At 38.0% G+C, this 72089-nt stretch overlaps 8 protein-coding genes and 2 pseudogenes across 8 annotated transcripts; 7 read left to right on the top strand and 3 right to left on the bottom strand.

Moving 5' to 3' along the window:
* LOC103957854 overlaps positions 1-6171 on the top strand; it is an 8944-nt pseudogene extending 2773 nt beyond the window's left edge.
* Positions 1-6801, bottom strand: part of LOC103957852 — a 10487-nt pseudogene extending 3686 nt beyond the window's left edge.
* A 20789-nt stretch (positions 6802-27590) lies between these two features.
* On the top strand, positions 27591-28238 carry LOC103939005 (auxin-responsive protein SAUR21-like). Its single transcript, XM_048581057.1, has one exon. It carries the CDS (start codon positions 27722-27724, stop codon positions 28025-28027), a length of 306 nt encoding a protein of 101 aa, XP_048437014.1. The 5' UTR covers positions 27591-27721; the 3' UTR covers positions 28028-28238.
* A 1442-nt stretch (positions 28239-29680) lies between these two features.
* On the bottom strand, positions 29681-30401 carry LOC103957856 (auxin-induced protein 15A). Its single transcript, XM_009370079.3, has one exon. It carries the CDS (start codon positions 30282-30284, stop codon positions 30009-30011), a length of 276 nt encoding a protein of 91 aa, XP_009368354.1. The 5' UTR covers positions 30285-30401; the 3' UTR covers positions 29681-30008.
* Positions 30402-31586: 1185 nt separating this feature from the next.
* LOC103939008 (auxin-responsive protein SAUR21-like) lies at positions 31587-32251 on the top strand. The gene has a single exon (XM_009349061.3). It carries the CDS (start codon positions 31732-31734, stop codon positions 32035-32037), a length of 306 nt encoding a protein of 101 aa, XP_009347336.1. The 5' UTR covers positions 31587-31731; the 3' UTR covers positions 32038-32251.
* Positions 32252-34102: 1851 nt separating this feature from the next.
* Positions 34103-34661, bottom strand: LOC103957851 (auxin-induced protein 15A-like). Its single transcript, XM_048581058.1, has one exon. The coding sequence runs from the start codon at positions 34528-34530 to the stop codon at positions 34225-34227; it is 306 nt and encodes a 101-aa protein (XP_048437015.1). The 5' UTR covers positions 34531-34661; the 3' UTR covers positions 34103-34224.
* A 582-nt stretch (positions 34662-35243) lies between these two features.
* Positions 35244-36162, top strand: LOC108867986 (auxin-responsive protein SAUR21-like). Its single transcript, XM_048581056.1, has one exon. The coding sequence runs from the start codon at positions 35648-35650 to the stop codon at positions 35951-35953; it is 306 nt and encodes a 101-aa protein (XP_048437013.1). The 5' UTR covers positions 35244-35647; the 3' UTR covers positions 35954-36162.
* Positions 36163-47889: 11727 nt separating this feature from the next.
* On the top strand, positions 47890-48544 carry LOC103957879 (auxin-induced protein 15A-like). Its single transcript, XM_009370100.2, has one exon. It carries the CDS (start codon positions 48065-48067, stop codon positions 48368-48370), a length of 306 nt encoding a protein of 101 aa, XP_009368375.1. The 5' UTR covers positions 47890-48064; the 3' UTR covers positions 48371-48544.
* A 6000-nt stretch (positions 48545-54544) lies between these two features.
* LOC103957878 (auxin-induced protein 15A-like) lies at positions 54545-55172 on the top strand. Its single transcript, XM_009370099.3, has one exon. It carries the CDS (start codon positions 54672-54674, stop codon positions 54975-54977), a length of 306 nt encoding a protein of 101 aa, XP_009368374.1. The 5' UTR covers positions 54545-54671; the 3' UTR covers positions 54978-55172.
* A 14545-nt stretch (positions 55173-69717) lies between these two features.
* On the top strand, positions 69718-70801 carry LOC103957848 (auxin-induced protein 15A-like). Its single transcript, XM_009370075.3, has one exon. The coding sequence runs from the start codon at positions 70055-70057 to the stop codon at positions 70352-70354; it is 300 nt and encodes a 99-aa protein (XP_009368350.1). The 5' UTR covers positions 69718-70054; the 3' UTR covers positions 70355-70801.
* Positions 70802-72089: the final 1288 nt, after the last annotated feature.

Here is a 72089-nt window from a genome sequence, read left to right as displayed (position 1 = left end):
GGTTCCCTCACTTTATAAGGCTTTGTCCCTTATAGAAAGGGATTGGAGTGATGGACCATGGAGAATAAAATTGGGCTCACCCTTGGTAATTAATTATAATTAATATATAATTAATTATCAAAAGATGGGCCTTGGGCCTTGGGGCTCGGGCTCTAATAATTAAATTATTTAATTATTTATTTTCAGATTTAATTAATTATTTTTAATTAATTTCGAATTTAATTAATTAATTATTTTTTACCAACAGACTCATCCTTTCAGATGAAGTCTGAAGTATGGTGAAAGAACGCAGAAAGTAAACACCCCTCTGAGAAGATGTCACCCAACAGATGCATCCCTTCTCCATACCTGTTGCGAACATGCATTATCATTCTATATATACATCAATTTGCATGGCATTTAGAACACAAAAAATAATTCTCCTTCTACAATCCAAAGCATTCTTATTGAGAGAACCACAAAGAAATTCGCCAGAAGTTAAGTTTTTCCGGTGCTAGAATTCTAACTGGATCGTTGAATCCTAGTGAAGCAGAAGTCCGTAGAACTACAAGCACTGAGTGGGGACGGAATTTCTGTTTAAAGGACATTGCAGTACGTAAGCCTTGATCTTCTGTTTATCTGCTTAATTATTATTGCATTCTGTTTATACTCTGTAAAATATTTATTCGCATTTATTATTAGCATATATAAGTTTGTCACAGATCGTTGACATATTTCCAACGATCTTGAAACAAAAAATGGATCAACAATCTATGACTGTGAATGGCACTCTGACTAAATACTTTAAGAAGCCTAAGAAATTCAAAGGGCTAGATTTCAAGTGAAGGATATGTCTTTACATAGTCCTATTATGCAGAAAAAATATTACGAAGGTTTGGTCAATTTGATTGCAAACCTGCTACAACTCCTGTTGATGCTGGATGCAAGTTGGAGAAAAATAAAGGCAATGCCATATCTCAACTTGAATATTCTCAAGTAATTGGAATTCTAATGTACTTGATGAATTCGACTAGGCCTGACTTAGCTTATGCGGTAAGTAGGCTTAGTAGATATACATGAAATCCAGCACAAGAGCATTAGGATGCTTTAGTACGAGTGTTAAGGTATTTGAAAAATAAACTTGACTACGGATTACACTACACAAAGTATTGACCTGTTGTAGAAGGCTTCAGTGATGCTAATTGGATTTCTGACACTACAGAGTCCAAATCGACAAGTGGATATGTTTTTACCTTGGGAGGTGCAACAATATCGAAATCCTCTAAACAAAAATGTATCGCTCGTTCCACCATGGATTCGGTGTTTATAGCCTTAGATTTGGCTGGCGACGAAGTCGAGTGGCTCAAACATGTTCTAGAGGATATTCCAGTGTGGCCAAAGCTTGTAACTGTTATATGTATACATTGTGACAATATGGCCGCGCAATCAAGGGCCAAAAGTCATGTATACAATGGAAAGTCGCGACACATCAGGCGTTGGCATAATACTTTTAAGAAGTTGCTCTCCAATGGAATAATATCCATTGATTATGTAAAGTCAAAGGAAAATATAGCTGATCCTTTGACAAAAGGCCTACCAAGAGAGCAAATATTATTCACATAAAGGGGAATGGGTCTCAAGCCAATTGAATGAATCGGACTGGGCGGAAACCTAACCTAGTTGATTGGAGATCCCATGGTCTAGGTTCAATAGGCAAACTGGTTGAGTTTGATTCAAAAGTTGAACACACAGATTACCCATTCCTATGATAAAATGTGTGTTGTATGTGGAAGTTTGAGGGTTATGTTTTATACATTTAATGACATTAATATCTTGTTATCAAGAGTATGAATTAACGTGTGGCACACATGATATGTGTGTAGCATATTGTCTCGGTTTACTACTGCAGTGAACAGTTCAAGATCTTCCACATCCACTGCGTCACCAAGTAAACTCGATATATTTTCACTAGGGTAAGTTCAGGTCCAAAATACACTTCACCCGATGCATATCATGTCTATTCTCTCTCAGTTTTAGGCAACCTAGTCATACATTTGCATTCAAATGTGGAGTGTTATAAGTAAATTGGTGGTGTTTGAATGACATTTCAACTCAAATGTGGGGTATTGTTGGAAATTTTGAGTAGAATTTCATTGTCCCACATTGCTCACCACCAAAAGGTCCCCTCACTTTATAAGGCTTTGTCCTTTATAGAAAGTTATTGGAGTGATGGATCATGGAGAATAAAATTGGGCTGACCTTTGGGGTTGGCCTTTGGGGTATACTAATTAATTGATAATTAATATATAATTAATTATAAAAAGATGGGCCTTAGGCCTTGGGGCTTGGGCTCTAATAATTCAATTATTTAATTAATTATTTTTAGATTTAATTAATTTATTTATTTTTTACCAACAGACTTATCTTTTCAGATGAAGTCTAAAGTGTGGTGAAAGAATGCAGAAAGCAAACACCCCTCTGAGAAGATGTCTTTTAGTATGCTTTGTGCTACTTTTACTGAACCTGCTATCTCCCTTCATTCCAAATTTTATCAAAAACAGTAGTTTGTTTACAATACGAGCATCTCTTATCTACTACTATCTAGGTTAACCGTGGTTCATGAAGAATTACATGATTTGGTAACACTGGCTATAGGAAGTAATTGTGAAAACTTTTGTGAGGAGTAAAAACTGTAGCTTTGAATGATGTACATAAAGTTGCAGTAATTTTTCAATAAATGATCACAACATTTTTATGAGTGAAATACTATTTTGCTATGAAAATAACAACTCAGTTTTACAATATTTGGAATTGTGTTGTACCATCTTTTTGTTGAAAATCTCACATTGGGATTTACAACTTATAATTACATGGCTCCATTCCTAATTACACCGAAGCGTTTAAGAGCTCACTACTTTAGCTAGCCAACTTAGCTAAGCCTTACTATATGGAGGTTACTACTTAACAAAGTTTGTATGGATACAAACTATTGAATCAATGGAGGAGGACACAACGTCATAGACTAACAACTTTCTCCTTAATTATATGTTTGATTTATCACAAAATTGAGGTATCATGCCCCGATCCTGAGATACACCAAAAATTGACGGGTGGCAGAAAGCAAGGAACAAATACATAAGAGTTCACTAGTGAAGAGATTACTACATGTTCAACAAATCAAGCAAACAAATCTACCATTAGGACGTGATTTGCTGTACTGCACGATTCACTCATTCTCTATGTTTACTGTTGCTGTTGTATTATATTATAATACTTGCCTTCTATGGCTTTACAAAGCCAACTGATGTAATATGTATACATATACAATCTACGATAATGCAAATGATCAAGAAAATTAATCACAAATTATTCTCACCTATTCTCTGATCTTTTTCATTCATACTTTCCCTTTCCAATCTCAAATTTTATATGAAATGAGCCTTCTCGACAAGCTAACACTTCATTCGATCCTTTATGACTTCTGCTAACCCAATCTCCCCTACCTCTTCTGATTCATCTTCCTTTACCATGACTACCCCTACCATCTCCCTTCCCACCACCTTCAACATCTCTCACACGATTAACACTCCCATGGACCACAACAATTATCTTAGTTGGCGACCTCAATTTCAGGATGTTTTTGAAATTCATGGAATGGAAGATGTCGTGACCATTAATTCTAAACCATGGAAGAAGCTCGATGATGGCTTTGTCAATCCCCATTATTCTAGGAACAAACTCGCTCTTAGTTGGATCAAGGCTACCTGCATATCCTTTATCTGAACTATTTTAACCCCTTGCAGCTATGCTTATGATGCTTGGACTCTCTTGGAAAAACGTTTATCACCTTTTTCCAAGACTCACATCCGCACTTTTTGTGACGAACTTCGCACTCTTAAGAAAGATTCGAAGAAGCCCATGTTCGACTATTCTAATGCATGCCAAAAGCCTTGCAGATTCTCGTAATACTGCTGGTTCCAGTATCAGTGAAGATGACCTCATTGAATGCCTTTTAGACGGCCTTGGTCCTGAGTACAAGGAGTTTACCACCGTTGTTCATCTTCGCCCTTCTCTTTCATATGATGACTGTTATAACTTGGTCATTCAGGAAGAAAATCTCATCAAAAAAATGTCATATCTTTCCTTGTCCAATGGTGCTACCTTCACTGCTCATCGTCTCTCTAATGGCCCATCCAAATCTATCTCCAGCCAAAACCAATTCTCATCCTCCAATCATTCTTTTAGCCACGGACAAGGTCGTAATCGCAATTGTCCTGGGTCGCGTCCTTCTAATTCCCACCGCCAGACCAATTGGAATGCTCTTCGATTCAACCGTGGTCTGTCTAATGACCATCGACCACCTCTTATTCCTTTGCCATCGCTACCACCTAAGCCACCCACTTTTGAGACTGACGAGCCCTGCCAACTATGCGAGGAATATGGTCACAAATGTGAAACCCCACCCCTATTATTAAATTGTAATTTCATTTTGTCCCTGAAAGTTTATAAAATGTGCAATTTGGTCACTTATCCTAATCCAATCTAGACCCTCAATCTACATTTCTTTTCTCCCCTACGCTGCCACATGGTAGCACCCTAACTTCATATCTCTCTCCTTCCCGAGTCTCTCTCTCTCTCTCTCGGATCTCTCACTCTTAGCTCTCAACTCTCATTCTCTCTCTCTACTCTCTAACTCTCTCGAACTCCCTCCTCGATCTACACCCAACCCCCATAACCACACCACGACACCATTACCACCTTTACGAGGACTCTTCCACCTCTTATTCCAACAAACACGAAGTACACCCATCGGAGCTAAGCACACTCATTCCCTCCGTGGGTCTGACGTCTTCAAGACGAGTTTTTGGCCATCTCCGGCCATTCTACGGTAAACTAAAGGTACCAAAACTCTCCCTTTGTCTCTACCTTCAATTTCAAACCTAGATCGTACCCTAAGGTGGCCAAATCGATGGCGACCGGAGATCGAGAGGCTCGGGCCTCTTTCCCGACGAGAAACCAAAACCCAGGCCATGAGGGCTATGTGGAATGGACTTTTGGGCTTTTGCTTCTAAGCTCGACTTACTGGGAACCACAATCACCATGCATTTATGTCGACAATGTTTTCGCTCTTCAAATTGCTATAAATCTAGTCTTTTATGCTCGCACTCGGCACATAGAATTGATTACCATTTTGTTTGTGAGTTAATTGCTCACGGGGTCCTTGCCACTCGGCATATTCCCTCCCAACATCAAATTGCCGATATCTTCACCAAAGGACTATCTCGTGAACGATTCTCCCTTCTTATTTCGAAGCTTAATCTTCACTTTGTTTCATTTCGCTTGAGGGGGATGAAGAGATTACTACAGGTCCAACAAATCAAGCAGACAAATCTGCCATTAGGACGTGATTTGCTGCACTGCACGATTCATTCCTTCTCTGTCTTTACTGCTGTATTATATTCTAATACTTGCCTTCTATGACTTTACAAGGCCAACTGATGTAATATGTATATATATAGAATATGTGATAATGCAAATGGTCAAGAAAATTAATCACAAATTATTCTCACTTATTCTTTGCTCTTTTGCATTCACACTTTCCCTTTCCAATCTCAAATTCTATAACTAGAACCCAAACATAAGATATATATATATATATATATATATATAACCCCGCATAATGAAAAATAATAATACATTATACTTCTCATGTAGAAATATCCAAAGGCCTTTAAAGAAACTTTGAATTTCTTAGCATGAACATTGAACAGTGCTCGGCAACGGGAAACTCATCGTTTAAAATTTCTTAATGAGAAATTAAGCACACTAGAATTTTCAGTTGACTTGTAAAAATTGAGAAAGCTTTGGGATTTTCTTCTAAGCTTGACCATAAATGTGCATATAAAGATAAATGTGTATCGCCGTAAACCATATATTATCTGAAACAACTTATTGGTGATCGTTGAGGCACCACGATGGTACCATTGAGGCACCATGATGCCATCAGATTAAAATTATCCTTTTGGAAGAATAGATACATGACTAGTATAAAATCAGAAACAAGCAGTAAACAGGCATTTTTTTGTAGGTTGCTAGTTCAACATAATGTTAAACTATTATAGCCAAGAACAAGATTAAGTTAAAGTAATCACAATCAAGTAATGCACAATAACTTTTCCATATAAACATTGTAATTTCACTAACCTGATGAACCTCCATTCGAAGATGCCATGGAAGCTACAGCTCGATCTCAGTGCACTGTAACTCTTCTCCTTTCTGTCAGATTACTTCAAGCTCTAACGAAGAATAAAGCTTAGTTCCAAATAGAGCACACACTTGTGAGAACAGTGGTTACAATATATATATAGGTACATATATATCTTTTTCATAACCCAATAAGGATTCCCTATTAAAATCCTTATAGAAAACAATTTATGTTTTCCAATCCATATCAGTTTAAATGTCAAAACATAACCCTTCAAAAACAAGGATTAGTATACAACTTCTTATAAGGCTGTCAAAACATCCAATCTCATGTTCATACTCTTACATTCTCCCACTTGAACATGAGATTAATCTTAGACATGAACTTTTCCAATTATAAGAAGTGATCACAGAGCCTTACCCTAGAATTTACCATCATGACTATTGTCCCATTGCATTTCAAAATATAGACACCAAGACCCATAGACTACAAACAAAATGCAGTATTTGACACGCCCCGACCCCGATATTCCCCGAATACCAGGATAGGCACGTGCTGGCCGACACCCGAGGGTGACGAGAGCCATTTATTGAGTGCAAATACTGAAAACAAAGGATAAATAAGGTTTATAAATATAAAAGAATAATGAATATGCAAATAAGGACCGTGTTCAGAGCACACCACTAATCTAGAACACTAAAAGAAAATAATATAAAATTGAATGAACCAAGGGAGTGGGTCCTACACCGAGAGGACTCGAAGATGCCGATGCTGAAGTGCCTGGACGTCGGGATTGTATGCCTCGATTCTAAGTCCTGAAGGGGGCGCAAAACAAACATGAGTGGACCAAGTTGATATACATATATATAATAAAACAGTTATCAACATACTAACCCCCAGGTTTTATGAAAACACATATATATGATGATAAACATAGGTTTTCCGAAACCTAGCATGTCATGCACTGTTTCAAATCATAAATCGTATAACTAATAAACACTAGTGAATGTCCGATATAACTCTTCAGGCCCAATGCCGGCTCCCCGTCTCTGAGCACACAGTCAGAGGAAAATGCACTTCAGGCCCCTTGCCGGCTCCCCGTCTCTGAGCAGACAGTCAGAGGAAAACACTCCAGGCCCTATGCCAACACCAAACCGTCGCCCGGGACGGACCGGATCTATCCCTACATCCCGTAGCGGAAAGGACCACTAGGTAAGTACAAAACCAGTGAACATACATATATTGAAAATCAACTTCATAGTATAAAGTCATCCATCATCTATACTATAAAGAGGTGTTCTAAACATGTTCTAAATATCATATCGTCATCCATCAGATATTCTATAAGAACATGGGTTATAGGAAAAATAGTAATAATTCAAACTAGCCTCAGTAAGCATGTTATCTCGTAAAACGTTTCATAAAACATAATCATCAAATCATGCTTTTCATGTATGCATTTCTACTATCAAAACATGCATTTTTAGAAGGGGTCCACTCACAGTACTTCGCCGTCGAAAAGCCACGCCATCTAGCAAAGAAGGAAACGCCACAGATAATCGCCCCTAAGCACATAAACGGTACATTTAGTCAAACTCTACTCAAACGGTTGAATTTGGGAAAACGGACATCGGAAACGGGTTCAGGACGTCGAAATTAGCCTAGGAGGGGTCCCGCACGAAAACCCAAAAAGTCAACCCGGAGGTCAAAGTCAACGGTCAAAGTCAACTTTGACCGTTGACTGGTCAACGATGACCGTTGACCCGGTCAACGGGTCAGGGTCAACGGGTCAACGGGTCAACGGGTCAACAGGTCACGGGTCACGGGTCACGGGTCACGGGTTTGGGCTTTAGGGTTTTGGGTTTGGTTTAGGGTAAATGGGTTTAGGTTTTAGGTGAATTGGGTTTGGGTATTGGGTTTGGACTTGGGTTGGATCCGGGTTGGGCCTAAGGGTTTGGGTCTAATGGGTTTAGGGTTAACGGGCCAGAGGCCCGAAAACAAACGGCCCAAAGGCCTAATTACAAAGGGTGTTGGGTTGGGCTGCCCAGGTTTTGGGCTTGGCAGGAAAGGCCCAAAGGCCTTTGGTGTTCGCCGGAGTCCAAAGAGGGAGAAGGCCGGATTTCGGCCGGAGAATTCCCAAGCTCCGTTGGAGCTCAAAACTCAACCAAAACATGTCATTCAATATACCAAATTGAAGCCCCGAAGGTAAGGAATCGAAATATACCCTTGGTTCCCGTCATTGTGGTCGGAGTTGGCCGGAAAACAGCCTGGAAGCCACGGGTGTCCGCCGGAAACTGGGTAAGATTCAAATGAGCATAACTTCTTCAATACTCAATGAAATTAGGTGAAACAAAAAGGAAAGTTGTAGTACTCAGCGAGACGAAGAGATTGATACCTCGCACGCTGGCCAACTCGCCGTGGTTTGGCCGGAAATCGCCTCGAAAGGGGCGGTGCTCGCCGGAAAACTGAGAAATGTCTCCCGAGGTGGTTTCTTCGTGGTTTGACGTCCCAAAACACATCCACGGGGTTAGAAAAGAGTTATAGGCGTGGGCATGGGTGTGTGTGTGCGTGTGTGTGTGTGGGTGTGTTCTTGTCGGACCGAGATGGGGGGGAAAGGAGAGAGCATGGAGGAAGAAAGAGAGAAGAGAGAAGAGACTTTTCAAAAAAAAAGAAAAGGGAAAGGGAAAAACCGGGGAACAAAAACAGGGGGTGGGCCCTTTGGGCTCACCAATTAAGGCTCAAAAACAATTTTAAAAAGGAAGGTATCCCCCAAACTTAGTGAAAATACAAAAATACTCATTTTCTTCCGTAAATTCCGGGACGGGTTGTTACAGTATTGATCCTAAGCTTACATATATCCAATCTACAAACATGACTCATGACTTAAAACTGATGTAAACAGTCACTCAAACAATATGCTCCCACTTTTCAAAAGACCAGGACTAATATCAATCTCATCGAAAAGCAACACATCATTGACTAAATAAAATTCATTAACCGTAAGCTTTAAAACAGACAAACTATTTTTTTTCAAAACATCAAATGAATCTACCTCTATAATAAGCCTACCATCCAAATTTACAAAACTTTAAAAACTAAAGTAATGAGTCTTGTGACAAAGACTTTAATTGAAAGCATAAAACTAGCTATAACTTAATAAATTAAGCTCAGCCAAGACTGCAAGCACAATTCTAGATTATGTTACTCACACAGCTGCAATCTCAAGCTCTCAAAGCATAATCAATTACTCCCACTGATCAAGACTCTCCAACACTCCTATCCGAGAAACATGTTTTTGAAATTCTCCAATAGGCAATGCCTTAGTCAAGGGATCAACAAGCATCATGGCAGTGCTAATATGTTACACTTCAATCATTCCTTTCTTGACTTGCTCTTTGACTTTAAGGAACTTTACATCCATTAACCTAGAAGCACAAGTTCTACTATTATTCTTGGCAAAGAACACAACTAAGTTATTATCACAAAACATCCTCACAAGTTTTTTGTTTGAATTCACAATCTTCAAGTTTGACATGAAATTCTTTAACCAAACTGCCTATTTCATTCCTTCAAAACAAGCTACAAATTCAGCCTCCACAGTGGATGTAACAATAACAGTTTGTTTAGCACTTTTCCAAGAAATGATGCGAGAATTATACGCACACAAATTAAACCCTTTTTTTATCAATTGTAGTGAAGAATGTAAGTAGGGATCGTTCTGGACCGGGGATTAGGAGGGATTGTTAATCACTTGTATTTGACTCAAAAACGTAAAAACAAGTTTAAAACACTATACTAGACTCAAAGAATGCAAAACTAAACTTTAAAACACCAAAACAAACCAAAAGACTCAAAACAGCACCAAAACACTCAAAACTGCCTTAAAAACACAATCTGGGCAGTTTTGAACACTAGACACAACTTTGGACGAAAATTGGTTTTAACTTGACCTAAGACACTTAAAAACACAAACTAAAGTGATTTCTAACTACTATGACTCAACAAAGTAAAGGGGGATTGGTTTTGGACGAATTTAAAAACAAAACAAACTTTTTAAATTAGAACAGATTGTAAAAACGAATTTGATGGAATTGAATGGATGGGAAGCTAGCTAAGGGGTTCATCTCCACACATGTTATACTTGCACACAAAACGATTTCTAATTGCTTTTCAATAACCCATGAATTCTCAACGCCCCAAGTTAATTAGGTTCGCTTAAATTAATCTTCAGATTTTCCTAACGTTATTGAATTGGATGATTGCATACGACAACCCAGAACATTCCCCACAAGTCCCCTACATGATTGCATAATAGAGATACAAGCAAGAATCATTAAGTTCTATGAAAACCATAAGCATTGACGAAGCACTTGTTACTATGATTGCATGAAACTTATGCCAATAATTTACTTAACGCGATTGAGATCATCAACCTTTACTACTTGTGAATATAATTCCATAACGATTAGGTGAAATTTCCTTATATCCTAGCATCCAATTTATGCATGATAATTAAGCGTGCACTCTCAACTAACACACACAAATCAATGTAATTCACATAGATAAGTAAATTGAATTCACAACTTATGAAACGCAATTAGAAGTAATCAAATCATATCGCAAGCATAAACATGTATTTCGAATCCCCCCTAGCCAAGGGGGGGTTTAGTTCCTCATACGCACAAAACAAAGAGAATTGAAATTAAACATTGAAATCAAAGGAAAAGAAACACCTAGAAATTCCAGCGACGCGAACTTGAATTGCATGAACTTCCGAGCTTCCTTCTCCTCCTCCTTGGTGCGGCAAAGGTCTAGGGACAGGTTTAGGGCCTTAGGTGTATGGATGCATGGTTATGGAGGGATGTAGTAGTGTTTAGGGGAAGGGGATGGTGCGGCAAAGCTTAAAACTAAGGAGAAAGGTGTTTGGTGGCTGCGGCAAGGGTGTGGAGAGGGTTGGATGAATTTCTGGAATGAATGAATGTGTATGAGAGGTGGTGCTCTGATCTAGGGGTTAATATGAGTATATATAGGCACTTAAAACCCTAGGGTAGTCAGATATGGACTTGAATAACCCAAATTCACAAGGAAATAGGCTTAGAAATCAGAAATAAAAAGGGATAATGCTTCCTAGGTGCGGCAGGTAAGGAGATGAGGTGATAAGGCTTCTAGAATGCCTTGCAAGGCAAGGGAAATCAGTTTTCTAGAAGGATTTGGGGCGCCACCTTTGCAGGAGATAAGATAAGGTTCCTAGAAACATGTTTTAAGGGCCAACTTTGTAGGGAAAAAGGGATAAGGGTGCGGCACCTTTGTAGGGATAATGTTAGGGCTTCTAGAAAGCCTAAAAACTAAGGGGATTTGGATAAAACCCACGGCAAAGATAGGATAGGGCATCTAAGGCTTCTAGAAACCCTCCAAGATAAGGTACAGTGCATGGCATCCCTATAGGATTAGGATAAGGTGTCCTAAAGTGTTTAGGACTCCTCTTTGTGGCTGAAAACCTTGTGCATTAGGATTAGGAAAGCTAATCCTTCTTGGACTCTTTTTCCTTCTTGGACTTGGAAAACTTCTTTGTTGCTTCACTTGAGACCATTTGGATTTTGACTTTCCTTCATCAAGTAGGAAACCTTATTTGAGTAGGAATCTTCATTCTTCTAGGAATCCTAATTCAACTAGGAAACCATCTTCCATTAGGGACTTTCCTACTTCAACTAGGAAACCTTGCTCAAGCAGGAATCATCATCTTCAAGTCTTCAACTTCGTCCATCCTCTTGGCTCCAAGCATATGATATCCATTCTAAGCTCTAATTTGCTCCAAAAGGCTCCAAAATGCATCCTTTTGCATACTTTGCCCTTAAATCCTGAAAATACATAAAACTAGCTTAAAAGACTACTTTACTAAGGAAAAAAACATTATAAATGCGCAAGAACAAGCTAAACTAAGGTGCATAAATATGCTCCTATCAAGAAACTGCACCACCATTTAACATGAATATGTAACCACCTGTTGACTTTCTATCATCCACATCACCACCCAAATCTGAGTCAGTGTACCCCTTAAGTTCCAAAGTTCACTTTTGCCATAAACCAACATTAAATTCTTGGTTCTTTGCAAATATCTCGTAACCTTTTTAGTAGATGTCCAATGTGCTTTCTCCCAAACTTGCTTGAAACCTTCCTATCATGCCTACAATAAAAGCAATATCTGGTCATGCACATATTGTTGCATACATGAGGCTTCCCACCAGAGAAGCATAAGGTTTGGATTGCATTTTCTTGATCTCCAAATTAGTCTTCGGTCATTGATTCTTTGAGAACTTATCTCCCTTGTTGACTAGAACCTGGCCACAGTTACAACTCTCTATATTAAATCGAAGTAATACTCTATCAATGTAACCCTTTTAAGATAAACCAAGCCATCTCTTCTGTCTATCAAGAATGATTTCAATTCCCAACACATAGTGTGTTTCTCCTAGATCCTTCATATCAAAGTTCTTACTGATCATGTTTTAGTATTATATAACAATTGAGGACAAGAACTTGCTAGAAGAATATCATCAACATAAAGCACCAAAAAGATAAACTTTGAATCAGAAAACTTAGTGTAAATGCAATCATCTAATTTGTTTTCTTCAAACCCCAATGAAGAAACAATATGATCAAATTTCAAATACCACGGTGTAGAAGCTTGCTTTAACCTATATATTGACTTATTGAGCTTGCAAACCATATTTTTTCTTCCTCCTTTCAACAAATCCAGTTGGTTGCTTCATGTAAATACTTTCTTCTAGGTCTCCACTGAGAAAAGTTGTTTTCACATCCATTTGATGTAACTCCAGATCAAAATATGCAACCAAAGACATGATAACTCTCATTGAATCTTTAGAAGACACTAGAGAAAATGTATCATTGTAATCAATTCCTTCTCTCTGAGTAAAACCCTGTGCAACTAACCAGGCTTTATATCTCTCAATTTGACCAAAAACATCTCTTTTGGTTTTATACACCCACTTGCAATCTATAGGCTTAATTTGAGAACTAGACTCCACCAGTGTCCAAACATTGTTTTTGTACATTGAATCTAGCTCATCCTTCATTTGATTCTGCCATAAAATCGATTGAGAACTTTCCATACCCTGAGTGTAGGAAAGAGGATCATCAACATCACCAATGTCAAAGTCAGTTTCTTGCAAATAAACAGTCACTCACAGTTGTCGACTTTCTAGTTCTAGTTGACTTTCTTGGCTCAAAAGGTGATGCCACTTCATTTGGTGCTTGCTGATGTAATTCAGTAGTATTATTAGAAAATGTGGTGCTTGCTGATGTGATTCGGTGGTATTATCAAATAATGTTGCAGTTGGATATCTCCATAGTAGTTTTAGTGCCAGAAACCAATTCTTCATTTGAGTTGTCCATTTCAGTTGACCTTGGTTGAGGGAACAACAAAACTTGACTATAGTTTGTTTGTGCAGTGTTATCAAAACCCTGAACCATCTCTTCAAATACAAAATTTTCCCTTAATAGGTTTGAAACATCTTGATCTTCCAAGAAGGCTGCATTATGTGTTTCTTGAATCCGAGTGTGGCCTTGAGGAACATAAAACCTATACCTTTCGATTTTTCAGGATAACCTATGAAGTAACATAACCAGTTTTCTTTAATTAGGATTCTAGAACCTAGCTTCTATTTTGCAACCCCAAACATGAAAATAAGCAAAAACTACGAACTTTCCCATGCCATAACTCAAAAGGTGTTGAAGAGACTGCCTTGCTTGGAACTCGGTTCAATATATAATTGGCTATTTTCAATGCTTCTCCCCACAAAAACCCTCACAATTTAGATCTTGTCATCATGCTTTTAACCGTGCCAATAAGAGTCTTGTTTCTCCTCTCAAAGACACCAATCTGTTGAGGTGTTGTGTACTGTGCCATAATGCCATTTTCTTCCAAATATAGTGCAAAAAAACCCTTTTGTTGCCCAGATTCAGTATACCTGCCAAAGTACTCTCCTCTCCTATCGGATCTAACAATTTTAATCACCTTACCTAACTGTTTCTCAACTTCAGTTTTATATATTTCAAAACACTTGAGGGCCTTCGATTTTTCACTAATTAGAAATGTATATCCAAGTCTAGAAAAATCATCTATAAAATTGATAAAATATCTATTCCCACGTTGTTTTGACTGGAAAGGGACCACATATATCTATGTGAATTATTTCAAGCAACCATTGACTTCTTTTGGCATTAAATTTTCTAAAGTTAGTCATTTTATCCTTTAAACAGTCAATACATTCAGTTGCAGTAGCAAGATCCAATTTTGAAATTAACTTAGCTTTGGAAAGTTTGAGGATTCTTTCTTTGGAGATGTGCCCAAGCCTTTTATGCTAAAGAATATAAGAGGTATCATGTTCTAGCATTCTTTTTGAGCTGATATTTAAAACTAAATGATCAAAAGACTCAACTAGACATTCTAGACACCATAGATTGTCAAACAAAAGGGTAGTTCCCAAAATTCGATCAAGACAGTTTTTCTTAAATATTTTTAAACATACATCATCAGCAAGGAATGCAAAACCATCTTTTACAATTTTAGAAGCAGAAAACAAGTTTCTTCTCATCTTGGGCACATAGAGCACATCTTTCAATTGAAAAACAAAACCAAAAGTTAATTTCAAGTTCACTATCCCAATGGAATCTATTGCAATCTTAGTCCCTTCCTCAACATAAACATTATACAAAGCATTTCCAATTTCCTTTTGTTTTCGAAAACCTTTTAAGCAATTAGTTATATGCACTGAACATTCAGTGTCAAACCACCAAGAATCAACAGGTACCTCACACAAATTTGATTCCACATAAACTAGCACTTGTTCCTTTTCTTTGCTTTTAATGTAGTCTTTGAAGATTTCACAGTTAACTTTTAAATGACCTTTAGGTTTGCACCAAAAACACTTGAGTTTAGACACATCTTTAGGTTTAGTTTTAAACTTGGTAGATTCTCAGGGAGTCATTTACTTTAGTTGATGCATTGAATCTATTATAATTCTTGAAGGATTCATAATTCTTACTAGTACCAGAGAACCCTCAATTGTTAAAAGCTTTCTTCTCCTTTCCAGACTGCACAAAATTTGATTCCTCAATTTCCTTGCCTTTCTCCTGCTTTTGTTGAGTTTCTTCTTGCACACAATGTGCAATCAGTTCATCTATATCCCAACTTTTATCTTATGTGTTATAGGAAACTTTTAACTAACTATACTTTGTTGGAAGGGCCTGAAGAATCATGAACACAAGATGTTTCTCTCCTATGTTTACATCCATGGAATTCAATTTCTTAGCAGCATCTATCATCTTCATTATATGATCCCTTATAAAGCCAGTGCCTTTAATCTTGTATGTAGTCAGCAAAGACATGTATTGACTTACTTCTGCTTTCTCAGACTCTTTAAATTTCTTTTCAATTGCTACCAAATAATCCATAGCCAGTTATGGTTTCTTAATTCCTCCTCTGATAGTATCAGTCATCCCAACTTCCAAGATGGATAGTGCCACTTTGTTAGCCTTTGTCCATCTTTCATAATCTGATTTCTCAACCCTGGTGCTTTGATCAATGACTATAGGCTTGGGATTATCAATTACTATATCACACTTATTAAGAGTCAATAGCATATTGATATCTCTTCTCCACTTTTTGTAGTTGCTTCCACCAATAAGGATTGGAATGTTCGCCAAGTTTAAAGTCTTCATCGATATTGCAGACATTGATGAACATGAAATCACAATACAAACTTTCAGAGTTCTGATTTTGTTTCACAATCTATTGCACATCATAACATCAAAACCAATATCCATATACACAATCTTAACAACAAACAGTTGATAAGTACATATAGGATTAAAGGATTTTAAGGTAAACCATGAACTCAACACCATGTAATCATGAACAATCACCTGATCAACATATTTGCCCCATACATCACAGTTCACAGTTTTAACAGCATCAACAAGCGATTTTGCAGAAAATTCGAACAATTTAAGAATTTAAGAAGTAAGAAAGATATAAGACTTATGTTTCAAGTTTCTAATATGAGTTTCAAGAATCACATACCATTTAAGAGATCAACATCCGACAGCGGAAACATATTGGATAGATATTGAACACTCACCGACAAGGTTTGATGCACTTAGATTATCGGAACATGAATCGGGGATTAAAGAAGCAAGATGAAGTCTTTTACCCAAACCCATAAAATCCCAAAAGGAAAAGAGTTTTCGAGTTCTAATGGTCAAATTTTTAAATAACATTATTATATAAAAAAGGGCACCCTTTAGTGAGAAAACCCTTTTATGTGAAACTAGAACCAGTTTCGAAACCTTATGATGGCAATTTCCCTTTATATATATATATATAAATTTTTTATATGATTCAATCAACTTTGCTTGATTAAATTTTAAGAACTTAAACCCATGGCTCTGATACCACATGGTAAACTATTATAGCCAAGAACAATATTAAGTTATAGTAATCACAATCAAGTAAAGCACAATAACTTTTCCATATAAAACATTGCAATTTCACTAACCTGATGAACCTCCATTCGGAGATGCCATGGAAGCTGCAACCTGATCTCAGTGCACTACAACTCTTCTCATCTCTATCAGATTATTTCAAGCTCTAACCAAGAATAGGGCTTAGTTCCGAATAGAGCACACACCTGTGAGAGCAGAGGTTATAATATATATATATATATATATGGCTTTTTAGCCAAAATGGTCCCTGAGATTTTCATAACACATAATAACTTTGGTCCCTGAGATTTGCATAACACATAACTTTAGTTCCTGAGATTGTCCATCATCCATCATTTTGGTCCTTCCATTAAAAAGTTTTAATGGAAGGACCAAAATGATGGATGATGGACAATCTCAGGAACTAAAGTTATATGTTATGCAAATCTCAGGGACCAAAATTATGTGTTATGCAAATCTTAGGAACCAAAGTTATGTGTTATACCCTCAACTTAATGGAGTTTTTTTTTTATTTTTTTATTTTACAGAATGACCGAAATAATGGATGGTGGACAATTTCAGGGACCACTTCTATTGATTTTAAATCTTAGGGACCAAAGTTATGTGTTATGCAAATCTCAGGGACCATTTTGACTAAAAAAACATATATATATCCTTCTCATAACTCAATAAGGATTCCCTATTAAAATCCTTATAGAAAACAACTTATGTTTTCCAATCCATATTAGTTTAAATGTCAAAACATAATCCTTCATAAACAAGGATTAGTATACAACTTCTCATAAACCTTTCTTATTCCAATTAGACTTAATCACTCACTGTCAAAACATCCACTCTCACGCTTGTGGATGATGCTTTTGTTGTTCATATGGCACTTAATTCACTGCCATCAAGTTTTGAGCAATTGAAGGTCTCCTACAACACTCAAAAGGAGAAATGGACGTTGGATGATCTCATCTCGATCTGTGCTTAAGAAGAAGCAAGAATTAAGAAGAACCAGATGATCAACCATGTTAACTTCATGCAGGCAGATAAGGGTAAGAAACCTATGTATCAACATGGTATGATTCCTAAGCCATTCAATTCTTATGATACTGCTATGAATTCCTCATTCTCTAAGGGACTTGAGATGTCTAAGGAAAATATGGACAATGTCAAATGCTATTTTTGCAAAAGATTTGGGCACATGAAGAAAGATTGTGAAAAACGCAAGAATTGGAAAATTAAGAAAGGTACTTCTTTTGTTGAAATTTTTGTTTGTTTTGAAACTATTCTTGTTGAAGTCCCTCCAAATTCTTGGTGGTTTGACACTGGGTGTTTGGTGCATATCACCAACTCTCTGCAGGGGTTCCCAAGAGGAACTACAACAACAAAAAATGAAGTTTTTCAAGTTTATGTTGGCAATGGAAATAAAGTGGCAGTAGAGGCTATAGGGAGTCTAAAGTTGAAGTTGTCAAGTGATCATGTTTTAGAGTTGTTTGATGTTTTATATGTACCTTTGTTAAGAAGGAATTTAATTTCTGCATCTAAGCTTGTAAAATCTGGTTATGCTTTCGTTGGTGACGATGAAAGCATCAGAATTTCTATGAAAAATAATTCAAACGTTGTTGTTGGAATTTGCTTTTTAGTAAATGATCTTTGGTAGTTGTTGTGCAAAGAAAAACTAACTAAAGTCAAGAAAAAGAGTTCAATAAGGAGTCAAAAGCTTTTGGAAGTAATCTATACAGACGTGTGTGGACTTTTCCCAATTAAAACTCTTTGTGGAAATCTATATGTTGTGACTTTTATTGATGATTACTCAAGGTTCACATATCTTTATTTGATCAAAGATAAGACTTCAATGTTTGAATGTTTTAAAAATTTTAAAACTGAAGTTGAAAATCAATTGGATTTGTCCATAAAAGTTTTACGGTCAGATAGAGGAGGGGAATATTATTATAGGTACACTGAGATTGGTCAGGCAAAGGGTCCTTTAGCAGTCTATTTGGAGCAGTGTGGAATTCAAGCGCAGTATACATCTCTAGGCACACCACAACAAAACGGTGTGGTTGAGAGAAGGAGTAGGACTCTGATAAAGATGGTAAGGAGCATGATGAGTCATGCAAAACTTCCACAATACTTGTGGGGAGAGGCTTTACAAATGGCAAACTATATCCTAAATAGAGTCCCAACAAAAGCAGTTTGTAAAACTCCTTATGAGGTATGGATAGGGCGTAAACCAAGTCGTAATCATCTGCATATCTGGGGGTGTCATGTAGAAGTGAGAGTTTACAACCTAAGAGAAAAGAAATTAGACTCGAGGACAATTTCTTGTCACTTCGTGGGATTCCCTGAAAAGACCAAGGGGTATAGATTTTATTCTACTGATTTCCCTATGAGAATATTAGAGACTGGAGTTACTAAGTTTATTAAAGAAGGGGAATGTTCACTGGAACCAGACATGGAGGCATCAAGATTCAACCTTGAAGAAACTGGCAATGTATTTCCTGATAATAACATTGAATGATTTGATAATGGTGGAACATTTGGGACCCAGATAACTGAAAATGATGGTAGAGTGATCAATATAACTCAGCAACAAATTGAGTTTAATATTGATAACTTTGATCATTTATTGATTGGGGTAGGCTTAGATTTTCATGCAGGGACCTCATCGCAACTTTTGGGTGGGTTACCTAGGCAACAAGTAACGATGGAAAACAATGAGCAACCTGACATTGGAACTTCATCACAACCCATAAGTGAATTAAAGCCATAAGCCATAACAGAGAGAAGAATATTACCAGCAAGAACCAGAAAGTCAACCATCTCGAGTGACTACTTGGTGTATCTTCAGGAAATAGAAATGTGCGAAGGTATGCAAGATGATCTAGTGACATTTTATGAAGCAATGGAGACCCAACAGTCCAACTATTAGAGAGAAGCAATGATTGATAAACTAAGGTCCATGCAAATTAATAACGTGTGGACCTTGGTGGAAGCACCATTAAAAGTCACCGATCTCATACTCACGATCCCTGGAATGTCAGTCTGCGATTCTCTTCTGTCGATCTTGTGCTGCCGTCAAATTTCTCTTTATCAACTGGATGTTATTATTAGTGGTGTCAACAATTTCTGGTCCCACTAACACCCGTTCACCGACCTCCATCCAACGTAACAGTGTCCAGCACGCCTTCCCATACAATGCCTTAAATGGTGCCATGCCGATATTAGAGTGGTAGCTGTTGTTGTAGGCAAACTCGATCAATGGCAGATTGCTATCCCAATTACCCTTCCCCAAGAGAATAGACACTCTCAACATATCCTCCAAGGTCTGAATCGTCCTCTCAGATTGACCATCAGTTTATGGATGATAGGCAGTACTGTACAACAACTGAGTATTCATGGCGTCATTTAATGCTTTCCAAAATCTGGAGGTGAATCGTGGATCTCTGTCGAAAACAATGGTGACAGGTACACCGTGGAGAAATGACCAATCTTGGTGAGTCGGTCCACAATCACCCAAATCCCATCAAATCTCAATCGCGTGCTCGACAAACCATACACGAAATCCATGGTGATGTCTTCCCACTTCCACGCTGCTATATTGAGATTCTGCATTAACCCTTTAGATTTCTGTCTGTCTACCTTCACCTATTGGCAAATAATACATCTCCGTACATATTCTGCTGCATCCTGTTTTATCCCATACCAGTAGTAGAATGAACAGATAGTGTGATACAATTTGGTACTACCCGGATGCATGGTATACGCGAAATGTGGGCTTCATAAAAAATTTGCTTCTTCACCACTTCATTGTCCTTAGGCATAAACAACTTATTTCCCATCAGCAAGGCTCTGTCTCTTCGGATCTTCAGATCTCGCCTGGAACTATTCCACACTTGTTCGTTAAGGTCTGTACACTATTGGTTGAGCTCTTGAGCTTCCCGAACCAAATCCACCAAAATAGGCCTAACTTAGAAATGTGCCAACAATGCTTCCTATGAATCTAGTGCCACGGTAACGCTGGTCTTTTGAAAAGAAAACAGTAGCAGGATATGGATAGCTCGAAGGGAGACAAGCTGTCCATGGGATTTTCAGCTAAGTACGTCCACTAGGACGTTGGTGTGACCAGGATGATACTCAATAGTGCAATTATAGTCACTAATGAGTTCTATCCACCTTCTCTGCCTCAAATTTAGCTCATTTTGGGTGAAGACATACTTCAAACTCTTGTGATCAGTGAAGATGCAGCACTTCTCGCCGTATAAGTAATGTCGCCAGATTTTTAGAGCAAAGACCACTGCTCTGAGCTCCAGATCATGAGTGGGGTAGTTTCTCTCGTGGGTCTTAAGCTACCTAGAAGCATAGGTGATGACTTTCCCATGCTGCATCAATACACAACCCAAACCCAACAGAGATGCATCATTGTAAATCTCAAACTCACCGTTATTAGCCGAAAGAGCAATGACGAGGGCGTAAGTAAGATGCTGCTTAAGCTCCTGGAAACTCCATTCACAATTCTCATCCCACTTGAATTTGACCCTCTTTCGAGAAATCCTACACAAAGCGTCGATAATAGCCAGCCAATCTTAGAAAGCTCCTCACTTCAGTGACATTTCTCAGTTGCTCCCACATGGACAATGCTAAAATCTTCTAAGGTCCACACTAATTCCCTCATCAGAAACCACATGTCTGAGGAAACTGATCTGGTTTAGCCAAAATTGACACTTACTGAACTTTGCGTACAACTAATGTTTCCTCAACCTCTCTAACACTAACTTTAAATGCTTCATGTACCCGACATTACTTTCCGAGTAAATCAGGATGTTATCAATGAAGACAATCATAAACTGATCAAGATACGGTTTGAAAACTATGTTCATCAAATCCATGAAAGTTGCGGGCGCATTCGTCAACCCAAAAGGCTTGACACAGAACTCATAGTGTTCATACCTAGTGCGAAATGCAGTCTTTGGTACATCTTCATTCGGATTAGTAGCTGATGGTAACCCAAACGAAGATCGATCTTAGAAAACACCTGAGCATCCATCAACTGGTCAAACAGATCATCAATCCAAGGTAGGGCATAACGGTTCTTCACTGTCACCCGATTCAGTTACCTGTAGTCAATGCTAAGTCTCATCGACCCATTTTTCTTCCTCACATATAGTACAGGAGCACCCTAGAGAGATATATTGGGCTGGATATAGCCTTTATCCACTAGCTCCTGAAGTTAAATCTTCAATTCTCTCAACTCTATTAGTGCCATTCGGTATAGTACCAAGGAAATAGGGTTGGTACCTAGAAGTAAATCAATGGTGAATTCGATTTCCCTCGCAGGTGGTAACCCTGGAAAATCCTGAGGAAATACATTGGTGAATTCATTCACCACTGGCACATCTTCAACACATAGAGAAGCTTCACCCCGCATGACCACGTGAAATAAGAATCCCACACAACCTTTCTGTACTAACATAGTCATTTGGATGGCAAAAGTAATACAATTTGAAAGGATCCGTCGTTCACCGTGAAATGTAATTGCTAATCGTCCAGGTTAATTAAATGTCACAAATTTCTCCCTACATCCGACATAGGGATTGTGCTTAGACAACCAATCCATTCCTAAGATGACATCGAACTCCACAAGTTTGAAGGGGATTAAATTAGCCTTTAAGATTTCCCTTTCAACAATAACTAGGCAATCCTTAAATTCCCACTGTGCAGAGAATAAATCTCCTGATGGCAATTGGATGAACATATCAAATCCGAGCGATGTAGGTTGCGAGTTTACAACCAATCAGAACACGAGCCCTATTACCATAAACAAGCAACATACCAGTAATAACTTTGGGGTCCTGCTCCGCCTCCTGTTGAGTCAGGCATTCATATGCCCATGGACATGACGTCCTGAACCATTGTTATGGCCTTCTCGAGTCCTAAGACTCTGGCTGTTATGGCCTGCTCGGTTTCCTTTAGTGCGACTACCTGAAGCTGCTCCAGAAAACTGATACCACCTTTAAGCAGGGACCTAAGCACTCTGGTTGTTACTGCCACCATAACTCTGAGTAGTCAAATAATTACCCCCGCCGTAACTTGAAATACCGAGGTTATTACGGGAAATGTGTCCAATGCCGCCACACCTATAACACGTGTTTGGACCAGTTGGACTAAGATTAAAGTGATTGAAAGATCGCCTCACCGACTCACTGCCTAAGCCCTCACTGGATGACCCGAACCTTGACCCTGTCACTTGAATGACCGAGAATGTCTAGGGTTGAAAGAGTAAGAAGAAGTAGAAGGCTCCCTCATACTCTAGGTTCAAAAACCATGGCCCCACTGATTCTGGTTCAAAGGCTGGTTCTGGCTCTAAGGCTGATTTTGGTTTTGGCGCTGGTTTTGGTTAAGTCTGTTCCACCTTGTCTATTCGATTCTTAAAGCTGCCTTAATCATTTCCTTGTAGGATGTATGCCTCTGTGGTGCAAGAAGCTCGCAAAAGTCCTGGTTCATAACAATTTGCAGCTGAATCATCATCGCTCACTGGTTCCCATAAGCTCCCTTATGGTGCCTTGGCAATTACCGAAAAATGCTATCAAATCCTGTAATACTTAAGCTGCCATGGAAAAAATCTAGAAATTCTTGTCCCTTCCTGAGTTGATACCCGGGACTCAGAAAGTGTTCGCTAAAAAGTCTCCTAAATGTAGCCCAAGTCATCAAATAATTACGTGGGCAAGAGCTCATCACTGACTTCCACCAATATCTCGCGTTCCCCTGAAGGAAGTAACCAGTGGTATTCACCCATTCAGAAGTTGGGCCTCTCATACTCTCTAAGGTGTCCTTCATCTTTCCAACCAGTCTTCAGCTTTCTCACATGCTCCAACTACATTAAGTTTCGTAAGGTCGTGGCTACGAGTAATCTCCATATATGTACAACTCATCCTGTTACTACCAGGAAAAGCATTTCGTAGTGCGAAGGTCAATTACTGAATTCCTCCCAAAAGACCAGAATAAGGTCTTTGAGGTACATTCCCACCAACAAGATCCATGATTCTGATAAAAGGCAAACAAGATTTAGAAGAACGAAAGATTATAGAAATAAGAAAGCATGCTCTGATACTAATCTGACATGCCCCAATCCCGATGTCAGTGGGACATCAGGATGACCACGTGCTGGCTGACACCCGAGGGTGATACAAGCCATTTAATGAATGCGTATGTTGAGAACATGTGAAACATGGATGTAAATTTCGCACGAACTATGCAATGTAATATTCCCACATAAACCTTATAAAACAATATAATAATATTCAACTGCCAACAATGATAATGATAGTGATAATTCATTACATGTTCAAAGCATTCATCTAATTCAGAATACAAGCAGAAGGTGTGGTTACAATGATGTCAAAGTAGAAAGGATGGCACAATGTCACTGGTAAGGAAATGCCTCGTAGCTCGGATTGTAAGCCTCGTTCCTATGTCTTGAGGAGGCACATAACAAACATAAAAGGACCAAGTTGATATATAAGTAGTACAAACATAGTTATTCAATAACGTACTAACCCAAAGTTTATGAAAACTAATAGCATAATATGTGATAGGTTTTCCAAAAACCCTAGCATGCCATAAAACCTTTGTAAAACATATATCGTTTATAGTGTGTTAAACAGTGGTATCAGTATCGCCTGAAGGCATATAGAACTTTTCATTTAGAGCACTTTATTCGCTCGAAGGCCTTCATTCAGAACACTTCACATATCAATCGCCTATACGCTCTTACAGCACCCACCCGAAGGCATATATAGTAACCACTAGATAAGCACAAAATCATTGAATATAATCTTTCCAACATAAGTACATATATCTCAAAAAATGTTCATAGTATATAGTCATCCATCATATATACTACCAAGAGTGTAAAAACATGTTCATAAATAGTATATAGTCATCCATCATATATATTACAAAGAACATAAATTAGATAAAGTATGGTATTCCAAAATATTCTCAGTGAAGCATGATAAACATGTAGTGTAAATCTAATTTACTCATAAAACGTAACCATTAAATCATGTTTTTCATGTATGCATTTCTACTATTAAAACATGCATTTTAGAAGGGGTCCACTCACAAATACTTCGTTGTCGATAAACCATGTGAAATAGGAAGGACGAAATTGCCGCTAATAGTTGCACCTAAGCACATAAAGAGTCCAATTAATAAAACTCTATCATAACGATTGAATTTTGGGAAACGTACATCATAAGTGGATTCAAGATGTCGAAAAACATAAGGGGGAACCTTGGGTACCCCCACGCGCTACCGCAAGGTGGTGGCTTCGGCGACTACTCGCTTCTGTGGGTTGCCAGAAAGTTGGCTAGAAAAGTCATCGACGCTGCTGTCGACGGAGGCGTGTGTACTCCACGTGCGGCCCAAGCTCGGCTAGGTTCCTGGGTTCTCTGGGTTAGGCCGGATTGGGCTGAGGCAATTGGGCCTGGGCTCTATAACTGGGTTGGGTTCCATGGTCCAAAGGCCTGGGTTTAAGGAACCGGGCTGCAAGGTTAGGCCTAAGGCCCTAGTTAACACAGCCTAGAGGCCTGGTTTTGGGTGAAATGGGTTAAAGGGTTTTAGGTTTGGGCTCAAAGGATTTGGGTCAAGGGTTTAATGAGTCCAAAGCCTAAGTTCTATATGGACCAAGGGCTTAGGTTACACGGGGTTTTGGGTTTAGGTTCTAATGGGCTTTAGCCTTGAAAGCCTGGCCAAAGTGTTTGGGCCAAAGGACTTGGGTTACATGGGGTTTTGGGTTTGGGTCGTTTCAACCCGATTTCGATGGAAGGGAAGACCAGAGCTTCCTCAGCTTCATTCAACATCGATTCTCAACCCTAGGGTGTGATTTATCTATCAAGTTAAACCTTATGAGGAAAGGAAGAGATTCGTACCAATTTCACGATGAGTGGTGGTCGAAGTTTGCCGGATTTTGGCTCGAAAGCCACGGGGCTCATCGAAGGAATTTTGTTGGGTTCCTAGGCTTCATGAAGAAGGAATGAGAGAGAGGCTTACATGGTGGGTGTGGATGTGTCACTATCATCGCCATGTATTGATTTGGGGTGTGTGTGGGTGTGTGTGTAGATCGGGGTGAGGGAGAGAAAGTTTGTGCGAGAGAGATAGAGTGAGCTAAGAGGGAAAGAGCTCGGAGGAAGGAAGAGAGAATGAGAGAAAAGAGATGGGGAACTGCCACGTGGCAGCTAATGAGAGGGAGAAAGTTATGAGGAAATCCCAAAAGGAAACTGGATTGGGTAGTGGATAGGGGACAAAAGGGTAATTTCATAATTCTTGTTAAATGAAATTACAATTAGTTTAGGGTGGGGTTTCACAGAAAGATTTCAGTTTGTATATAGTTTGCTTACAATACTAGCATCTCTTATCTACTATTGTCTAGGTCAACCGTGGTCTATAAAGAATTACATGATTTGGTAACACCACCTGTAGGAAGTAATTGTGAAAAGTTTTGTGAGAAGTAAAAACTGTATCTTTGAATGATGTATGTAAAAGTTGCAATAATTTTTTAGTAAATGATCACTGCATTTTTGTAAGGGAAATACTATTTGCTGTGAAAATAACAGCTCCATTTTACAATATTTAGAATTGTGCTATACCATGTTAATGTTGAAAATCTTGCATTGGGATTTACAACTTACAATTACCTGGTTTCATTCCTAATTATACCGAAGAGTTTAGGAGCTCACTACATTAGCTAGCCAACTTTGCTAAGCCTTAGTATATGAAGGTTATTACTTAGTAGAGATTGTATGGATACAAAGAACTAAATCAATAGCGGAGCATATAAAGTCATAGCCTAACAAATCTCTCCTTTTATGTTCGATCTATCATGGTTGAGGCATCACGCCTTGTTCCTGAGATACACCCAGAATTGACGAGTGATAGGAAAGACGTAGGAACAAATACATAAGAATTCACTAGAACCCAAACATGAGATATATAAGATAACCAGCAGAATAAAAAGTAATAATACGTTATAGTTCTCATTAGGAATATCCAAGGCCTTTGAAGAAACTTGGAATTTCTTAGCATGAACAGTGCCCGGCAACCAGAAACCCATAGTTTAAAATTTCTTATTCAGAAAATTAAGCAACAATGCAAAATTTCAGTTGACTTCCAAAAATGAGAGAAGGCTTTGACATTTTCTTCTGAGCCTTACCATAAAATATATAGATAAATGGATATAAGCCATAAACCATCCATTATCTGAAACGACTGATTGGCAATCATTGAGGCACCACGATGGTACCATGAGAGAGATTAGCTCAAGGTAAATCACTTGAACTTGTCTCCAAGTTATAACCACCGACGCCATCAGATCAGATTAAAATTTGCATAATTGAATCCTTTTGGAAGAATAGATACATAACTATAAAATCAGGGACATGCTGAAAACAGGCATTTTCTGGCAAGTTGCTAGTTCAACATACTATATATGTGGACCCAATACAAATTGATTTGTGGTTGAACTACTATATCATAGCAACAAGTTTCCATACCCACACTGATAAAATGATGGATGTGTCGGGAAAAAATCTCTGGTAGTTGGCGTGAGGGGCCGTGTGGGTATTCTCCAGGCAATTGAATGGCAATAGATATTAGCATTTCAAAGTTCACATGGCTTTGTCTTCCAATTCTTCAGAAGCCTTGGTAGTGATTGAGGCTCCACATATTTTTTCCCTAAATGCGTGATTAATTTGAAGACAGAACCATGCATGTGATCCCTAATGAGCTCTTGTTCCCTTCTATATCCATCGAGTTGTCATTGTCTTTACCATATATTTTTTCTTTAGCCAAAAATATTAATCAACATGACTTTTCATCTATATATACGATATGAATTGGATCAAGACCACCAAATTAAATTCAAATTCTCAAGCATATAGCTTTCTTGTTTTTCTGTTGCTAGTTCCTTGAGATCTTCAAGTTTTTATTAACTCTATTGCTAGTCTTTCCTCCAAAAGATTTACTATAATGGGGTTCCGTCTGCCTGCTGTAATTCCTGCTAAGAAACTTTTTCGACGGTCTTTTTCAAATTCAAGTCAAGGAGCTTCATATAATTTAGCGGATGTCCCTAAAGGTTATTTTTCAGTTTATGTTGGTGAGAGTGAGAAGCACCGATTTGTGGTTCCCATATCTTTCCTCTGCCAGCCTGCATTTCAACACTTGCTAAGTAAAGCTGAAGAAGAATTTGGATTTGATCATCCAATGGGCGGTCTAACAATTCCCTGCAGACAAGATGCTTTCCTTGATCTTGTATCTCGCTTAAGTGCAGTTTGATAGAGTGGTGGATTGTGGAGAGCAATTACATGAACTGTGTGATTGTTACAATTTTGTAAATCAAACAATTTCCAGATTTTGTGCATTTTTTTTTTTTTTTGATCGAGGAGGGAGAAATATTGTTCCCCTGGAATCAGATTATGTAAATGCCTAAATGGAGAAATGTTCATAGCTTATTACATTACAATATAGAAAGCATCCCTTTAAATTATATGACCAGGTGTGTTGCTGCTGCTTGGTGTTGTCTTCTGTTAATGACCAACAAAACATTTGTTGGTCGTGGATGAACCGTCTGGTTTAACCTTAAGGACTAATTTTGTTCTGTTATAAAAAAGAGAAGTAAAAAAACGTGAGCTGTACAATTTTGGATTAATTTCTTCAGATTCTTTCGTGATTGAGTTTCCCATTAGGATCCTTTTTTATTTTATTTTTTATTTTTATATATATTTATGAGAATACTAATATGTTAAGTAGTAGTCCCCTCAACAGTTTGGACAATAACCTTAGTTTTCTCTGCATGACTAGTATGTCATTTGGTAGAGTAAAATGCGAATTTTTCATTCAAACAACTCCACTGTGAAATTTTCTGTATGAGTTATATTGTTCTCCATATATCCAATTACGACTCCAACTTTTTATTAATACTTGATGTAGATGTATATGAGTCATCATACAAAACAGAAGAATGAAAGAAACGTTGAACCTTCAATAAGCCTGTCTGTGATCTAATTAGCTAGGGGATTATCTTAAAGGTGGGATATATTGTCAGTCAGTTTTAGTTACTTCTATACAACTGCTGAGAGTGGACACGGTGCTTCTTTAATAAGATGGACATTGACTCAGGAGCTTCCAAACGGCTTCAGTCCCTAGTTCTTTTGGCTTAATCACCAATCATGTGATTCCACTGTCCATGAGAGATTTAACACAAGTGAGTACTGAATTAGCTAGCCAAAGACCTATAGCTCCCATAAAGGGAAATCTTTTAATACGTACGGATTCCACTGTCAACATACAAAATCAAGTTAGGACATTTGTATGTACAGGTACCATTTATTTGAGTAATCAGATCAACTTTGGGGAAGGTAAGGGTTGTAGTTCTTGACACGGGCAAAAATTAAGTAGCTAGGCTGATCTCTTGCAGTAAAGAACCTGCTTGAGACTATATCTTTACTTTGCTAATATCTGTATAGTTAAAACTTTTTGACCAGGCTAGTAAGTAATATAATCACATCAAGATTTGGATATCTTAGAGCCTAGGATGGTTAAAAACTTTGGCGCATGTCTTTGGGGATTTGCCTGAATAGGCTTTTAATGTCAACCAAACGAAAATTTGTATGAGATAGAATGTATTAAAATGTTCGCATTGATACTTTTGTGAGAATTTAAGCATGGACTAGTGCTATTTAATTTGGGGCATATTCAATAAACACATTGGTATTTTCATGGTAATTTCAGCAGGGATTAGTGCTATTCTGGGTACATCCAATGCTTGTTATATTTAAAATTTTATTCATACAATAGTCCATTCATAACATGTTTTTAAATCTGCCTATGATGTTTACTTGCATTACTTCGTCTGTCAATATTCCAGTAATTAGTCCCTTGTGTATAAATTTATCGTCTGTTCATAACTTGATTGAAGAAGATAGCAAATAAAATGAAAGGTATATTATGAAACTGTAAAAACGTTGTATTGTAATGAAATATTCTAATCTCAGTTTTCCTTGCAGGACAACTATGTACATTCAGTTGACAATAACTATTCTAGAAAAATTGTGTCAGTGAGTTTATGTCCGCTAGGCTGGCCATTTTCCTCTCAGCTCATAAGCAGTTTGACGTTGATGTCCTCTTCCATCATGGTGATTCATTGGATGATCAATCAATTGAACCTCCTTCAAGTGAGCCAGAAAGCCATTAAAATTGCCAAGTGCTTTTACAGCTGTTGGTGTCAAAATCGTGTCGACGTATATGTAGCTAGCCTCTACTTATACACCAAAGCTGAGGTGAGACCAAGGAAGGTGTCTTCACTGCAGGGGATTGTGATACCACCCATTGGATGATCATATCCAAATTCATCTTCAGATAGGCTTAACAGATCTTGGAATGAAGGTTGGTTCAAGTAGGACACCGGAATAATAAACCGCTTCTTCTGGCTCTCCCCAACGTAGATGGCAAGATAGCCTTTTGGAACATCCAATGACTTTGAAGAAACTTGACTTTTCTTGGCATGTAAAATACCAGGCAATCGGAAACCCATGGTTTTAAAATTTCTCTGTAAAAAGGAACAATAAAGAGTTCAAATGAATTTCAGCAGAAAGAGCTTTGATAAGATATGCTTGGGAGTAGAAGAGCTGTGTTGGTTTGCTTCTGAACCTTGGATGATGTATGCATATATAGCCAAACCGGTATGCTGCAAGGCATCAGTTACCTGAAATGATTGGTGATGAAGCACTGGGATGGACCCAAGTGAGAGAGAGAGTTTTCTCATAGAAAATCACATGGGCTTGTCTACAAGTTAATTATCAATATTTTACGAGTCATTTACCGAAAAAAATACGATTGGTGAAGGACCGTGGCGGAGCCAAGTGATAGTCATTTTCTCATGGAAAATCACATGGACTTGTCTTTCCAACAAATCAAGAAAAAAATATGAGCAGAAATGAAGAATCACAATACCCTACACATCTCTTAATAACTGCACAAACTAAAAAAGTATTGAAACTAAAATAAAACACAATGTCCTACTCATGTTCGGAAGGTACGCCGGCAAGATCAGTCGTAATCCTAACAATCAACATAATGTTATAAGAAAGTTTGAGGGAGTGGTCTGCAGGAAATTGAATGGGATTGAAAAAAATAATAATTCTAAAGACAGTAGCATTTGCAAGTTCACATGCCTTTGTCTTCAAATTCATCAACTTTTCTCCGAGTGGTGATTATTGAGGGACCATGATGGTACCATGAGAGAGATTAGTTCATGGAAAATCACATGAACTTGTCTCAAAGTTACAACCACCGACGCCATCAGATTAATGTTTGCATAATTGAATCATTTTGGAAGAATAGATACATGACTAGTATAAAATCAGAAACATGCAGAAAACAGGCATTTTCTTGCAGGTTGCTAGTTCAACATACTATATATGTGGACCCAATACAAATTGATTTGTTGTTACAGTACTATATCATAGCAACAAATTTCCATATCCAAACTGAAACAATGGATGTGTCGGGAAAAAAAAAAAAAAAAAAAAATCTCTAGTAGTTGGCATGAAAGGCTGTGTGGGTGTTCTCCAGGCAATTGAGTGGCTATAGACATCAGCATTTAAAAGTTCACATGGCTCTGTCATCCAATTCATCACAAGCCTTGGTAGTGATGGAGGCTCCACATATTTTGCCTAAATGCTTGATTAATTTGAAGACAGAACCATGTGATCCCTGATGAGCTCTTATTCCCTTCTATACCCCATCCAGATTGTCATTATCTTTACCAAATATTTTTTTCTTTAGTAGAAGATATTACACAATACTTTACACAATACTTTTCATCTATATATACCATATGAATGGGATGATGACCACCAAATTAAATCTTCAAGTTCTTAAGTATAGAGCTTTCTTGTTTTTCACTTGCAAGTTCATTGAGATCCTCTTCAAGTTCTTATAAACTTTATTGCTAGTCTTTCCTCCAAAGATTTACAGCAATGGGGTTCCGTCTGCCTGCTGTAATTCCTGCTAAGAAACTTTTTCGACGGTCTTTTTCAAATTCAAGTCAAGGAGCTTCATATAATTTAGCAGATGTCCCTAAAGGTTATTTTGCAGTTTATGTTGGTGAGAGTGAGAAGCACCGATTTGTGGTTCCCATATCAATCCTCTGCCAGCCTGCATTTCAACACTTGCTAAGTGAAGCTGAAGAAGAATTTGGATTTGATCATCCAATGGGCGGTCTAACAATTCCCTGCAGACAAGATGCTTTCCTTGATCTATTATCTCGCTTGAGTGCAGTATGATAGAGTAGCGGATTGTGGAGAGCAATTACACGAACTGTGTGATTGTTACAATTTTGGAAACCAAACAATTTCCAGATTTTGTACATTTTTTTTCGATTGAGGAGGGAGACACGTACTTTTCCCCTTGAATCAGATTATGTAAATGCCTAAATGGAGACTGTAGCAATATTCATAGCTTATTACATTACAATATAGAATGCATCCCCTTAAATTATATGACCAGGTGTGTTGCTGCTGCTTGTTATCGTCTTCCAATAATGACCAACAAAACCCTTCTTGGTCGAGTGATGAAACGTCTGATTTAACCATAAGGAGTAATTTTGTTTTCTTTCATAAAAAAGAGAAGGAAAAAAAAGACGTAACCTACAATCTTGGATTTATTTCTTCAGATTCTCTTGTGATGAGTTTCCCATTAGGATCCTTTTATACAGTTAAGAGAATGCTTATATGTTAAGAAGTAGTTCCCCCAACAGTTTTGGACAATAATCTAAGTTTCTCTGCATGACTAGTATGTCATTCCATAGATTAAATTGTGAATTTTTCATTCAAACTACTCCAATATGAAATTTCTGTATAAGAATAATTCTCCTCCATATATCCAATTGCAACTCCAACTTTTTATTGATACTTGATGTAGGAGATGTATAAGAGTCACCATACAAAATAAAAGAATGAGAGAAACGTTTGACCTTCAATAAGACTGATGCTAAATTAAGTGTGTGAGCACCATAAGTCCACATTTAGTGGCGTCAGCGGGTGATGTTGATGCAGCGCTAATCTTTCAAGCAAACAAAGCCACCCTTTAATTAGACCTCTCAGAAGACCTGTAAGATAGCCAATTCTATAAGGGGGCACCGAATGTGTTGATTCAACATATCCCCGTTGGAGCATGAAATTATGCTCTCAACAACAAAGTACACTACTTTACCGTAGTCTCTAGCTTTTAAAAGCAAATGCTGCGTGACTCACTAGCTGCGGACATGGCTGTACCATTTCTGCTCAGGCCAATGTGATTGGAAAGATGAAATATGCCCCTAGACTTGGCTATAACTATGAAACTCCTAGGATCAAAATCTTCTTGGGGTTAGTTTTCTGCGGGGAAAACATTCATTGAACCATTTTCTGATTAATCAAGAGGTACATATATTGTAATTAGTACCTCCCCCTCCCCCTCCCATTTCATCATTTTGTGGTTAGCTTCCCCTATTCTTCTTGTTGGTTATATGTCATGGTTTATGGCGTACCACTTCTTCACAACCAAATTCCTTGTTCAAAACCGCAGTATTTAGTCAACAAACAATTCAGGGTTGCACATCAGCAGGGGGGTCGCACCAGGTTCATATTTAGCAGCACACTGCTCAAGCAGCGATTCAGGACTGTGCTGGAAACGATGAGCTTTTATGGAAGCTTGTGTCCATTAGAACTAACGGTGAAATTTGGTGCTCATGCACTTAATGTTACTAAATAATTTTGAAGGGTTTAACTTATTTTACGTTTCTGAATGTTGTAGGAAATTCTCAGTTTGATAATATAAATCAAGTAATTAACAAGTAGAGTCACAATTGCTTCAAAAAGGGTGTGTTTAGTCGAGATTTCTAGTGGTATACACATTAGCATAACAGTATCTATTAAAAGAGATTCTAATGGAAACTCAACCATGAAAATCTGAAGAAGAAACTTATTCAAGATTTTGCTACCTCTAAAACTAGAACAAAATATTTCAACTTGGAATGTTAAAACCTCGTAGATTTTGGATTGTACAAGATCCATTCCTGCAAGGACAAAATGAGATACCCAAATGGGGCAAAACATCCAAACTAACCTTATTTCTTGTAACAATTACGTATCTTTTTCTTTTTTTTTTGGCAGAAACATACTTCAATCATTCGACTTTAGTTGATGATATAGTGCAATAAAAACTTTACATCCGTCCTTTCATCAGACTGAGAAAGAAACAATTTAATGCTCACTAGCATAAGACAATAACGCGTGGTATAGGGATGTTTTTCAATATTGTAAATTAAGAAGCTATGAAAATTGCTAGTCTCCATTTACACACATCCGATTCCAACGGAAAAATAATTCTCCTTTCTCAATCAAAAAAATGTACAAGATGTGGAAAAATTGTCTGATGTACAAAATTGTAACGATCACACAGTAAATGTAATTGTTCTCCATTATCCAATCTCACAATGCACTCAAGCAGGAAATGAGATCAAGGAAGGCATCTTGTCTGCAGGGAATTGTTAGACCGCCCATTGGGTGATCAAATCCAAATTCTTCTTCAGCCTCACTTAGCAAGTCTTGAAATGCAGGATGGTTGAGCAATGATAGAGGAACAATGAACCGCTGCTTCTCACTCTTTCCAACATAAACTGGAAAATAACCTTTTGGGACATCTGATAACTTATATGAAGCTCCTTGACTTGAATTTGAAAAAGACCGCCCAAGAAGTTTCTTGGCATGAATTACAGCTGGAAGACGGAACCCCATTGTTGTAAATCTTGATAGGAAAGACTAGTAATCGAGTTTATAAAAACTTGAACAAGATCTCAAGGAACTTGGGAAACAAGGAAAATCAGACTTGAGATGTTGTAGACTTAATTTGGTGGTCATTAACTCACGCACTCATTTGGTATATATAGTTGAAAAGTCTTGTAGAGTAACCTCCGTTGAAGAAAATATACGACAAAGACAATCCGGATGGGGCATAGAAGGGAACAAGAGCTCATGAGGGATCACATGGTTCTGTCTTCCTAACAAGCAATTTAGGCAAAATATGTGGATCGAGTTAAGTATTTATCTTTCCATCATTTATTTTAGGATAATACTAGGGGGACTAAATTTTTTAAACAAAATTTACAAACCAAATGATGTGGTTGTTGATGATTGGATTATTACTTAAGCAGTGATTAACGTACTTATTTCCTATTAGTGACACATCATTTGTTTTGCAAATTTGGTTTAAAATTTTGGTCTCCCTAGGATGGGCCCAATCAAGGAACATCAGTTATCTAAATGATTGGTCTTAAGCCATAAGGATGGACCCAATGAAGGAACATCAGCTCAAGTAAAATCACATGGACTCGTCTATATAATTAGTTAGGCATTCAGATTAAAACTATAATAAATATAAGCCTACAATATCTCAAGTAGTTGGTGTTAGTGGTCGTGAAGCAATTAAGTTGGGATTGGTAAGAGACATTAGCATTTGAACAAAGTTCACATGACTGTCTTTTGATTCAGCACCATGATTCCTTGATTGGGAATGAGACTTTGTATCAACCTAACAATTCAAAATAAATGATGGAAATAGAAGTAGCTAATTTGATCCACATATTTTGCCCAAACGCTTGACGGGAAGACAAAACCATGTGATCACTCATGAGCTCTTGTTCCCTTCTATACCCCATCCGGATTGTCTTTGCCATAAATTTTCTTCAATAGAGGATATTCTGCAAGGCTTGTCAACTACATATACCATATGAATGCATTGGTCCAAATTAAGTCTACAAGATCTCAAGTCCAATTTCCTTGTTTCCCAAGTTCCCTGAGATCTTCTTCAAGTTTTATAAACGACTACTAGTCTTTCTACTCAAGATTTACAACAATGGGGTTCCGTCTTCCAGCTGTAATCCCTGCTAAGAAACTTCTTCAGCGGTCTTTCTTGAATTCAAGTCAAGGAGCTTCGAATAATTTAGCTGATGTCCCAAAAGGTTATTTTCCAGTTTATGTTGGCGAGAGTGAGAAGCAGCAGTTCGTTGTTCCTATATCATTCCTCAACCAGCCTGCATTTGAAGACTTGCTAAGTGAGTCTGAAGAAGAATTCGGATTTGATCACCCAATGGGCGGTCTAACAATTCCCTGCAGACAAGATTCCTTTCTTGATCTCATTTCTGACTTGAGTGCACTGTGAGATTGGATAATGGGCAACAATTACATGAACTCTGTGATTGTTACAATTTTGTACGTCAGACAATTTCTGCGTCTTTTATACATTTTTTTTTTTTTCCGATCAAGGAGGGAGAACTATTGTCCCCCTGGAATCTGATTATGTAAATGGAGACTTTAGCTAGCGATATTCATAGCTTCGTTTTTACAATATAGAAAAACATCCCCTTTATACCTCTTCTTGTTGTCTTCTGCTATGAGCTTTAAAATGTTTCTTGCTCAGTCTGATGGTTGAATGGACTTAAGGTTTTTACTGCACCACATCTTTCATTAAGGTCGAATTAGGGAAATTTGTCTGCAGGGATTTGTAATCATTCATAAAAAATATTCTTTCTAAAATTAAGGTTGGATGCTTCTTGTCAAAAATACAATTTTCAGTTGAGAGCGTTTTATTTTGATGAGGTTGTGGCCCCTGATCAGTGACCATCAGTGGGCTAGTTGAATTGTAATCATGTCTTGGCCCAAAGATAATTGATCTGGCCCATACACAAAGAAAGATCCATGCACATGCTAGAGAATTCTAGCAAAGTTCAAGTTGGTGGAAGAGTCTAGAAGAATGGTGAGGATTCCACCAACATACAAGATTAGTGTAGATAATTCTAGCTTAGGAAGGTAGTGGAATTATCTAGATATCTCTAGCATGATGTTTTCATGCTTCTCCAAGGGTCCATCCATGCCTATAAAAGGAGAAGGTATCCACACCATTTGTAACAACCAAGATAGCAAGTAGCAAGAAGTGAGAGTGTCAAGTAAGAAGTAAGAAGAAGCAACAAAGCTTCTAAGAGTGTTTGAGTGTTTCCTCTTGTACTAAGTTTGTGAGTGAATGACAGCAACAACTTCGATAATTGGAGTATCAAAATGAAGGCCCTTTTGGGTGCACACGATGTCTGGGAAGTTGTGGAGAAAGGCTACACTGAGCCAAAAGATGAAGCTACTCTGTCTTAACCCCAGAAGGAGAGTTTGAAAGATTCAAGAAAGAGAGACAAGAAGGCTCTCTACCTTATCTACCAAGCATTAGATGACAATGGCTTTGAGAAGGTCTCGAGTGCAATCTCTGCCAAGCAAGCATGGGAGAAGCTTCAAACCTCTTACAAAGGAGCCGAACAAGTGAAAAAGGTTCGTCTTCAAGTATTAAGAGGTGAGTTTGAATCTCTACAAATGAAAGGGTCTGAATCAATCTCTGATTATTTCTCAAGAGTCTTAGCCGTTTCCAATCAATTAAAAAGAAACGGAGAAAAGTTAGAAGATGTTAGAATTATGGAGAAGATACTACGCTCGTTGGACCCCAAGTTCGAGCACATTGTCGTGACGATTGAAGAAATTAAAAACTTGGAAGAAATTAGTATAGAGCAATTAATGGGTTCACTACAAGCATATGAAGAGAAACATAAGAAGAGGCAAGGGAATGATGAGCAGCTCCTTAAGACGCATGTTCAGCCAAAGAAGAAAGAAGAAAGCTTCAACAACGAGAGAAGCTGATACGGAAGAAGTCGTGGTCGACGTTGCGGACGTGGACATGGGCGTGGATGTGGTTGGAACTTAAACAACCATAGCAACTACGAAAGAGGAGAAAGCTCAACAAAAGGTCGCGGAAGAGGACGCTCAAACTCAAGGTATGAAAAATCTCAAGTTCAATGCTATAATTGTCAAAAGTTTGGGCATTATGCTTGGGAATGTAGATCTCCAAACAGTAGACTTGATGGGAAGGTTAATTATGTGAAAGAAGAGCAAGAAGAGAATGGCGTTGTGCTACTAGCATGCAAGAACAATGATGGAGACCAAGACTATACATGGTACCTTGACACCGGCGCCAGCAACCACATGTGCGGAAGAAGAAGCATCTTCGTAGAGCTCAATGAATCAGTGAGTGGTAACGTTTCTTTTGGAGATGAATCCAAAATACCCGTAAAAGGAAAAGGTAACATCCTTATTCCCCTGGAAAATGGGGGTCACCAATTAATTTCGAATGTCTACTAAGTGCCCAATATGAAAAACAACATTTTGAGTTTGGGTCAACTCTTAGAAAAAGGTTATGATTTTCATACGAAAAATTATATCCTTTTTCTTAGAGATGACAAAGGAAGATTAATTGCCAAGGCGAAAATGTCAAAGAATAGGATGTTTCCCATGAACATTCAAAACGATGTTGCAAAGTGTCTCAAGATATGTTACAAAGACATATCTTGGCTTTGGCATCTTCGTTTTGGGCATCTTAACTTTGGGGGACTGGAGTTATTATCCAAGAAGGAGATGGTGAGAGGCTTACCGTGTATCAGCCACCCTGATCAAGTTTGCGAAGGATGTTTACTTGGGAAACAGTTCAGGAAAAGCTTTCCAAAGGAGTCGACCACAAGAGCCCAGAAGCCACTCGAGCTCATTCACACCGATGTGTGCGGTCCAATAAAACCAAGCTCTTTGGGTAAAAATAATTATTTCCTTCTCTTCATTAATGATTTTTCAAGAAAAACCTGGGTGTATTTCTTGAAGCAGAAATCAGAAGTCTTTGGAGCATTCAAGAAGTTCAAAGCCGCTGTAGAAAATGAGAGTGGTTGCAAGATCAAAGCCATGAGATCTGATCGAGGAGGAGAATTCACTTCGAAGGAATTTCAAGAGTTTTGTGAAGCAAATGGAATTCGTCGACCTTTGACAGTTCCAAGATCCCCTCAACAAAATGGAGTGGCAGAAAGAAAAAATCGAACCATCCTCGACATGGCTTGAAGCATGCTCAAAAGCAAGAAATTGCCTAAGGAATTGTGGGCAGAAGCTGTAGCATGTGCTGTCTACCTATCCAATCGGTCTCCAACAAAGAGTGTGTGGGGAAAAACTCCGCAAGAAGCATGGAGTGGAAGAAAACCAGGTATTTCTCATCTAAGAGTTTTTGGAAGCATAGCCCATGTACATATACCAGACGAGAGGAGAACCAAACTCGACGACAAAAGTGAGAAGTTCATCTTCATCGGCTATGACACCAATTCAAAAGGCTATAAGCTGTATAATCCAAACAATGAGAAGACGGTGATCAGTCGAGACGTGATGTTCGATGAAGAAGGAGAATGGGATTTTGGCTCGCATGCAGGTGATCTTCACTTCTTTCCTCAATTTGAAGAAGATAATGAACAAGGGATGATGGAGCAAGTAAGAGAGGTTCAACAAGAATCCACTACTCTACCTGCTTCACCAACATCAACCAATCATGGTAATTCATCAGCATCAGCATTGTCAAGTGGGAGTCTAAATGAAAGAGAAGTACCACGCACAAGAAGTATACGAGATCTTTATGAGGTAGCTGAAAGACTTGATAATCCTACACTTTTCTGTCTTTTTGCTGATTGTGAACCAGTCGACTTCCAAGAAGCAGTGCAAGATACTAAGTGGAGGAAAGCAATGGATGAAGAAATTGAAGCAATCCAGAAGAATGATACATGGGAACTCGCTATTCTTCCGAAAGGACACAAAGCCATCGGAGTCAAGTGGGTGTACAAGACAAAGAAAAATGCCAATTGAGAGGTCGAAAGATACAAGGCAAGACTAGTGGCGAAAGGCTATAGTCAAAGAGTCGGAATCGACTATGATGAGGTATTCGCACCCGTTGCTCGGTTGGAAACTATACGATTACTAATTTCTTTGGCAGCTCAAAACAGTTGGAAGATTCAACAAATGGATGTGAAGTCCGCCTTCCTAAATGGAGTCCTTGAAGAAGAAGTCTACATTCAGCAACCGTCAGGTTATGAGATCAAAGGGCATGAAGACAAAGTTCTGAAGCTGAAGAAAGCCCTCTATGGGTTAAAACAAGCACCACGAGCATGGAATAGTCGCATCGACAAGTACTTTCAGGAAAACAACTTCATCAAGTGCCCTCATGAACATGCTCTCTACGTCAAAGTCAAAGATGGAGATATTTTGATTGTGTGCTTATATGTGGATGATCTAATCTTCACCGGGAGTAATCCAAGCATGTTTGAAGAGTTCAAGAGAGTGATGACCAAAGAATTTGAGATGACCGACTTTGGGTTGATGACATATTACCTAGGCATTGAAGTCAAGCAGAACGAAGAAGGAATTTTCATCTCCCAAGAAAGCTACACAAAGGAGATACTGAAAAAGTTCAAATGGACGACTGCAAGCCCGTGAGCACGCCAATGGAGTGCGGAGTCAAACTAACCAAGTATGACAAAGGAGAAAGCGTAGATCCAACATTTTTCAAAAGCCTAGTTGGAAGCTTGCGCTACTTGACTTGCACAAGACCAGATATTCTCTATGCTGTCGGATTAATCAGTCGTCACATGGAGAATCCCATAACTACACATTTGAAAATGGCCAAAAGAATTCTTCGATACCTCAAAGGTACTGTTAACTTTGGCTTGTTTTATTCAAGTTCTGATAACTACAAACTTGTTGGATATAGCGACAGTGATTGGGCAGGAGATTCCGACGATAGAAAAAGCACTACTGGATTTGTGTTCTTCATGGGAGACACTGCATTCACATGGATGTCGAAGAAGCAACCGATTGTCACTCTCTCTACCTGCGAAGCTGAATATGTAGCTGCTACTTCATGTGTTTGCCATGCAATCTGGCTGAGAAACTTGCTGAAAGAATTAAGAATGCGACAAGAAGAGCCAACAAAGATCTATGTCGACAACAAGTCTGCAATAGCTCTAGCAAAAAATCCAGTATTCCATGACAAGAGCAAACACATAGATACCTGTTATCATTTCTTAGGAGAGTGCATTGCAAGAAAGGATATGCAAGTGGAATACGTGAAGTCTCAAGACAAAGTTGCCGACATATTCACCAAGCCACTCAAACAAGAAGACTTTGTCAGACTAAGAAACTCAATTGGCGTCACAAGACAAGATTAAGGGGGGATGTTGAATTGTAATCTTGTCTTGGCCCAAAGATAATTGATCCGGCCCATACACAAAGAAAGATCCATGCACATGCTAGAGAATTCTAGCAAAGTTCAAGTTGGTGGAAGAGTCTAGAAGAATGGTGAGGATTCCACCAACATACAAGATTAGTGTAGATAATTCTAGCTTAGGAAGGTAGTGGAATTATCTAGATATCTCTAGCATGATGTTTTCATGCTTCTCCAAGGTTCCATCCATGCCTATAAAAGGAGAAGGTATCCACACCATTTGTAACAACCAAGATAGCAAGTAGCAAGAAGTGAGAGTGTCAAGTAAGAAGTAAGAAGAAGCAACAAAGCTTCTAAGAGTGTTTGAGTGTTTCCTCTTGTACTAAGTTTGGGAGTGAATAAAAACCTTGTGTAATACTTTGAGAATTCTTTCTTTCTCTTGCCTATCAATTCCGCTGCATTACATTTTTCTTTGTGAGATAAACATCTCCAGAGTAGTGAAGCATTTTTAAACCCCAACAGGGCTTTGGGGAAGAATAGCCTTTGCTAGAACAATGGCTATAGACCAGTTTCCACTAGTAAAACAAGCTCAATTTAGATGTTCAATTGAGAGCGGAAAATTTGGTATCTAATTCTGTCCTTGCAAGAAAGTATCTTGTACAATCCAAGATCTGGGAACTTTAACATTTCAAGTTAAAATATATTGTTTTAGATAAATTTCTTCGTCAGATTCTTGTGGTTTCCATTAGGATATCTTTAAATATTTTAGCTAGCAGTCAAAATTTTCAGTTGAAGTACTATAGGTATAATATTGAACTGGGAATTCCCTACGGCATTTAGAAATGTAAAAAACGTTAGACCTTTTACAACTAATGGCAAGATTAAGTGCATGAGCTCCAAATTCCATGTTTAGTTCTAATGGAGGACATAAGCTTCCACGAAAACTCGTAACAGTGAAACCATGAATCCTTTCCGCTAACCCTACTTCCAAAGGGTCTGGTTCACTTAAGGTATTGGACTTAGGTGCATGTAGTGCAGAAGCGGGATGCACTTCCCGTGGTTGTGCCAATTGTATCATAGCAGAGACAGTGAGTTAATTAAATAATTAGGGTACAATTAGTTTTCATTTACTTAATTAGCATATTTGAAGACAATAATGGCTTATGATTGAGTGAAACCTGATTTTTGATGAGTACTTCGCAAGTAGTCGTTTGACTGTTACAACCTCGTTAGCAGTTCATTTGGAAATCTATTTCAAACGGATACATGTGAATTAGTAGCAATGGACAAATGCTCTGATCTTGATTCATCGATGCATTTCACGTGGAATGAAGGATTTTCGTGCAATCCATTTGGTGAAATCAAAGGGTTGTTACTTACATGCAAATTAATTTGCTCCCTGTAGTGAATAGTGAAAATTGCTCGGCTAGTACAATATAATAACAGGAGAATGGAATTGACAAAGGGAAGGAAAATAGTATGTTCTTAACTACCTTTGCAGAACAGTACAAATGTTTCAAGTTCATATTACATGCTTGGCGGGACCACTAAATTTATGTCCGTTGGGCTGGCCATTTTTATGCTCAGCTCTCAAGTGGTTTGAAATTGTACCCCATGAATTTATCAAAAGCGTCTTCCATCAGAAAATGCGATATTGGGAACCAAAACTATATCTGAGTAGGCAAGTTAATTGCTTTCCTACAACTGCAGAAAGCGCTGGTCAAAATTCTGCCGATAAATGTAACGCGGCCTTCTCCTCATACACTGAAGCGAGATGTGAGATCAAGGAAGGTATCTTCACGGCACGGGATTGTGATAACACCTATGGGATGATCATACCCGAATTCGTCTTCAGCTCAACTTAGCAAATCTTGGAATAATGGTTGGTTCAAGTGTGATACTGGAATCACATCCAGCTTCTTTTGGCCCTCCCCCACATAGACTGCAAAATAGTCTTTAGGAACATCCAAGGCCTTTGAAGGAACTAGGTTTTCCTTAGCATGAACAATACTAGGCAACTGGAAACCCATGGTTTGAAATGGTAGATGAGAAAACAAACAATGAAGATTTCAATTGACTTGTGAAAAGGATAAATCTTAGAAATGCTTAGGAATCGGGAATTAGAAGACTTTATGTTACTTTGCCCCCAATCCTGATCATATGCATGCATATATAGATTAACTGCTATGCCAAAAGCCATCTGTAATCTGTAATGATTGGTGATAAGGAACTAGTGTGGACCCAATGAACAGACAATAGTTCATGCAAAAATCAATATGGCTATCATATTAAAACTAAAGTAATTAAAATCTGTTGGGAAGGATAATAACCTAAAAATCAAGAGAGACATACTTGAGACAAGCATTTCTTTTGTGGGAGACAAATTCAAAATGCATTTGTGCACCCAACTCTAATTCACTCTTCTGTGGCTGCAAGTTTTTTATACAACTTGCTATCTTTGCTTCTTGTACTTCATGTCCAAATTAATAAAATTTACGATCGATGTGTCAGAAAATCTCTAGTAGTTGGTGCGATAGGTCTTTCAATAAATGAGTGGGGATTTACAAGAGACAAACATTTGACCAAAATCGACATGGCTTTGTCATCCAATTCATCACCAAGACTCGTTGATAGTGGTTGAGATTTCGTATCGGTTGATTTGCTTCACATATTTTTCGTAATTGCTTGATGAAATGTGGAAGAGAAAACCATGTGATCCCTTATCAGTCCTTGTTCCTTTCTATACCCCAATCAGGTTGTCCTTGTTTGCACCATATATTTCCTCCAAGAGAGAAATCCTACACGACCATTCAAGTATATATAAACCATATGACTGGCTCGTTTTATTACCACGAAATACAAGTTTACAAACTCCCAAGTCTAAAAATTCTGAAGTACAATAGTTTTCCTTGTTCTGCAAGTTCTTTGAGAGTTTCTTCTACTTTTGATCTCAAGCTTTACAACAATGGGTTTCCGTCTTCCAGCTGTAATTCCTGCTAAGAAACTTCTTCGACGATCATTTTCAAATACAGCCAGAGGAGCTTCCACTAATTTAGCAGATGTCCCAAAAGGTTATTTTGCAGTTTATGTTGGCGAGAGAGAAAAGCAGAGATTTGTAATTCCAGTTGCATTCCTTAAGGAGCCTGAATTTCAAGACTTGCTAAGTGAGGCTGAAGAAGAATTCGGGTTTGATCATCGAATGGGTGGTCTAACAATTCCCTGCAGATAAGATGCCTTCCTTGATGTCACTTCTCGCTTGAATGGATTGTGAGAATACATAATGAAATCTGCATATTACATCAACTAACTATTTGGGAGAATTTTGTAAAGTAGACAATCTCAACATTTTGTAACCATGTTTTTCATTGGGAAGTGAATCAATGTCTCCCTGAATTATGTAGAAATCTAGCAACTTTTAATTACATATTCATACTTCTTTTTTCTCATCCTCGTTCGTTTATCCATTATCCAAACTATACACAGATCTGTTTCCACATACTCGCCGCTTACAGCAATTTTACTAACTGTTCTCTTTACCAAATTTTTTTAGGCTCATTTCTGGTTTTCTATTTACGAGCATCAACATATTTCATGCTCGTGTGATGAATAATTTGATTTAACCATAATGGATTTCAATGCGACATATTTATAATCTATGATCCCTTTTATCTTTTATGGTGTCTAGTAGTGTAAATATTTTAAACTGATGATCGGGTTCGTTCATTGTATTCTTAGAAGTGTACTTGTAAAAAATCATCAAAATCGGAGCTAAAATGACTATTAAATTGTGATTTTTCATTTTCAAGCCTCGAAAGATTTCGTCCTATTACCTAATCTCCGAATGTTTGCTGTTGGTGATTTTTGGTGTATAAGACCTCGGAGTATATACAAATAAGTTTGACAATTAGATCATTGAAACTAAGTTCGTAGAATGCATATCCCATCAAAATAATAGATTCCACAAACACTTAAAGAGTTTATTTTATACTTTCATAAAGTAGAACATAAGCATTTGTGCCACTAGTGTAAATATTTTAAATTGATGATCAAATTCATTAATTGTATTCTTATAGGATCAAGGAGTTAGTTGAAAAAAATCATCAAAACTAGAGCTAAAACAACTGTTCAATCATGATTTTTCTTTCGTAACCATCGAAGGATTTCGTCTCGTTACCTAATCTCCAAACGTTTCTTTTCAGTAATTTTTGGTGTATGAGATCTCGGACTATATACAAACAAGTTTGACAGGTGGATCGTGGAAACTAGTCTCGCAGATTACGAAAATCATTGAAGGAATTTAATAGGCCAACCATCTCACTTAGCCCAACGAATATTTCCACTTGACCTAACAATATGAGTCATTTTTTTCCTTTGGCACCAAAACTTTGATGGTTTGTTGGCAAGAGTTTACACAATATGAGTCATTTTTTTCCTTTGGCACCAAATATTTGCCTGACAAATTTTTTCTTACCTTTCAAAAATATTTGGTCTCGTAAATATGTTGGAAAAATCCTAAATGTTGACCAGTTTTGCTCAACGAACTTAAATTTTCGTTGGGTCAAATGACTTGACTAGACGAAATATGGTTCGTCAGTACTTTCTGGTAGTGAACATTGATGAAATCAATGCCCTGAAGCATTCTCTTCATAAAAAATTTACAATTAAAGATTTCAGAGCATAGAAATATTTTATTGGAATTGAAATGACCACATCTCATACAGGACTGTTTTTAAACCAACGTAAATATGTGCTTGACTTACTTCAAGAAGGTGAAGTGCTGGATTGCAAACGAGCTCATACTCCACTTGATAGCAAACTGAAGCTAGATGTTGAAGGGGAAGCCTCTCACTGATATCTATTCTTCCAAAGATTAGTTGATAGGCACATTTATCTTAGTATCACAAGGCCAGACATTGTGTATGCAGTGAGTAAATGAGTCAATTCATGCATTCCCCTACAATGGTGCATTTACACTACACTTACATGTTGAAAAATTCTATGATACCTCAAGGGACAGAGATCATGGGATACACGGATTGCAAGTCAACTACTGGTTATTGTACCTTTGTCGGAGGTAATTTGGTCACATAGAAGAGCAAAAAGTAGATTGTGGTTGCTTGTTCTAGCGTAGAAGCTTAGTATAGAGCAATGGCACACACTGTGTGTGAGCTTATTTGGTTAAAATGTCTTCTCTCTGACTTAGGGTTTACAAGCAATCATCCTATGTCCTTGTTTTGTGACAACCAAGCAGCCATGTTGTTAGCTAACCCACATCAGTGGGGGCAAAATAAAATAATGGGTTTAAATATTACCCTACTCTAACTAATATTGAGGCCTTTTGTGGTAAAACCTCACACCTGACGGATTGGGCAGGTGGTAATTATGAAGTTGGGGACAATATCTATATCGTTAAAGTGGGCCCCCAGGGCCTGTTAATCTAAAATTCCAACATTGCATCAGAGCCCACGGTTACGGGCTTGTACATGCCAAAAGCTTGCCACCAGGAAGTATGAGCTTGGAAACAAGCCTGGACTCTTAACATAGAGCCGGCCTCTAAGTTCTTAAGAAGCACCTTTTGGAAAGATTGAAAACAAGTCTAGACTCCATTGAAGCTGACCTTTGAGTTTTAATTGTCGACGTATGGATCTCCACATGTGAACCACTAAATGGGGTTACACATGAGGGAGTGTGTTAACTATCCCACATCGGTGGGGGCAAGAGAAAATAATGGCCTTAAATATGATTACCCTACTCTAACTAATACCGAGGCTTTTTTTTGTGGTAAAACCTCATACCTGATGGATTGGGCAAGTGGTAATTATCAAGTTGGGGGCAGTACCGATGTCGTTACAGTGGGCCCCCCGGGCTCGTCGATCTAAAATTTCAACACATGATATTGCTCAAATCCTGTATTTCACGAAAAAACAAAAGATATTGAAGTCAATTATTATTATGTTCGTGCTTAAGTTCAATCCAAGGTGATCAAAGCTATGTACACTCGCAGTCATGACCAGCCGCAGATGTCTTCACCAAAGCCTATCTTCTACTCAGTTTCAACGATTGTTGGTCAAGCTCGGATCAAGTAATCTTCTTGATCCAGCTTGAGGGAGAGTATTGGGGAACAAGTATAGGTTAGGTTGTAATCACCACTTTATCCCTAGTTGTGAGGTTATGTGGCTACTACCTTACTCACGTTACCTCACCCTCTCTTCCTTGATTTAGGGTTGCAGTCCTTGTTTTCTGTAATTAGGTCGATCCCGCAATTAGGGCTTAATTCATGGGGAAGGTTGTGGTGAGGAGGGTGCCGTGTTGCCCAGTGGTTATCCGTCCTGTCTCAATCTCTCTATAATAGCTCGTACCTTGTTAATCTTACTCGTGCTGATATGTCCAAACCTACATTAAAATTCAACATGGTCATATGTATGCATATATAGATTAACTGGCATGCCAAAAGCCATCTGTAATCTAAAAAGATTGGTAATAGGAAGAAGGATGGACCCAATGAACAGACAATAGTTCGTGCAATCGATATGGTTATCATACTAAAACTAAAGTAACAAAAATCTGCTGGGAAGGATAATAACCTAATCTCAAGAGAGACATACTTGAGACAAGCATTTCTTCTGTGAGAGACAAATTCAAAACGCATTTGTGCACCCAACGCTAATTTGTGGTTGAAGTACTCTTCCGTGGCTCCAAATTTCCTTTACCACTTGCTATCTTAGCTTTTTGTATTCATGTCCAAATTGATAAAATTAACGATTGATGTGTCGGAAAATTTCTAGTAGTTGGTGCAACTGGTCTTTCAATAAATGGAGTGGGGTTTTGCAAGAGACATAAGCATTTGATCAAAATCCACATGGCTTTGTCATCCAATTCATCACCAAAACTCGTTGGTAGTGATTGAGACTTCGAATTGGTTGATTTGCTCCGCATATTTATCCTAATGGCTCGATGATATTTGGAAGACAAAACCATGTGATCCCTTGTTCCCTTCTATATATACCCCATTCAGGTTGTCTTTGTTTGCACCATATATTTCTTTTAAGAGAGAAATCCACACGACCATTCAAGTATATATAACCACATGGCTGGCTCGTTTTATAACCACGAAATACAAGTCTACAAACTATCAAGTCCAAAAATTCTCAAATAGTTTTTCTTGTTTTGCAAGTTCTTTCAGATTTTCTTCCACTTTTGATCTTGAGATTTACAACAATGGGGTTCCGTCTTCCGGCTGTAATTCCTGCTAATAAACTTCTTCGACGATCATTTTCAAATACAACTAGAGGAGCTTCCACTAATTTAGCAGATGTCCCAAAAGGTTATTTTGCAGTTTATGTTGGCGAGAGAGAAAAGCAAAGATTTGTAATTCCAGTATCATTCCTTAATGAGACTGAATTTCAAGACTTGCTAAGTGAGGCTGAAGAGGAATTCGGGTTTGATCATCCAATGGGTGGTCTAACAATTCCCTGCAGACAAGGTGCCTTCCTTGATGTCACTTCTCGCTTGAATGGATTGTGAAATTACATAATGAAAATCTGCATATTATACCAACTAACTGGTTGGAAGAATTTTGTAAAGTAGACAATCTCAACATTCTGTAACTATTTCGTATTGGGGAGTGAATCAAATGTCTCCCTGAATTATGTCAAAATCTAGTAACTTTTAATTAGATATTCACACTTCTTTTGCTCATTTCGTTCGTTTATCCATTATCTAAACTATAGACAGCTCTGTTTCCACATGCTGGCTTACACAATTTTACCAACTGTTCTCCTTACCAAATTTTATTCGCCTCATTTGTGGTCTTCTATTTACAAGCATCGAACTATTTCATGCTCGTGTGATGAATAAGGTTATTTAACCATAATGGTTTTCAATGCGATATACTTATAAGATACATTAAATCTTGGACGAAAATTTTCGGTGACAAAATTCTTTTAAAAAAAGTGGCTGATGAAAATTTTCGCTAACGAGTCTTATGATACCTTCTATCTTCCATCCAAAGCATAGTAGCTTTTGCATCTTAACTTAGTGATTGATATCTTCCTTTTCAGTTATAAATATTTTGTTAAGATTGAAGAGATAAAAATAAATAAAAAAAATAAAAAACATATTGGAATAGTTGTTCTTCAGATCCCGCTCTGATTGATGGGAGAGAAATGCCTAATAAACAGTTTTGTCCATAACATTATTTGAAAAACCAAAATGAAACTCAGGGTTTCATTTTATGCCACAAAGGAGTGTACTTATTTTATAATACAATACAGGATTAGGCAATATTAGCTCCTCAAAATATGATGAAAAACATCCGCCTTCGAACCAGAAGGCAAGGGTCTGATGCTCTCTCGGAGCCCACTATCCATCCTTCCATTCAAACTCAATACATAGAGAAAAATATTTCACAAAAAGAAGAAGGAAGCATGAATAAATTTATTTGTGAAATTTCACGAGTTTGACACAGGATGCAAAGTTTATGTGTAGGGTGGTTGATACAAGGATCGTAGTGACTTATTCTCAAACCAATGAACGCCGCAAGAGTTTGGTTTGTGGTGATGTAGAAATTGGCACGTGTAGTAGTGCTTGATGGTCCTTCACGAGTGTGGCGAAGAATGCAGAGAGATTTCTGTGTCGTTTGAGTGTGTAGAGTGTTTGAGAGTTATGTATGGATATCTGAGTGTAGGATATGTGTGAGGACCCTTGTTTTGTCTTGAAGCCTCGTATTTGTAGCCTCTGCATGTCTTGATTGAGATTGATTTGATCTTGATTTTTTACTTGATTAATTAACGAAGAACCAAGACTCGATTTGGACTTGATTCATGATTTTGACTTCATGAAATAATCTTGATTTAATCAAATTATCTTTGATTTAATCAAAAAATCAATAACAAGTCATCCTTAATTTGGCTGATCACCCTTGATTTGGTATTCATTTAATTTAAATCAAGATTAATTAAAGATAATTTTTTAATTATTTTTGCCAATTATCGACATGTGTCACTTTTGACGACTCGTCTGGTTTTGATGAGTCATACATGCTATGTGTACGATTTATGAGGCTCACAGCCGCATAAGCCTTGACATATTTCACCGAAATTTACATGTCTACAATATTGTTACATGTTCTACATACTATCATTAATTTGTAACATTTCTCTAAGACCAACTCCAACCCTTGGAGTAAGTCTCAAAATTTAGGTTCTTCCCCCTCCCCCCCCTCCCTTACAAAAACACTCTAACCTTTGGCCTAAAATTGGGTTATGGGTTAAAACTAAAATATTGAGCAAATTCCAGCCAAAGAATAGGTTTGGGTTAGTGGGGTAGTCCACTTATGCAAGTGCGAAACCAACATGTGAACTTCACCTGCCCAAAATCACGCGCAAACACATGCCAACACGCTAGGCCTGCAAGCTTGCGACCCTACCCACGTGGGTTATGTCAGCCACTTGTCTAGCACCCATAAGAGCCCAACGGCTCTTTTTCTCATCCAAAGGCTTTGCTTTATTGGACAGTTGGATCAACCAACGGTCCACGTTCAAATTTGTTTTTTTGTTTTAGTTTATATTTATAAATTTATTGATCCAACGACTGAGATCGAATATGATCAAATCTAACGGTGAAAAATAAAAAGATTTAACAGCCAAAATTTAAATTCAACGGCTAAAATAATTAAAATAATAATAATTTAACTCAAAATTCACCCAAAAACTTTATAAATACTTATGTATTTGTTCAAACATCCACACAAAATTCACTTTTCTCATACAATTCTTCAAGTTTTTCTTTCTACCATCTTCCAAGACCATGTGTTTGTTCATGTGTTTTGTGTTTATATATCTCTATCATGTGTTTCATATTCTTCCATAGTGTTTCATAAGTTTCATGTGTCGATTTAGTGAGTTTTCAATGTTTATCAAAGTTTAAATATTTTTAAATTAAAATGTTCATAAAATTAATTTATGATAGTCCACATAAATTTTTTTTTAAAGTTAAATAAAAAAAAACTTATATTCATTCTTTAATAATCTGGGGCTAAAATTTTAGACAAGAATGGTTAAAGTAAAAAAGCTGTTTCTGAGTTAAAACCTATATTTTCAGGACTAAAATTTTTAAGTTTCACTCCAAGGGGTGGAGATGGTCTAAAGAGGTAGGGCCCACCAATAGTGGTGAAGCTACGTGAGGGCGAGGAGTGACGACCACCCCTCCCCTCGCCAGAAAATACGCCTAGGAGCACTGGTTTAGCCTCTTCGCTCTCGTCGGAATTCATGGTACCTACAAAAATTGGTTTTGGCCGGTGCACTGTCTTGGTCAATTTTGCAGAGGAAGGGCGATATTTTGGTTGGATTTGTAGAGGAATGACGAAGACGGAGGGGAGAGGTTGGAGGGATAAGGACCCCTTGATTATCTGGGTAGGTTTTGTTGGATGAGTTTAGATGCATAGTCGACGACAAGTGGCTACAGCTCGTGAAGAAGAAGAGTTTTGCTTTCTCTTTTTCTCTTTTAAAGCTTAACACGCTATCGTTTAAAAGGCTTGGTTTTAATAAAACACTGCGTTTGTTTTTATTATTATTATTATTTATATCTTTTGGGGAAAGGCTGCATGGTTGTTTGTTTTTCCTTTTCACTTCTAAAACCTCACAAACTCGTCCCACCCATATGTCTATTATATATAAAACTAGTGCCTTAATAATTTTATTTTAGGGAACTTTAATGAAAATGGCTTCTCAAAACTTTTAATTAACCAAAAACCATCTACTAACTTTATTTAATAAAAAAGGCTTAAACTTTAATAAAAAAGGATTCAAATTTTAATGAAAAGAACAAAAGTTTTACATAACAACAAAACACAAAAACACAAAAAAAAAGCATATACTGACGCACGGGACCGCGCGTCACATCACACACACACACACACTCTCTTCCTCACTTAACCATGCAATCTCTTCCTCTTTCGTATGTTCACATCTATTTTTTTCTCTCCTTTCACCTCACCCATCCACATCAACTTTTTCTCTTTTTATTTTTTTATTTTTTTTATTTTTTCACCTCTCCCAACTCTTCTCTCTCCTTTCACCTCACTCCATAAACATTTTTTTTATTTTTTTATTTTTTTATTTGATTATTCTTTCAATTTTTTTAGAACAAACTAAGTAATAATATTACAAAATAAAAAATAAAGAAAATTTTCATTATTTAGTTTTATGAACATTAATACTATGACTATTTTTTAAACAGAATATTGACTACTTCTTAAACCAAACACTATTTTGTAAACTAAACATTGACTACTTCTGAAACTAAACAGTATTTCTTAAACTAAACACTAACTATATCTTAAACGGAACACTAATACTATCATTACTTCTTGAACTAAACACTGACTATTTCGTAAACTAAATACTGACTATTTCTTAAACTGAACGCTAGTACTATTACTATTTCGTAAACTAAACACTGATTATTTCTTAAACCGAACACAATAGACTATATATATTAAACCAAGTAATAGTATTATCACTATTTCGTAAACTAAGCACTGACTATTTTTCAAACCAAACACTAGTATTATCACTGTTTCGTAAACTAGTACTGTCACTATTTTGTAAACTAAGCACTGACTATTTCTTAAACAAAAAGCTAACTATTTCGTAAACTAAACATTGACTATTTCTTAAAATTGAACACTAGCACTATCACTATATTTTAAATTATTTCCTTAGAAATTACTGTCATGTATTGATGTCAGCAATATATTTTTTTATCTCAAATTTCTCTCCATTTTTAAAATTTTTTAGAGTTTGTTGATGTCAGCCGGAAAGGATTTGGTTGGCTCTACCCTCGCAATCTCTCTTCCTTACACACTCCCTCTCTTCCTTCCCGATGAAATATTTAAAATGTAATTTGGGTGCTAATTTTGCACCATTGATTTTCTGTTGAAAATTACTACTTTTCTTTTCTTTCTTTTTGTATGTAAACAGATTTCTCTCTCTCCCTCTCTAAAAGAAAAAAGAGTCATTGAAGCTTCACTCTCACGTTTTCCTTCCCAATGAAATGTTTTAAAAATAATTTATTTCATCCATCCATTCCATCTTATCATTTTAAAAATAATTTATTTCATCCATCAATTCCATCTCATCATTCATTCTACTACTCCCACTACTTATTTTGCACTGCACGTTAGTCTTCTTATCAGTTCTATCTGCTCACAATTACAGCAAAGGCTTGATTTGATATTTGAATTGGTTGGCGCGTGCTTACGCGCGGTTGGGTTGGATTATTTTTTTATTTTTTTATTTTTTATTTTTCGTCCTTATCATTAAATAAAGTTTATATATGATTTTTGGTTAAAATTCAAAATTTTGAAGCTCTTTTGGTTAATTTTCCTTTTATTTTATCCTAAAACCAAAGAAACTCGTATTAATTATAAACGTAGCTATTATTATATTAAAAATAAAAAATTGTTTGATAATTATTTTGTTTTCACTTTTTTTTGTGTTACTTTTTTTAAAACTAAATTTGTTGTACTTTCTACTTACATTGGCTTTGATATGTTGCTTACAATCGCTTTGGTGGATAGACTATTTTCTACTATGAATATTGACTTAAAACTTTGTACTCTCCAATGTGAAAACAACCGCTTTGATTGAAACTTGCACTCTTTTGAATTTTGCCCCTCCCCTCGACAAATCCTGGCTTCGCCACTGCCCACCAACACATGTGGTTTCCATCTCCATTAAAGAACTAGTACAAATCATAGTACAAATTAATGGTAAGAATAACATTTTTGTTTTGGAAAGCCTCTACCGTCAGAAGATGTGATATTTTTCATCATTTGATGAATGATCAATTCTAACAGCGGAGTTATATCCTGAAGGATTTTTTGCTGCAAACTTGGATCCAAAAATTTATCCGAGAAGGCAAGTCACGCGTTGTGCAACTGCAGCAACTGGTGTCAAAAATTGAGCTGACAAATGTCTGTTGCCTTTTGCAGCTCATACACTGAAGCGAGGTGTGAAATCAACAAAGCTACTTCACTGCAGGGAATTGTGATAGCACCTATGGGATGATCATTACCCGAATTTTAAATGTTGGTGTTAAGCCATCAGGATGGACCCAATGAAGCAACATCAGCTCAAGCAAAATCACATGGACTTGCCTATATAACTACTTAGGCATTCAGGTTAAAACCAAAATAAATAATTGAAGCCTTTTGGAAGGATAAGTATAAGCCTAAAAATTCATAGACATACACGCAAGTTTTCGAAACCAGTTGCTAACTAATTTACTTCTTGATTTTCATGTCCAAACAGAAAAAAAAAAAAGGATCGATGTGGCGAATAATATCTCAAATAGTTTGTGTGAGTGGCCTTGAGGCAATTGAATTGGGGTTGGTAAGAAACATTAATTAGCATTTGATCAAAGTTCACATGCCTGTCTTCCGATTTTATCACCAAGCTCCTAATTGGTAGTGATTGACGCTTCACATCTGCCTAACAAACAAAAATATGTCATGGAAAGAGAAATAGTAATTGATCCACATATTTTGCTCAAAGGCTTGATGGGAAGACAAAACCATGTGATCCCTCATGAGCTCTTGTTCCCTTCTATACCCCATCCGGATTGTCTTCACCATATATTTTCTTCAGTAAAGGATATTCTACAAGGCTTGTCAACTATAAATACCATATGAATGCATTGGTTAATGACCACCAAATAATAAATCTACAACTTCTCAAGTTTAGTTGTTCCACAAACTCCTTGTGATCTTCAAGTTTTTTTAAACTCGACTACATACTAGTCTTTACTATCACGATTTACAACAATGGGGTTCCGTCTGCCAGTTGTAATTCCTGCCAAGAAACTTCTTCAGCGTTCTCTTTCAAATTCAAGTCAAGGAGCTTCGAATAATTTAGCTGATGTCCCAAAAGGTTATTTTCCAGTTTATGTTGGCGAGAGTGAGAAGCAGCGGTTTGTTGTTCCTATATCATTCCTCAACCAGCCTGCATTTCAAGACTTGCTAAGTGCGGCTGAAGAAGAATTCGGATTTGATCACCCAATGGGCGGTCTAACAATTCCCTGCAGACAAGATACCTTCCTTGATCTTATTTCTTGCTTGAAAGCATTATGAGATTGGATAATGTATAACAATTACATGAACTCTGTGATTGTCACAATTTTGTGCAGTTGAATATTTACACTTTTTTTTTTTTTTGCCGATTGAGGAGGGAGAATTATTGTCTCCTCAAATCGGATTATGCATGTAAATGGAGACTTTAGCAATATTCACAGCTTCTTTACAATATAGAAAAACATTCCTTATCTACTTCTTGCTTTTGTTCGTTCATGTATCCATTATTTGTTGAGCGTGGTGTCGTTTCTAGCTGTTGTATTCTACAAATGAATGAAGATAATGAAGGGCCAATAATCGGGTTATCCAACCATTTGTCGAACCAAAAGAAAACTGACTTCCCATCACTAATAGCACAACAACTATTATTATTTAGAATACGTAACGCACGCTTCAACCTGTGCCACATAGAAGACTATAAATAGATATCTTGTTTTTTCTAAGGTGCGAGAGGAAAATGTTGATAAGCGAATGAACCCCACAGAGAAGAGGATTGTGAAATTATCATGGCATGATCGTACATAGTTTATCTACTCATCATACATTGCCTATACCGGTGTTGTATTCATCCCTCACCAGGGCCAGTCTTCACATGTATTTTCACATGCACTGATACCCTCACCTTAGATCCATTGTAGGTGTCAGTGATGTCCTAGATTGCAATAGGCAATTAGGACTCGTATGTGATGCGCATAGCGCCAGTCTTCACATGATTGTAGTACTGAACTGTAAATTACTATTATACCCTGTCATGTCTCATGTCTAAATACCTCTGCATGAGCTTGTATGTAGCATGTGTCGATGAGCGTCTGATATTTTATGTTTTTATATTCGAGATATTGTGATTTACCGCATTCTGAAAATATTGCTTTTTATGGTAATTGTTTTCATACTATATGTAGTATGATATGTTGGAAACTAATACTTGTTTTACAACGAGGGGTCACAATTTTTATGACAACAACGGTTTTATGAAACTTTACTTTTCAACCCACTCATCTTTGTTTTTCACCCCTCCAGGACTTAGTGGTAGTACTCTTGTGTCAACGAGGACTTCTAGCAGACATTGACATGTAGGATGTTACTCTTGATGGTATAATTGTTGTTTTACTTTTACTGCAAATTTTTTATGCTCTAACATCATGTGTGAAATGGGTTCAATCTCATTGATATGCGTGCTCTTGTAAATGTCACTTTAGGTTTTAATTGAACGTAATGCTAGGGACATTAAAAGCTGGCAAAGTGAGGTGTTACCAAGTTATTACATTCAACACATTGAAAGTCGAATTTGAAATTGAACTTCGCAGAATTAGTAGCCTTGTCTTCAGGCTCTAGAACCCGAAGGCCGAGACGTGTTCCTTCATCGGCCGCAGTCGCAAGATCAAGAAGTCAGCAGCGCACCCAACTCCACATCAACATATTTTACTCCCCGGCCGAACTCAGCTGACGAGTTTGCATGCCGACGTAGTTTTTAGGGTCAACATCTTGGCACGCCCAGTAAGGACTCGGAAATCCTTGTTGCCTGAGACTTGGATAAATAACCAGTCGGTCTTTAAGTAGTGTTGTCTATCCAAACTAAAGGTGCTCCTTGGTCGGCTAATTCTACGGCTCCAATGTTGTCTAGCCAAACTGAAAATATCGCCGCTTGCCTTCACAGTGATGTCTATCCAAACTGCAGATGTGTTAGCTAGAAGAAAGGGGGAGAGGAAAAAGTCTCAGGGTTGTTGAGAAGCTTTGCGCAAAGAAATTTGTGTGTTGATTTGAAAAGCTTTTATATGATGCAAAGCATCTTGTATTTATAACATTCATATTTTCTACTTGACATGGCCTGATAATTTTGTAAAGTCCAACTGAAAATCAAGCTCCCTCCACTCGCTAATATACAACACCACCATATTTTGACCCTTCATAAACCAATCCTTTGCTAGTAATTATCACAACCTTAATTGGTGTTTGTCAGGCAGCATATTCGAAATGCCTGATGCAAACCATGTGCAACAGAACTTTCGTTAATTTCAAATCCTCCATGCTTCTTGGCGGCCAAATCCTCCACGTGTATGTAAATCATGTATGTCGCAAGCACTTGCAATTTAATTACAAGTAAAAGAGAACTGGCATTATCACATCCCATTAATCAACTAAAAGAGAACTGACATGCATAATTTTCATCCAAATTTTGCTCCACCTGCTGACCACCCATTTCAATCCTTTATCCAAAAGATAATAACAAATAATGAATAATAGCAAGCTGGCATGCGTGATCTTAGGCCTGGTTAGATGACCTTGGCATCGCAAATGTGATTACATTTGAACACCTTCTCTAGATAAATAAAATATCAAATCCTCTCCACAAGGTATCCCCCGAATCATTCCTTTCTAATTATATTAATTAGCTAATTAATTGATTTATTACCCAATTAATGTATTGATTAGCTAACAAATTATGAACCACACCCAAAAAACCATCCAAGTGGCCGGACCATACCCCTATAAATACTACCTCATTTTCTCCAAAACTCAATTTCAACTCTCTTGCAAAATTCTCTAAATTCTCCAAACACTTTTCCCTCAAAATTCTAACTTTGGCATCGGAGATTCTTCAGCCAAAGCACCCTCCCCCACCCCCCCTCCCCCCCTGCGTTTATCGTGGGCACATGAGGCTCTTGGTCTTGACCTAAGGTGTTATTTGTTTTGTAAGTGCAATTTTGTCCAAGAAGAAGAAGATAGAAATTTGCATCCACAAATTGGTTCTTTCATTGAGAGTTGAGTCACACACTCGTAGAAGACTACCGCATCTAAGGTTTTTCGTTTTCATGTTCATTTGTAGATTTTTCATAAGTTCTTATTCTTGGAATTTTTATTTCTAAAAATTCTTTAATAAAACGTAAAAGAAAAAGTACAATGGCAAGAGATTCAAAAACCTCGACGAACGAAAATTCCAATGTTCAAGGATTAGGACCGCGGCAATCTACAATGCTCAACACAACGATGAATGGAGCGGTACCACCCCACGGGGCAACACCGTGGCAACACCATGGCAACCACCACATTACTCTATGGATTTGACATTTCCCAACTCAAATCTCTCGCCCGGAGTCTACCACACTTCCCCTACCCAAGGAGACGTATTCCTTCCAAGCTTTTCCAACCCAAATGGAGAACAACACTTATCTGGACAAGTCATGGAATTGATGAGTGCCCTCGCATAACAAATGACCTTGGTGAATCAGCTCTTGCAACACACCGAAATGCAATGTGCCCTAAACTGAGGTGTCCCAAAGTAGGATAAAGGCAGATGAAGAACCTATCCAGCAACATCCCGGCAAGCAGTCACTCGACCAGCCACGAATCGAGCGTTCGAGCAGTGTACACTCCCAATTGGGCCCTTGAGATAATGTATACTCCCATCTTAGCGTGCGAAGGAGTGTGCACTCTCGACTAGGCCCACGGACGAGCATACATTCACGGTTGGGGCCACACTTCAATAGTCAACATGAATAACCTTCCAGGTGAAGTGTTCATTCATGGCTAAACTCGCAAGGAGCATCCTCCACATCACATCCAAGTTGGTAGCATAAAGGACGAAGAGAAGCAGTCACTCAGTTTGACTCAAGCTCAACTAGCAGCCTGCGAAGAATTTCTTCGCCTGTTGGGAACAAACCACATGCACCGCAGCTGCGGCATAGACAAGTTGAGCACGTAGAATAGCAGCCTAGACTAATAGGTCACGACCGGAAGCAGCCGAGATCTATGTTACCACAACAAAGGCAAATTCAGGAAGAAGTAGAAAAGCTCATGACCGAGTGATTGCGTGATTTTCAATGCAACAATGTCACTAATGAGGCACTACGATGGGACATGACCAACATAAGCAGGTCACCCTTCACAGATAAGATTAAGCAGGCAGAGCCTTTATGTAAGTACGGCATGCCACATTTCACATCCTTCAAGGGGGATGGAGACCCGGAGAGACACCTAAAGCACTATCGAAGTGTAATGATCCTCTATTGAAATAGCGGCGATGTCATGTGCAAGATATTCACCACCACTCTACAAGGCGAGGCGCAAGATTGGTTCTACACCCTGCCACCACAATCCATCTGGAGTTTCAATGAATTTTCTTTGGTTTTCACCAAAGAATATTCATCCTATTACTCGATCAAGAAAAAGTCCTACCACTTGTTCAAATGTCAAGAAGAACCCAAAGGAGTCGCTTTGCGACTATGTGAAAAGGTACAAAGTGGAGAAAACAAAGATAGTTGGATGCAACAACTCGATAGCTAGAGCAGCCTTCCAAAAATGACTCCCAGCAGACCACCCGTTGTTCGGATAATTGATCATGAAAGAAGATCTAACTCTAGCAAACACTTTCGCTTTAGCAGAGAATCATGCACTTTGGGATCTATGATGACAAGTCCCTATCAGACCTAGTGACTCGAGTCGAAGTGAAAAACATAAGCTTTCCACTTATGTTGAAGTACCTAAAGGAACTGGCAAGGAAAGTAAGTGTGACAGGTTCTATGAAGCTATGGCACAAGAGGCTTGGTCACTTAAACATGACAAGTCTAGAAAATCTGCAAAAGCATGAAATGGTACAAGGTATACCAAAGTTGGATCATTGCAATGAAACCTGTGAAGGGTGTGTGTTTGGAAAGCATCACAGACATCCATTTGAACCTAGAAAGGCTTGGAAGGCAACAAAGCCACTCGAATTAATTCACACGGATGTGTGTGGACCAATGCAAACAATAATAATTAGTGGAAACAGGTATTTCCTAACCTTTTGCAAAGTGGATACCAAATCAAAAGACTAAGAAGTGATATCAGAGGAGAGTACACCTCTCTTGAGTTCAATGCATTCTATGAAGATGTGGGATTGAAGAAGCAACTTACTGTGGCATATTCACCATAACAAAATGGGATTGCTGAAGTGAAGAATAGGACTATAGTCGAAATGGCTAATTCTATGATGCATAAGAAGAACATGCCTTATACATTTTGGGGTGAAGCTTTGAACACCTCAGTGTACCTATTGAATAGGTGCCCTACTAAAGCACTGCATAAGAAGACACCATTTGAATTGTTCAGTGGAAGGAAGCCTTCTGTGAAGCATCTGAAAGTGTTTAGCTCAGTGTGCTATATTCACATTCCTTAACAACTAAGGCAGAAGTTGGAGAAATCAAGCAACAAGGGTATGTTTGTAGGTTATGGAACCAGTGAAAAAGGGTACAGAGTTTACAATCTATTAACTCATAAGATAATCTTATCAAGGGATGTTATCTTTGATTAAGACTCAACATGGAATTGGGAAACAAATGTAGAAAAGAAAGATAGTGTCTTTCTATAACTTGACCTCAACAATGGGCAGACAAGGCAGCCTATGAAAATCTCAATTTAAGAAGAAACCATAAAGAATGGTGACACACAAGGGACTCCAGCAAGCAAGCATGAATCACAATTGAGTCACTCACAGATAACAACTCCAAGTTCAACTCCAGTGAGGTTGAGAAGCTTGGATGAGATCTATGCTACATGTAACTACTGTGTAATGGAACCAGAAACATATAAAGAAGCTAAGAAAGGCAAGGCTTGGAAGAAAGCAATGAAGGAAGAGTTTGAAATGATAGAGAAGAATGACACTTGGGAACTTGTAAATCGACCAAGTGACAAGCCAGGTGATTGAAGTGAAATGGGTGTACAAAGTGAAGCTAAACCTAGATGGTTATGTGCAGAAGAACAAGGCAAGATTGGTAGCTAAAGGCTACTCATCGAAGCCTGGTGTAGACTTTAATGAAACTTTTGCTCCAGTAGCAAGGTTAGACACCATAAGGACCTTGATAGCCCTATCAGCCAAGAAGGGTTGGAAATTGCATCACTTGGATGTCAAATGGACATTTCAAAATGGACTGCTAGAGGAGGTGTTTGTGGAACAACCTCAAGGGTTCACAAATCAAAAGTTTCCAGAAAATGTATACAAGCTGAGAAAAACACCATGTCTTGACCCACGGCCTGAAGCCGAAGTCTTCCCCGTCGATTTTTCTGACGAAACATGACCAGCAGTCGTGTAAATTAGACAAAACCCATCGTTTTCACCAACGATTTCTCAAAATTCAGAAGAATTTCATGGGTTTTTCGTTCGAATTCGGTTGAATTCCTTCGATTGCCCCTCCCCCGACGTTGAGATTTCATCTTCACCGACAAATAATTGGTTCTCCAACGAACCATAAGCTTACACCGACCATAGCCTAAAGTAACGCCATCGACTGAATCATGTGGATCCCCACACCCAGCGCTGCTGGAGTGGCCTGGAAATCACACTGAGCCCTAACAAGCCTCGATTTCCTCTCGGTCCATTCGCACAGCACCCACAACGTTGGGCCTTGCCTATGCCGCTTATTTTTCAATCCACATCACCAGCTCGTTAGGCTTTGGTGATGATCTAGCTCGTAGACGTAGTCGAGCGCTCAAGGCTTCTACCGTCTCCCATGCACCGCATCACAGGCAAGCAGTGCCCTTTATGGGCCGTCCTGTTTTTTTTTTTTTTTTTTTTTTTGGGCTTGCACATTCAACCCAATTACCTTATGATGCAAAGGCTTGCATGCTTGCTTGACCCAAGACCAAACCCAGCCCATTCTTAGGCCTGGGATGCACGACACCCATTTTATTAAGCCACTCATGAGCTTAGGCCTTCTTTTGGGCCTGAGTTTATTTGCCTAATTATTTTAGGCCCAATGGGTTTTATAATTTTCACCCACACTTTAAATTTGGCCCGAGGTCCAAACAATTAACTCAATTATAATTATAGACTTGAAGTTCTACTTGCATGTATTCTTGTTTCATATTTTTGTGTCTATATTTGTGTTTGCCTGTAGGAACACATGAACCTAAGTTGATAATTATTTTGAAACCTAAAGTTTCTTAAAAACATGCCTTGTTTGAAAAACTGAATTTTTCATTTAAAAACATCACCTATGAAAACCCGAAGTTTTCTCATGCAAAATTAAACCAATACATGTCTATTAAAACCTGTATGTTTTACTCCTATGTGAATGGATTGATTTTTCTCCATTACATTAACCATATCTTGTCCATCTATTTTGTGATAGGAACATGTCGAATTTGAACAAACTCAACTTCATGGCTTTAGAGGTCTCTGGAAGGAACTACCTCAAATGGGTCTAAGATGTGAAGCTCCACCTCACTGCAAAGAACTTGCATCTGCCATTGAATAAGAGATAAACAACCCTGTTGGCAAAGCTGAAAAAACCACTGCTATGATCTTCATCAGAAGACATATCCATGATGCCTTGCAAACAAAATATCTTGCTGAGGAGGATCCACGTGCAATATGGGTCGCTTTGGTTGATCGTTTTGATCACCAAAGGACATATTCTTACCTGAAACAAGACATGACTAGCATCATTTCCACTTCCAAGACTTTAAATCTGTGAATGAATATAATTTTGAAGTTTGTCAAATCCGATCACTTCTCAAGTTTTGTAACGAAACTTTGACCGAATAGGATCTCCAAGAGAAGACCTATTCGGCCTTCTCTGCTTCTAATATTGTTCTGTAACAACAATATATAGCTTAGAAGTTCACTAAGTTCTCAAATTGATCTCTGTTTTACTTCTCGCTGAAAAGAAGAACCAGTTGTTGATGAACAATCATCGAGCTCGACCTATTGGGGCGATTGTTGTGCCTGAAGCACATTATAGCACAAATCAACACCCAAAATGCCAAAAGAGGTGTGGTAGGGGCGGCCAGAAGCCACCCTGCGAACGTCAACAGAGTCAAGGCCCATCCAAGGGAGGAAACAAAGCCCAGAAGCGCTCAAACCTAGCTCCCAAGACCCCGAACTTCAAGAATAAGGGTAAAGCACCTAAAACCATGGATGCAGATATGTGTTATCGTTATGGCAATGTTTCTCGAGCTCCCCAGAAGGTTGTAGCTGAATATCATTCTCGTCGTAAAAAGTTTGAATCAAACTTCGTGCAAGTGGACGAACCAGAGACTACAAAGATGGAGGTTTCTGACTTTCAAGAGGATACCACCCCTATGGAAGATTAGAATCTTAGACATAAACAATTTTAGTTAGTTAAAATTGCACAATGGGGCCGAATTCCACCTAGTGGCCGAACCCCCCTTTGTTTTTTGGTTGATTTTTGAACAATTTTCCTTTATGTTTGGATTATTTGTTGGTTATTTGTTTTTGGATATTAAGTATTAATTAATTAGCATCCTTGAATAAATGAAATTATTTTGAATTGATATTTGTTTTAAGAACTTTTATGCATGTTACTGATTCAAATTAATTTTTCATTCCAGGTATGACTAGTGGGGAAGTTAGTTGTTTGGTAGATAGTACAACCATGCACACCGTTTTATATGAACGCATCTATTTCACTAAATTCATACCTAAGATGCACCTTTGACAACCTTCTCAGGCACATCCAACCTGATAGAAGGATGTGGTAAGACACGTATAATGTTGTCTAATGGTACAATCTTGACCATTGCTGAGGCACTCTATTCTCCACGTTCCAGAACAATGTTGCTAAGTTTCAAGGACATTAGAGATAACAATTACCACGCTAAAACCTACGTAGATAACGGAGTTAAATTTCTGTGCATAACTTCCTACGAATATGGCCAGAAGCGTATTCTAGAGAAGATGGAGTGTATCTCGAGTGGTCTATATATTACAACCATACGCCTTATAGAATGCCACTATGTGGCCGGCCTTACTATTGGGACCACACACGAAACTACACTTTGGCATGATCATTTGGGACATCCTGGACGAATAACGATACACTGAATCCTCAAACCATCACATAGGCATCCATTAACCCGAAGTTTAGGTTTGATCCAAGGAATCGCATGTCAAACATGTTCTATGGGAAAGCTTATTACTAAGCCTTATTATGACAAGATTCGTTCGAATCCTCCCATTTTTCTACAACGATTTAGGGGGACATTTGTGGACCGATTCACCTTCCATGCGGACCATTTAGATACTTTATGGTTTTGGTTGACGTTTCCATATGCTGGTCACATGTGTGATTGTTGTCCACAAGGAACGATGCATTCTCCAAATTGTTGGCTCAAGTTATCAAGCTCAGGGTTCACCCCCTTGATTATCTTATCAAATCCATTGAATTGGATAATGTTGGAGAATTCACATCTAAAACTTTTGATGACTACTGCATGTTGGTTGAGGTTCAAGTTGAACATTTTGTACCCCATGTTCACACCCAGAATAGCCTGGCAGAGGCTTTCATTAAGCACTTACAAATGATTGCTCGATCATTGGTCATACATACCAAGCTCCTAATCACTGCTTAGGGTCATGCAATATTGCATGCAACAATGTTGGTTCCCTTGAGGCCTGTTGGGACACAACCATTTAGTGCCCTTCAGTTGGTTATTGGATACAAGCCTAACATATTTATTTGCGCATTTTTGGCTGTACGGTATATATGTCAATCTCATCGTCCTTACGTACAAAATGGGGCCTCAACGAGGATGGGAATCTATGTTGAATATGATTCTCCTTTGATTATTCATTACTTAAAACCTTTGACAGGCGATCTGTTTACCGCTCGTTTCGTGGATTGTCACTTTTATAAAACAGTATTCCCATCGTTAGGGGGAGATAAGAACGTCAACATTCTTAAAGAACGACGCGAATTATCATGGACGGCTCTCACCTTGTCTCATTTAGATCCTTGCACCGCTCAGTCTAAAACTAAAGTGTAGCACATATTAGATCTCCAGAGCAATATCACATATTCCAGCTGCGAATACACCTGCAAAGATAGATATACCAAATGTATGACGGACTTCCATCCTAGAGGCCCAGGGCACCAATCTTGGTGATCCACATAAATTAGCAACTAGCCAATCATCTGCCCCTACACAAAAGTGTGGCGGACCCCTTAGTTCAAAGAATTCACACCCTTAGAAGAGGAAATCCATGGCACAAGGTCCCAAAGAGCCTACCATGAATCCGACTATCGCTTACTCATTCTATCCAACTCATGAGGAAATTCTAGATTATGGAAACTGTCACATCCCAGCCCGGGCCCCCACCACATCCCGGGCTCGACTCCACCGTAGCACAATATTGTCCACTTTGGGCCCCTACCACGCCCTCATGGTTTTGTTTCTGGGAACTCACAAGCAACTTCCCAGTGGGTCACCCATCTTGGGAATCCTCTCGTCCGAACTCGCTTAACTTCGGAGTTCCTACGGAACCCGAAGCCAGTGAGCTCCCAAAAGGCCTCGTGCTAGGTAGAGATGGGAATAAACATATAAGGCTTATAGGATCCACTCCCTTGGGCAATGTGGGATCTTACAGAAGCATCCTTGAAGAGACAAATCCTCCTCCCGAGAATTATGAGACTTCAGTCTATTATACTAGCTTTGATGGTGTGTGGCGCAGAAATAAGATGATTGTCGATGATTCATTAGACTATGCAGTAGCTACTGAGATCATGTTGAGCATTTACATTGAACGCGATCGTGTTCCATTGATGAATGTTGACGTAGAACTGATTGTTCAAACTGAAAAAAGAAAAAAAACAATCTAAGTCAAACTCAATTCGCTTGCGAAAGATAAGGTGTTTGGACCTGTAGATCCTACTCCTCCACATGTGAAGCCCATTGGCTACAAGTGGGTTTTCGTTCGGAAGCGTAATGAGAAGAGCGAAATTGTGCATTACAAAGCTCATCTTGTTGCACAAGGCTTCTCACAACACCATGAGATTGACTATGATGAAACTTATTCACCCGTTATGGATGTGATTACTTTTCGCTACCTTATCAGTTTGGTAGTTTCCGAAAAACTGAGTATGCAGCTGATGGACGTAGTAACTGTGTATCTCTATGAAGATCTTGATATGAAAATTTATATCAAAGTTCCCGAAGGACTTACATTAACTGATTCAAATATTTACAAACCCCGGAACACGCTCTCAATTCGGCTGAGGCATTCACTCTAAGGTTTGAAGCAATCTGGAAGAATATGGTATAACCATCTGAGTGAGTATTTGACTAGTTAGGGATATGTGAACAACGAACTATACCCTTGTGTGTTCATTGAGAAGTCACATTCTGGATTTGCGATTGTTGCAGTATATATTGATGACATAAACCTTATCAGAACTCTTAAAGAGCTCGTGAGAACTATCGTGAACCTGAGGTTAGAATTTGAGATGAAAGATCTAGGTAAGACTCGATACTGTCTTAGTCTCGAAATAGAGCAATGTTCGGATGAAATCTTAGTACATAAATCGAACTACACCCAGAAGGTGTTGCGCCGCTTTAATAAGGATAAAACAAAACCTTCGAGTACTCCTATGGTTGTTTGATCACTAGATGCAAAATGGGATCCCTTCCATCCAAACAAGGATGATGAAGAGATTTTGGAGCTTGAAGTTCTTTATCTAAGTGCGATAGGCGCTTTATTGTACTTAGCTCAATGCACTAGACCCGACATCTCCTTCGCTGTTAATCTTTTGGCAAGATATAGTAATGCACCAATACGCAGACACTAGACTGGTGTGAAAAACATACTCTGTTACCTTAAAGGTACTACGGATTTGGTCTTGTTCTATCCCTACGGATCCTCGAGTGATGCTGCACCCCTGCTTCTCGAGTCGATTCTCACCTTGTTGGTTATGCCGACTCATGATACTTGTCTGATCCACAAAAGGCGTGTTCTCAAACGGATCATATCTTTACCATTGGAGGCACCACAATCTCTTGGAGGTCAACTAAATAGACCTTAGTTGCCACTTCGTCTAACCATGCTAGAATTCCCGCCTTACTTGAAGCAACACAGGAATGCTTTTGGTTGAGAGCAATAGTGGGCCATATTCGAAGCTCCTGCAATGTTTATCCCGCTGTAGATGTCCCTACGATGATCTTTGAAGACAACACATCATGCATCGAATAGCTCAAGAAGGTTTATATCAAAGGAGACAACATCAAGCACATTGCGTTGAAGTTCTTCTTTTCACATCAACAACAAAAGCATTAGAAGATTGAAGTCATGCAAATTCGTTCACAAGATAATCTGGCTAACCTCTTCACCAAATCACTGCCGAATACGATGTTTCAGAAGCTTGTTCATGAAATTGGCATGCGTAAACTTTTTGAGTTGTAACATTGCTATTTCTCTTTGGAATTATGTCAAACTCAATGGGATTATCCTGAAGATGCTTGATCTTAATGTACTCTTTTTCCCTACGATTAGCAGCATTTTTCCCACTGGGTTTTTTTAGTACCTAACTAGGTTTTAACGAGGCACCCACCTTAGGCTAGTCATATCCCTGATGACGTCCTGTAGACGTTTCTTTTGACTTTGCATTTTTCACATATTTTTCCTTAGACTATGGATTTTGTCCATTCTCAAGTTTTTACCATAGCCTTAGGGTTTTTTAGTGAGACTTATACAAGTTCCTACCTTATTGAGAATAAGCATTTTTCCTTAGAATTAGTGCCAACGAGTCGACTTCCACAACTTCTGCATGATGCTAAATCTACTCTGAGTTTTTACACACTCAAGGGGGAGTGTTGTAAACTTTTCTAGTTTAAGCGTGATTGTGTAAATCCTATATTATATTTGATTCTAGTTATCCTTTCCTATTACGACTTGTATTCCTTGGGGATGAAGGAATTTATTCTCTCCGTTTTACTACTATAAATAAAGGCACTATGTAGGAAGGATAACACATACATTCCCCTACAATTATACATACACATCTCTCTCAATCTCTTCTCCTTGCCACCGGCCTTCTTACCCTTTGTTAGATAAAATAGGCTACAACATTCTATAATTTATAATTTCGTCATTTTAGAATTTCTTAGTGATTTAAATTTTCTCATCCAAACACGGTATTAGCTTTCGATTTTCTCTCTAAACTTTTATATTAAAAAATTAAGGACTCAAACTCATTTTTAGCTTTCGATTTCCTCCTTATCGTCTAGATTTCCATATATTATGTGCCAATTCTTGTTAAAGGGAAGTATGTGAACAACATGTAAGAATAATTAAGTCACTTCACTCTTCAAAATAATTAAAAAACTGAAAAATAAAATCAAAACAAAACTGTCCCTCTCTTATCTTCCCGTCACCTCCTATCCTCCATTTCATTTTTCACTACTTTTCATGATGTGATTGCCTTCATGAGTAGCTAAATTATTCTTTGTCTTGGAGCAGGTACCGTCTTTTTTTATCTCTTCGACAAATAATAATTTTTTTTTTGTAGTACATTGATATTTTTACATTAAAAAAATGGGGAGTTCTGCTAAACCATACAATGGATAACCTAATTTGGTATCGAATTCGCCATTCACGATATTCGAACCTAAGACCACTCACTTCCAAGAGAAGATGAATACCAACAAACCGTAGTACTGAATGACGAAAAATAATAATATTAACAAAAGCAATTCCAAAGCAATGCATTAGTATACAAACCTGATAGCCATATTTAGTCGTGCATGTTATTACTTTAGAGTAAACTAGAGGAAAAATTTAGTACAGATTGTGATGACTTGTTTTGGGATATTATTTTTGAGTCTGTATATTTGTTGGTGAACATTTTGGCCACAACCATTTTTACGACAACCTACAAAGATGGAACCCCACTTGAAAATATTTGGATAGATGAGTGGACAGGATAAGCTACTTCTTCATTTGAGCGACTTACTTCCTTTGAATACAGTAGAGGACATGCTTCAGACATATGTGTCCATAATTTCTTGACTGGAACAGATAAGGGCTCTTAAGACAACAATAATCTTTGTTATCAAACAGGATTTAGATATGTACGTAATACCTACTGCTTTTAAAAAAGTATCCACTCTTCAAAAAATTAATAAGATCTTATGTGTACACACGGATTGAGTTTGCTCGTGTTCATTAGAAATCTATTCAGGGATGAGTTACGTGAGCAGGAATAGGTGCAAACCGATGTGTTTTGGCAGATCCTAAATTTTAAATATCTCGTAGAACAAAATCCTTGTGGCGGAAGTTGATTTGTATGATCGGTCAACCTACAAAATGGTAAACGGTAAGAGTCTGATTATTCAATTACTAATTTTTAGCCCGTTATTATCAATTTATCTTCTGAAACATGCATGCCAACGGAGCTACTAAAACAAGAGTTCAATCTACTTAGATAACTTTAGCAGATTTTTGCTTTAGTTTCTTAGATTGAATTCAAAATGTTTGATCTAATAGTGAATCATCAATGTTCATTGTCTCTAGCGTTCCAATAGATCGGTTTTCTCGTTAGATTCCATAGAGGCAAAACAAAATGAGATTGAACTTCCTTTACTCTTTGATGAATCGACAAGGTCACATCCCTTCTTATACATCAGGCCCCATGCCAGATTTTCATAGCACCATATATTCTTGTTTGCCAAGTTAGCATTTATTCTAGGTTTACAATGAAATGCAAATTATCCCACAAACTTTTGTTTGATGGGGCATAACGTATGCACTACTGTTGGCCCACTTGTTTAACATCCAGTGTGCAAGCAATTGATTATTTGAGAACATGTGGATGCAACAAAGGGTACCCAGTCGTTAGCAAGGCCTAACCAGAAAAGTAATTCGTGATTAATGATTAACAGGCATGTCTGAAGCAAAATGCCTCTTATCTGACAGGCATAAATAATTCTATTGGAACAAAATTCACATCTAGTGGTCTCTTGTGTTGCCTGTTATCCGGAGGAGGTAGGGAATCCTGCTTCCACACAAGAATCTGTCCGAAAAATCTGTCGGAGTAGGGAGTTATGTGAGCAGCAAGACAAAGCCATGTGATTTGGTATAAGCTAGTTTCTCTCATCGTTTCTCTTTGCAGTTCCTCTTGACCAATAATTTCATGTACCATAAGATTTTTTCACATACCCTTTCATCTATATATATACACATGATCAAGTTCACAATGGTATTAGCAACTCAATCTTCACCTTCCCAAGAACATATCAAAGCTATCTCTTTTTTCCAAGTCCTTCGAATTCCTTTTCTAGTTCTTTTATCCCCTTGAGAACATAAATCGATGGGTTTCCGGTTGCCTGGAATTGTTAGCGCGAAGAGAAGTCTCGTCCGGTCTCTATCTAATTCAAAACAGACAGCTTCAAAGACCTTAGATATCCCAAAAGGCTATTTTGCTGTGTATGTTGGGGAGAGACAGAAGAAGCGGTTTGTGATTCCAATATCATACTTGAATGATCCCTTATTCCAAAATTTGTTGAGTCAAGCCGAAGAGGAATTTGGATATGATCATCCCATGGGTGGTATCACAATACCTTGCAGTGAAGACACTTTCCTTCATCTCACTTCCTGCTCAAGTGTGTGAGTGAACACTAAAGAAGTGAATATGTGATCCACTTTCATGTCCAAAAGGATCCTCATTTCGGAACACACTGAGCTACGATGAAGGAGAGGCTATGGTCGATCATCCACTGAATCGACTCACATCCTGTGTTGAGGTGAAGCCGTCGGTACTGAAGCTGCCTGTGATGTGAGCTGAAAGTTAGGAAATTAATGAAGTAGACAAACAAAGATTTCATCACCAAAAACCCAACTTTCCAAAAATGATGACTCAAAAATTTTCGACAGATGCTGTTGACGTGGGAATTTAAATTAACCCAGTTAGTTTTATGTGTTGGCTGCTCTAAGTCAATCAAATGTAAACTGCTCTGCTGCTTTTGAGCAAAATATATTGGAATATTAAATAAAATTTATATCCTGATCCACTTTCTTGTTGGAATTTTTAGATCGTTCCGATGTAGGATTCCAACACTCTCCCTCACATGTAATCCTATTTAGTATTCACATGTAGAGATCTACATATTGGCAATTGAAATTCAGAGGTCCGCTCTATGTTAAGAGTCCAGACTTGTTTTCATTGTTTTCAATGGAACTTAGAGGCCAGCTCTCTGTTAAGAGTCCTAGCTTGTTTCCTTCTTGGTGACAATGCTTGTACGGGGCCGAACCATGACTCGATACCATGTTGAAATTTTTAGATTGACAGGCCCAAGGGACCCACTCTAATGGCATCGATACTGTCATCAACTTCATCACATGCTCAATCAGTCATGTATGGGGATAATCATATTTAAACCCATTATTTTCTTTTCACCCACCGATGTGGGATTCCAACATTTCTTGTCTTAATTTTTTTTATTACTTTTAGCTTTGGTCCCTCAAAAAAATAGCAATGTAATCTGTTATATAATTAAATTATCAATGACAACAGATTTTCTCAAGAAATGAAATTCAATTAGTTATACTTTGTACTTCGTACAAATCTGTGGTGCCTCAAGTAGTAGTGATGGGCCCCCTCTCAAAATAAAATTATGAGATATATGTGCTAGATACAAATATTATGGGGAATTTCTACACTATTTTCCTTTATCTGATAATTTAATCCTTTGACTTGGTTAATTGTTTTCACCGTGTCGGTGCAACTTATTAGAGAAAAAATACTGGGATTGTCGGAGACAAATTTCTGAAAATTTCCAAATAAAGTTACACAACTAAATGGAAATGATAAAAACTGGGAAAACCAATTAAAGGATAAAGAGTGAAAAAATATCTGGATTGTGTGGAAATGTTGTATATGGCAGGAAACTATGGATTGACAAAAGACATAAGCAGTGAAGGATCACATGGCTGCGTCTTCGGTCCAGTCTTAAAAACTTGGTAGCAGTTGAGTCCGTATATTTGTTGGAGGACATTATGCCCTACCAATTTTATGACCTGCAAAATACAAAACGCATTTGAAATTTTAGAGATGTGTGAATAGGAATATCCCCTTGTGACTTCCATCCAATACAGGACTTCAGACGCATATATCTACGATTACTTACAGAACCAGATTAGCTTTCTTTTGATGACATCAGTATTACGGTTTCAGACGTAATATGTACAAGTTAGCGACAGTACGTACCTACTGCATGTCCAATATGAACCACTTTACGTACGTAAAATCTTCACCTGATCGATCTACTTTTTCCTGCAAATTACTCTTTCAAGAGTTCCGTAAACAACTAACTTCCTATTTCAGGTCCATTGATATTGAGCTTCAA

The sequence above is a fragment of a genome, unplaced genomic scaffold, assembly GCF_019419815.1.
Source record: "Pyrus x bretschneideri cultivar Hongxiangsu unplaced genomic scaffold, Pyrus_bretschneideri_v1 Contig16, whole genome shotgun sequence".
In the NCBI taxonomy this organism is placed as follows: domain Eukaryota; kingdom Viridiplantae; phylum Streptophyta; class Magnoliopsida; order Rosales; family Rosaceae; genus Pyrus; species Pyrus x bretschneideri.
Note: the sequence above shows the minus strand (reverse complement) of the source record. Positions and strands in the feature narration are given on the sequence as shown.

Bases quoted from the DNA above. Each gene is read 5' to 3' on its own strand.
- LOC103939005 (XM_048581057.1), top strand. From the start codon at position 27,722: ATGGGGTTCCGTCTGCCTGCTGTAATTCCTGCTAAGAAACTTTTTCGA.
- LOC103957856 (XM_009370079.3), bottom strand. From the start codon at position 30,284: ATGGGTTTCCGATTGCCTGGTATTTTACATGCCAAGAAAAGTCAAGTT.
- LOC103939008 (XM_009349061.3), top strand. From the start codon at position 31,732: ATGGGGTTCCGTCTGCCTGCTGTAATTCCTGCTAAGAAACTTTTTCGA.
- LOC103957851 (XM_048581058.1), bottom strand. From the start codon at position 34,530: ATGGGGTTCCGTCTTCCAGCTGTAATTCATGCCAAGAAACTTCTTGGG.
- LOC108867986 (XM_048581056.1), top strand. From the start codon at position 35,648: ATGGGGTTCCGTCTTCCAGCTGTAATCCCTGCTAAGAAACTTCTTCAG.
- LOC103957879 (XM_009370100.2), top strand. From the start codon at position 48,065: ATGGGGTTCCGTCTTCCGGCTGTAATTCCTGCTAATAAACTTCTTCGA.
- LOC103957878 (XM_009370099.3), top strand. From the start codon at position 54,672: ATGGGGTTCCGTCTGCCAGTTGTAATTCCTGCCAAGAAACTTCTTCAG.
- LOC103957848 (XM_009370075.3), top strand. From the start codon at position 70,055: ATGGGTTTCCGGTTGCCTGGAATTGTTAGCGCGAAGAGAAGTCTCGTC.